Source organism: Panulirus ornatus, chromosome 69, assembly GCF_036320965.1.
Source record: "Panulirus ornatus isolate Po-2019 chromosome 69, ASM3632096v1, whole genome shotgun sequence".
Classification (NCBI taxonomy): Eukaryota; Metazoa; Arthropoda; class Malacostraca; order Decapoda; family Palinuridae; genus Panulirus; species Panulirus ornatus.
In genome coordinates this window covers 16,472,552-16,544,640 of record NC_092292.1, presented here as the reverse complement: position 1 = coordinate 16,544,640, position 72,089 = coordinate 16,472,552, and the positions used below count along the sequence as shown (strand labels likewise).

The 72,089-nt window shown below is 43.3% G+C and overlaps 2 protein-coding genes and 1 long non-coding RNA gene across 3 annotated transcripts in view; 1 reads left to right on the top strand and 2 right to left on the bottom strand.

Moving 5' to 3' along the window:
- Positions 1–6,996, bottom strand: part of LOC139747510 (uncharacterized) — a 128,053-nt gene extending 121,057 nt beyond the window's left edge. The window contains exon 1 of the long non-coding RNA XR_011712404.1: positions 6,743–6,996. This is a non-coding gene — a long non-coding RNA (uncharacterized lncRNA). The remainder of the gene's footprint in view (positions 1–6,742) is intronic.
- Positions 1–27,639, top strand: part of LOC139747509 (uncharacterized) — a 99,283-nt gene extending 71,644 nt beyond the window's left edge. Inside the window, exons 2-3 of the mRNA XM_071659901.1 lie at positions 24,710–24,920; positions 25,417–27,639. Of these exons, the coding sequence (XP_071516002.1) occupies positions 24,710–24,920; positions 25,417–25,851 (646 nt within the window). The 3' untranslated portion in view covers positions 25,852–27,639. The remainder of the gene's footprint in view (positions 1–24,709; positions 24,921–25,416) is intronic.
- A 6,881-nt stretch (positions 27,640–34,520) lies between these two features.
- Positions 34,521–71,007, bottom strand: LOC139747654 (uncharacterized). The gene is made up of 4 exons (XM_071660220.1): positions 70,728–71,007; positions 38,059–38,173; positions 37,173–37,349; positions 34,521–36,582 (listed from the first exon to the last, which is right to left on the bottom strand). Exons 1-4 carry the CDS (start codon positions 70,730–70,732, stop codon positions 36,265–36,267), a joined length of 615 nt encoding a protein of 204 aa, XP_071516321.1. The 5' UTR covers positions 70,733–71,007; the 3' UTR covers positions 34,521–36,264.
- Between the last annotated feature and the right edge of the window lie 1,082 nt (positions 71,008–72,089).

Here is a 72,089-nt window from a genome sequence, read left to right as displayed (position 1 = left end):
CATACTACCTATGACCTCGGAAAACCGACGTCAATTGTTATAAATTACCTGGATTTTTTTTCTTCCTTCTTCGAGAATCAAAGAAAGCAACGTATCAAATAACGATTTTGCACACACACACACACACACACACAATATATATATATATATATATATATATATATATATATATATATATATATATATATATATATATATATACATATATATATTCGTCACGTTTCACGTATGATATGACTCTAGGCTGAGCAGCGCGAAATACGAGAGAAAACATGAAATGAAATATATGAAAAAAAAAATCTTGAACACAAAGGAGGGACATGGAAATACGTCGCAATAAGCAAGATATGAATGCGGGTCCGGACAAATACAGTGAGAGTGTTAAGACAGACAGAGGAATATGTAAAACAAGCAAGTGAATTCAAGGAAGTCAAACACAACACCAAAAAGAACACCCGTAAAAACAAGCAAGACTCGGTGAAATGCGAGAATACACAAGTAAGCATAAGAGAACCGGAGAAATTACAGAACAGAAACCACAATGCTTTCTCTGGCGGGGTCGGCTTCCTTGTGCATATGCGCATAGCGGGTCCGACAGACGAGACGACACTGTTAGCGAAAGACCTGACAGGAGTCAAACAGAAATACTTTCGGTTCTGGTTCTTTCCCGCGCTGTGCAGACGAGCGAAGACAAACTGCTCATTTTGCTCAGTCGGGTGTGAAATGTCGGTAAACTCTATTTCTCACAGTTGTTTCCTAATGTCGAGAATGGTAAACTGAGGAAGGTTGGGTCTCTTAAAAGTGCAAGGGTCATAAATACGTATTTCTTACACTTGTTTATGATCCTATGCTTTCCATCACGCGTTTGAGATTTAGTCTCATGTAAAGGATGTTCAAATCCCTTCACAGTGCCAATACTTTATGGGATTTAAGGGGTTTTAGCCTACTATATTTTAACTGAATAATACGTTAATCTATACGTGCATGAAGTGATAGTGTGTTTCGTGCATTCATTAGATTACCTATGCATTTCATTGATCATATGTGGAGTTCTCATTATGTTACATAACGTATTCGCTCATTCATCTCCTATTTATCATATGATTTTCATCAGTTCCTTCAATTATTCTTTGTTCCATGAAACATAATTATCAACCTTTTTAAAGACCACAGACTTCAGACACTGGAAAAGGTCATAGTATTGAGGGTGAACTGGCCTTTAGAGGTCTGAAATATCTTCTCAGGAACTACATATACATATATATATATATATATATATATATATATATATATATATATACGAATAAAGTGCATATGAACGCGCACCTTCATAGAACATACAAACCTCCAACAGCCAGGATCGAACCTGGGACCCCTGTGCAAGAGGCAAGCGGTTAGCATGCATGCCTCTTGCACAGGGGTCCCAGGTTCGATCCTGGATGTTGGAGGTTTGTATGATATATATATATATATATATATATATATATATATATATATATATATATATATATATATATATATATATATATAACACAGACTCACACTGATAACACGTGAAGTAGAGCAAACAAGGTAGTGTCACATGGAAGGCTTTAACAACCCAAAAAAGGAAATTCCGACACGTTGAAAACTACCCAGCTCAACGAGACCCACGCTTGTTTAACGATATATAATTTGCCCAGCGTGATTAGCAGTAATTATCACCCTCACAACGTGTCGATAATGGCCGCAAGAGTATTTTTCCGCTCGTATGAAATGAACGTCATCAAAAGTTTGGTTTACTCTAACCGGGTTGGTGTTCGCCAGGATGACTGACCCCTGGGAGGTCAGGGCTTTGCCCTGACCTCAGGTAACCAGGGGACCGTACACCACATCTTCCCCCCCTCCAATCGCCTTATTTGCACCTCGGCAAGTGTGGCATGTCACGATATTTGTGCCCCATTCTGTTTTAGGAAATCGGGTTCTCTTGCCTGACGACAGGAAAGACTAGATAGACGACTGAATGTCCGTCTGCCACACTGTGGTAGTAGGTACCACAACGATGGTAAACTGCGAGGGGGAGGGGGAGGACAGGTTGTGTGGTTCACTCTTCTACAACCCTCCTGCAGGCGTCGCTGCTGGAGAGGTTAAGTTCGGAAGGACCCGTGTGGCTTGGGTATATCCTCCTCCCCCTCACCCCGACTCCCTCCCTTCGGTCGGGAGGGAAGGGAAGGTCATGTCTCAGACAGCCGGGTCGATACCCAGACTGCGCCTGTGTCCCGTTCTCTCCCACGAGGGTTTCCGCTAGGCGGGGCGGGATATCCCCAGATTTGCCGTCGGGTCTCGTGGGAAAGTGATGGAGGCATAGCTCATGTGTCATGGCTAGCGGACCACTGTGTATGCACCCCAGTCAACCCCCAACCTTAAGCAAGGCAAACATGAATTCTCCCAAACGGTCAGACGCCAACATTAACTGAATTATTTAGATAATGGATTTCTACATTCCCACAAAGTATATCTGAGAAATTAACGTCTACTGCATATAAAGTAGATCAGACTGTATCTACAAGTCTGGCCTTTCTCAAGTTAAAATAAGAGTTTACTGAGGAGCATGCAAATTATAGGACGTTCGTGATGAAAAACGGACAAAATAAGAAGGAATGACAAAAAAGTTATCACGAAACGTAAGGGGGAAAAAAAAAGTGAAGCTTTACAAATGTCTCCATCCTTTACAGAACTAAAATAACCAGACGGATGATATGTCCACACATTGGAAGGACGGGGGTTTTGAACAACATGAACTATTCCTTCTTTAGGAAGGAGTCACATGAATTGGGGAATTTGATAAACCTCTTTTGTCCATGGGTACACAGTGTGTGTGTCCGCTTCCCTAATATGAGTGTGTGATCAGCTCTTCCCGCAGCTCCTGGTCCATTGTAAACATCATTCATGACTCGCTAGTCGACCCTCACACTCTTGCAAGATCCCTAAACCTTCCCAGGCCTTCATGCAGTCGAACATACAGGTCTCGATACAGTCAAAGATACAGGCCTTCATACAGTCAAAGATACAGGCCTTCATACAGTCAAAGATTCAGGCCTTCATACAGTCAAAGAAACAGGCCTTCATGTAGTCAAAGATTCAGGCCTTCATACAGTCAAAGATTCAGGCCTTCATACAGTCAAAGAAACAGGCCTTCATGTAGTCAAAGATTCACACCTTCATACAGTCAAAGATTCAGACCTTCATGCAGTGAAAGATTCATGCCTTGATACAGTTAAAGATTCAAGCGTTCCTTACAGTCAGAGTTACAGGCCTTCATACAATCAAAGATTCAGAGGCCTCGTTACAGTCGAAGATATTCGGAATTAGGTATTGTCTACATCAGAATTACTTATCTACAAAACGTTATCTTCATTCAAATACCTTTTAATTCTAGGTAGCTCTTGTGCCAAACAACATTTTGAGCAAGGTATTTGACTTGCATTAATCTATCTTCATTTGTGATCTTTTCCCAGGACAGGTCAGTTTCCAAACTGTAAATAACGAATCATTATCATGACTCAGGGTTGAATTCCCTATCAGGGAAAAAATAAGAGGGATTCATCTTAGGGTTGAAAATATTTTTTGATGTCCGCGATCAATTCCAAGCATTACTCTTCCGGTTTCTTTACTCTTTGATGTACATGACGATTCTTTTAATCATATGTACTAATCCATTTGCATGTACGCTAACACTAATATTGATCATTTGTTCCGCACTAATTAATCAAGGGAAGTGAACAGGTAGCTTTCGAGTTTCCTTTGTTCCGTCTAACTGTTTGTTCTGCCCAAACCATCCCTGATACAGATTCACTTAATCATAACAAAGTTGATTAACTATTTGAATATTTGCAGTAAGACTCTCTCTCTCTCTCTCTCTCTCTCTCTCTCTCTCTCTCTCTCTCTCTCTCTCTCTCTCTCTCTATCTATCTATCTATCTATCTATCTATCTCTTTATCTATCTATCTACCTATTTATCATTTACCTATCTCTTTATCTATCTATCTACCTATCTATCATTTACCTATCTCTTTATCTATCTATCTATCTATCTATCTATCTATCAGTTGACCACCGTCTCGGGAATGACTTCACAACAGCTGTTTAGCCAATCGCCATCTTCCTCAGCCTCGGTAGATGGTCATCATTTCGTGGATCTTTTCCCACCCACAACTCCCGTTACATCCACACGCGTGGAAGCACAATGGACACCTTCCTCTTTTTTTCTTTCCCACTTGGAAGCCAATCATAGAGATAGAGGACCTGAGAGTTGCTCTCTCTCTCTCTCTCTCTCTCTCTCTCTCTCTCTCTCTCTCTCTCTCTCTCTCTCTCTCTCTCTCTCACTCTCTCACTCTCTCTCTCTCTCCCAAGACTTTTTCTTTCTTTTCTATCTTTTTCTGTGGATGGGCTAACCATCAATCTCCTCTGTCAACTAAACTCAACAGAAAATGGAAGACGGGTACTTAATCTTGTCGGTCAATGTGGACTCGAATGTAAGGGGTCCTCTGAGGACGGGAATGGTTCATTAAGGGAGAGGCTTTCCGACCTTTTGTCTTCGAGATGTCTGCGAAAAGCCTACAGAAAGTGCTATTGTAGGTGGAGATGATGCTACTTTCACGGTGTAAGTGAGCGAAAATAAAGATCGTCTCGAGATCAAAAGAAAACGGGATGGCCGAGCCTGGTGTTAAATACAATGGGAGAATAGAAAATGTTCCAACAAATTATATACTTTAAAAAAAAAAAGAGCTAATCGTTTATCAGCTCGTAAGCTGTCGAACATGGGAGAGACTTGCTATCAGAGGGGGGAGGGGGGGCGCTGTTTAAAGAGGAAAGAAAACGGACGTTGGTTGCCACTGCTACAACTGACCATTACCACAACCACAACAACCACACCTGACGGTCACAAGCACTCCTAACCATCACTACCACAGCCACAACCACCACACCTGGCCATCACCACTAAACCAATGCTTAAAAGGATCTTCTAAAATCTATCAATTACATTGAAGAAGAAATGTACAAAGAAATGATAAGAATAGACACTTATGTGGGTGGAATAGGCTATTTGGCTGGATGGTTATTAGGGCTTTAGGCCTATCACCTGCCAAGGGTCATTAAGGCCGTCAACGTCATCCACCGCCCGAAAAGACCTTTAACACCTCGTTCAAGTGTTAAGGGTGACTCCAAGATCACATACACCCTCATATATACGTGACGACATGGATGGCTTAAAGAAACTAGACATGTAAGAATGACGTGCCAGCTGATGATGATGATAGAGAGAGAGAGAGAGAGAGAGAGAGAGAGAGAGAGAGAGAGAGAGAGAGAGAGAGAGTGGAAAGACTGTTGTTGAGGTGTGGGACGAACAGAGAACGAGGAGCGTGTCACCCCCCTCCCACCACAACCTCCTCGGACGTGGACGTCCAGCCTGACTAGATACAAAGGAAATGTCCAAAAACAACGAGAAAGAGCAGATACAACGCAACGATAACGTCTTCCGTTGATCAGAGAGAGAGAGAGAGAGAGAGAGAGAGAGAGAGAGAGAGAGAGAGAGAGAGAGAGAGCTCTCGATCGGTGTTGCTTTAAGGAAATGACCGTAATTATAAACGCTGCTCTGATTACCTTGAGGATCATGGCTCAATTAACATTGAGGACCCCGAGATATAACGACGTTTGAGACTTATCATCACGATCTAAGTGGTTAACGAAGACTTGCGAGTGTAAACTGCCTTCCTGCACTTACAAACATGTAATTACGACCTGTAGATTACTGTTTAAGAGGTAAACATAAACGATTAACTTAAAAGATGAGACATACAAGAAATAATATAATCAAGAAAACCCAATAAGGCAATAGAAAGTCTTTTTTTTTATGACAAGTTAAAATAACACGAGACTAAACATCCCATTAAAACCCTCCCACGTTTCAAGGACCCACAATAGCGTGTCGAGAGGGACGAATGGCCTCTGTCCCTCGCCTGGAGCCCAAGACATGAACAAGATTACGTCTTCATCTCCCACTGGACTATCGTGACCCCTACGTCCCCGCCTCACACCGCAGGCAAACCCTCTCTCCCTACAAACGCCCCGACGCTCCACACAATACAACTTCCACACCCCAACAATCGACGTAAAACACCGTGTCGGGAAGACAGCCTGAGTTATACAGTCTCCCGTGGCCATCCACCTCCCGCGTCTATTGTGGAGGTCGGGCCTCACCCCGAGGTGTCCTGCTGCTCTAGTGAGGGCGGGTGTTTGGGGAACCAACGAGTCAGGGCGCCTGAATGAGTGGGGGTAATTAGGATAACAAGGCAACACCACAAACGACCTTGTGACGCGCTTCTCGCCAGCGCCGGGTTTGTTTACATTATTATTTCGGATTAAATTCGTTCTGTCTGAGAGATATAATTACCGTTTTCGTATCAAAATGATCCTGAGAGGCTCAATGTTAAGATTATTTTGAAAAGAGACAAGAAAAGATTATAATTCTACTTGAAATACAATGATATAAACGTAATTTTTATCGACGTGCGTATGTAACAACGTATACTCCGAACGTAATAAAAAAAAAACTATTCATTTATAACCTCTATGACTTTCGCATGAACTGAAATAAATGAATAAAGATACGAGGATAAAAAATGCTCGTTTCCCTAGTCTGGAGGCGTGGTCTACCACTAGCGGCAAAATATTGTTACAATTCGAACGAAAATTTGCTTACCTCGTCAAGCTCGCACAACACCCTTAGTATGGCCTCATCATTCTGGCGAACGCTTGCGATTTTCACGGCATTGAAGATCGAATATTTACTCGTTTTAAATGTCCTTACACTCGATGTAAACACTCCAGTCACTGTCCGTATATTCACTGATGTGTCAACAGTTTTCACAGCATAACATGTGGTGACGCTGCCTCTAAACGGGACACAAACAACTATAAAAACGAAAACTCGCAGACTGCGTCCATACACCGCCAGTGTCCTGGGACGACTGACACACACACACACAGGTGCATCAAGGAGGATAAATTCAGGGAGTGCAATTGTCCCTGTCAACAAATCGTTTGGAATTGCCAAAAACTTCCATTAACGTCGCGTGTTTGGTATGCTAGTAATGTGTATAGGTGATCGTGTAGTTAAGGGTTGAGGAAGGCTAAACTCGTGAGTGGCACACCACAGAAAGTGTGGTTGTAGAATGATTGTCTTACGTTGCTGGAGAACAACAAGGATCCGTTTAATTTTGATAACTGGTTGTTAGATATGTATACGATTTTCTCGCAGGTATTGTAAACATTAACTCTTTAACTTATGAAATGAATAGGAGATCGGTAGATAGTCAGGTGAATGTGTGTAACTATAATTTTTTTTCTGGAGCTAGAGCAGTTCATCCATCCACTTCCACCTATATCATGATACGTGCCGCTTCCTCCTACCCTGACGAAACTATCAAAACAAAAAATATCAGCAGAGGTGACGGGGAAACACAAACTAGCTAATTATTGTAGCGCTATCTAATCGCTGAGCTAAGCGGCTGATATAGCTTTTACGCTAATCTGATATCACACTAGTCTGGGAGAGCGATGTAAACAGATCTTAAGTGGTTGTATGGATGTGTCAGCCGCCAGCAACACATGAAAGGCAATGGTACACAGTAAACCAGAATTTAAATCATGTACAATTTATACTCACGTTCGTGTATGGAAATCCTAAGAAAGTGGATTTTGTAGGAGATTCGTCGAATTTTCCTTACAACAGTCTTTAGAATTAGGATGTGAAAACTTCCATTTCCAGAAATAGGATTAGCAGCTTCTCGCCCCTACTCTGACTCTAGGTGAATGTCAAACGCAACACTTAATAAGGGGTGATCCTAGGAATATCCACTCGGTATTAAGACTCAGTTTGGACAAGTGGAGATTTAGAGGTGTTGAGTGACACCCAGCCTTCCTCCTGCCAAGGAGAAGACACCGAAAGGATTGCCAGTACATGGGGAGGCCATTTAAGAGAAAATGGTTACGACGAAGTTATATACTAGAGGACTGCATGAAAGAGAGATATAACAGAAATCAAGGTGGTAAATGATGAGATTATCTCCTGGAGAACAGAACTAGTAAACCTACCTACGTGACCTACAAAGATGAAGGCAGGACAGTGAAGCAGAAGGCAGTGGATAGCAGTTCCCTCACACCCGTGAACCCTAGACGTCTCTTAGGCCAAGATTCTATCAACATCTGAAAGTTATTTGGTACATGAGTTACTTCACCACGTAACTCCGTGAACCCGTTGGGAAAGTTTCCGATCTTGACATTGAGTCAATATGCGATCCAACGCACGTATGATAATGATATTCTCTTCCTGCAGACCTGTTTTTTGGACTGAGTCAAGTTCATTGACACTCTAGTATGAGACGAGGCATTATTTGTGTCCAAGCTGATGCTCACAGGAATCTCTGACAAGGATAATTGTACTTAGATAATAAACTATCAGGCTAAGTATACTTATATACCTAAAGAGGATTTCTAGATAAGAAAATGAATTAATCTCTTAACGCGAAATGATTCTGGGCATTCCCATAGCAGTATGGGCATATGGGTATTTACATGGTTTTAAAGTTTCACATTTTTTCATTCAACAGTGACACCTATTTCAAATTATGTATACTCCATTATTGCATCAGATGACTCAATATACCGGATGTTTTGCAAAGCTCAGGTATATCCTTGAGATTGTTTAGATATATTGAGATATATCAACACATGTCATTGTAACTTGTGTGAGAATCTCGCGCCATCTACCCTGCTATAGAATTCTAAGACTTTTCACAAGGCACAGATACACGAGTGATGTTTCGTCTGTGAGTGAATATTTCGCAGCTGGAATTCATCCTTTTATTTCAAGCATATAGGTGACATGTACCGCAAGAAGTAACTGTGAAAAAACATAAAAAAAAAGGCAGGTGTCTACTTGAGAGAGGGTATATGAAATGCTGTCAGTGTTCTGAAGAACCGGAATTGCAGTTCTGAAAGCAATATTTGATTTGGACACTGGACTGTTGTCTGGAAATATTTCTCCAAAATCAGTTTCAAGGAATTTGAAACAATATCTGCCAACGAATTTTTGGTGAAACAGAGATCCAACATATTGTGGATTTCTATAAAGTTATGGGCTCAATTTCAAAAAGTGGTGTTATTAAAGTGTCATTTCATAATTGATTAATCAAATATGATAAAGCAAAACAGTTTCTATTTGTATGTGCAAAGTTAGACGTAAATAGTTTCAATGAAGTATTCCGCGGTCGAGGGAAAGATAATATAGCATTGTCTACCCAGAATATTATACATTTTCTATCAGACAAACTCTTGATAAAGAAAATAAGAAGCAGTATCATTTTGGAGGGGTAGCTTTAACAAAAGTACGTACATTAGGTCCTTTTGACTTTAAGGTTAATACGACCCAAATTATGGAGCAAATGAAAAAAAGACGTCTTATAACTCTCGCTTTTACAGTAATCAAAGATTTGCTACCCATATAACGACGTTTTCTGAAAAGATAAGAGAACCAGTGGGAATTGTATCAAAGAATCCTTTATTGCCTCTCAAAATTACACTGTTTAACATTAAACAAAGATCTGCAAACAGTTTCAAACCACTGGAACATTTCGAGGTGTGATGATAAGAAGTCAGAAACAGAGGTATGAGTGAGAAGAGTAGAAGGTATATATGAGACATTAACTTTTTATTAACTAAAAGAGAATACACCACATTAGTCTTGGACTTAAAGGCAAATATAATTTCTCTTTTAAGGCAATTATATAGTCACTTTCACTCCTTCTTGTTGACACACCGTCCCATATGTTAACTAAAAGAGAGAGTCTGAAACTGGGGTGAAATGAGAAGCCGTGAGTCACTGCTGATTCGTGAGGTGGGTGAGGTCCCCCACCTTGCGAGTGACACGTAACTCGGGCGCTCCAGGACTGCGTCAGGCCACCGTTACTCAGCCCCGAGAGTGGCGTCACTCCTTCCTCATCCCCCTCCTTGACCCTGCCAACATGTTTATCAATACTCATTTGTGTGTGTGTGTGTGTGTGTGTGTGTGGGTTCCTGCATTCTCTCACCCCTGTTGCTCTCACTCCTGTTGTCATTTACTCTCCCTCCTTCCCCTGTTGCTCTCACTCCTGTTGTCATTTACTCTCCCTCCTTCCCCTGTTGCTGTCTTCTGCTCTCACTCCATTCAGCCACTTGCCTTATACTCCTCCTCTTACAGCTGCCCCATCCCTGCCCTTGTCTCTCTCAGCCTAAAGACAGAGAGTACATAAACCATGCTGGAAACATTTCCTCGAGTTTCAAACGCTTCTTAATATATGAAAGGAAGACGTACATTTCTCCCTCTCTCATAAGAAAGAGTTAAATATCTATCCTATAAACAGAGTACCAGACACTACTAAATACCCAATATACGACTTTATCTTAACCTTACTACCAAAGCAGGTCAGTGGGGAAGGCCTCCTCAACAGATGTCTCTGAGTCCCAGCCAGGAGATGAGTCCCTTCGTGGTGGGTCAGTCGTCCGGACTCCTGCTTGTTGCGACATCGTCTTATTAACGATCCAGGAAGGAGGGGACACAGTCCATCGTCGTGAGGACTGGTCCTTGGCGGTCTCAACATAGGACTGGGGGTCGCGTAGACCGTCCACCAGTAGCCTGTGTGATTGGCTCGATTTTACGGGCGTCTCATCTCCGACCTGGCGGAACCAATCGCTTTCTCCCGCGCTCCGCATGTGAGGGATTTCGCGCCATTATTCTCGATAAGAGGAAATTCCTAGATCTCTAAGTCTGGCGGTTGAATATAGTGAAGTGTTTAAGTCATGTACAGATGTAAAGCAGAAACAAAAGATTATAAAATGAGGCACTGGGGACTTTGAATTCTTCTTGATTTCCACTCAGACTGAAAGACATTTCTCCAACAGATTCCACTGACAGTTTCCATTTGGCTGAACACGCTTATACGCACAAATAACGCAGCGTTTTTTTTCACAGACTAGGCGTAGGCTTTCTCCTCTTTCGATACGAATCCGTTGGTGCATCTGCTATCGTTAGTCTGGGTAATATAGATGGTGTCTATATTGCTAGCCACTGGGAGACTTTCGACTCGTGATGAACACAATGTTTTCCACTCTTGCATGCATTATGCTGTCTGTACTAGTCTAGGTGTGATGTCTAGGACGCTCTAGAATGCTAAAAGATGTCTCTGAATGCCCTCTGATGTCTTGGCGATGCCCTGCGATGTCTTTGGAATGTCGTGAGATGTCTTTGACTGTACCAGAACGCTTGAGATACCATTCCACAAATTTGGAAAGGGTCAGTATGCATAAAATAACTGATGCAGATGACTTGGTGCGTATCATGAAATGATCAAATATCTTTAATAATCCTGTGAGTTCTGCAAGTCTATCATCCTTAATTTGACCTCGAAGACTCTGTTGCATTTTGTTATCTTTTCATTGATACTTTATTTTCCTTACTAATTTCATAGTCATCCAACCTTATCTATATTTTTTTTAACAGTTCTTATGTTTTTAATCATTTGTTTCGTATTTATATTTTCTCCAACTTTATTAAGCTCTTCTCCACATGTCTTTGTTATATCTCGTATCATGATTCTTTCAATTCTTTTTATTTTTTCATTATTCTTTGTTTTTTTTTCTTTTGTTATTCTCAGAGCTTCTCTTGCGCTGTATCATTTTTCTGATAGCCATCTTCAGTATCAACATCACGATAAAAAAGATTATGATATCTTATAATCTTCCACCACAATAATCACCCCAACCAATAGTCATGTCAAACACTTATAATTTGTATCATTAATATCCTCGTTACTACCACGACCTCCAGTAATCACCACTACCACCACCATCATCACCCAATTATACCATCGCTTCACCTCACAATATGACTGGCTGTTCGAGTAAATGGTTCCCAGGTGGTGTAGCCTCACGACCGATCACCCAGTGTGGATTCGAAGCTTCGAATCTGGGGACGTGGGCGAGGGGCCCCCCCATAGTCAACCGCCAAATCCGAAGCTTCGCTTTTGTATCGGTGGTTCGTAAGACCTAGTTTTTCTTTGGCCTTTTTACAGTCGAGATCTGTAAATCCGTAAATGTCTAACGTTCTTGATGTGTGCATGTTTCGCCACCTGTACATATATGCTTGGGGAGGTTATATGTATATATAGATATATGTACCTTTGGGTACATATGTGGTTCGTGAATTATGTAAGCTTGTGTTCCTAGACTTGTGTCTGTATGTTGGAGGGGGTGGAGCGTTCGTGCCTGCGCATGTGTAAATAACTCAACCATTATCCTTCGTCTGTGTGCCGCCCCACAAGGCCTGTCCTTCTTCCACAGCGCCTCGGGGCGAACTGGTGGGCATGTCAGTCCCACCCAGGTATATCCCATTGCCTCAGTGACCCACACACCTGCTATAAGTCACGTAGGCTCAAAATCTCCGTATCTATTCGCGAAAGAAACCACTTGGGATATATATATATATATATATATATATATATATATATATATATATATATATATATATATATATATATATATATATATATATATATATATATATATGCGTTTTACGAATTCGTATTATGGTCGGTAAAGGGCGCTGGCTTCGACAGTCATATACATAAGAGAAAACTTATTACGCTATTTTCCTCTTTCTTTTTCCTTTTATGTGAAGCAGGTGTCACTCTGTTAGACCAGGAGTGATGCTCGTGCATGTGTGAACCACGTCACCACTTTCCCTTTAATGGACACGAATTTCTAGAATACTTGAGAAGAGAATCCGAAGCGTCTGAGACTTGAAATGATTCTGTTTCGAATCCCAAGCGAAACGATGGTAATCTTTGTCACCCTCTTCATGAAGCGCGCCTATTGAATTCATTGTTCTATGGTTCATTCGAAGCTTCAGTCAGTGATCCATGCTCACTCTCGAGTCTGGAGAGTTGGAAAGTGTTCAACATTGTTCACTCGTGTTGTTCAGGAGTACAGTATTGTCCATCTTTGTTCACAGTCGAATTTACAGAGTTATTCTTACTTTCTCAGAAATGCCAGAGGGAGTTTTTATCATCATATCACTACTCACTCAAAGTGTTCAGAAAATGAGGGAGAAATTCCCTAAAAAGCAGGTGTCACATCTGGGAGTGTGAGAAAAGAGAAAGTTGGTAATAAACGTGGAAAAAAAAAATAATGAGGTGCATCATGGGGATGAAACAGAATGGTTTGAGTGCAAGTCTGGGTAACGGGTATCTGGGGGAGAAGACGTGGTGGCTTCAGGTGGAACTATGGAAGGCTGGAGTGAGTCACAGAGGGCTGAAACAGGGACTATGAAGCGGCCATGATACACCATGGGATAGTCTTCGGGGCTCAGATGTGGATGGTTAGCGATGGTAACGATGCATTGTGTATAGCAGTAAGAGGATGAGGATGTATACAAAGGAGGCCGTTGTGTGTGTGTGTATATGTGTGTGTGTGTGTGTGTGTGTGTGTGTGTGTGTTTCTACATGCAATCATTTATTAGAATATAAAAAAAAGACTGTCGTCATGGAATCAATAGATATTAGATAAATGAAGTAAATCATTCTACTGATGAACCGAAGATTGAAAAATCAAAAGTAGATATACGATCAATTCACCGGACCCTGAGGTGGAAGTTTTCATTGGAGCAAGATTCAACGCGAGACTCTGTTACAAAGATATATATATATATATATATATATATATATATATATATATATATATATATATATATATATATATATATATATATATATAGTTGCAGCAGACTATGACAAATTTCGTAACACATGTCCCCTCCCGAATCAATACCGAATCACATGTGTTCAGAACCCAGAAACTTTCTTAATAGAAGACTTAGACACACACACACACACACACACACACAAAGAAAAGACGAGAGAAACCCCAGTAGCTTTTGACACACCCTGATGGTGAGTCAGATCTGAAGATCCAGCTATACGGAACGTTGTAAGAAGTAAGAAGAAAAAAAAAAGACGAACGGGAGAAAAATAAGAAGGTAAATCAGCTTTACCTGAGGGAGGTTTCTACGTCGCCAGAAGCAGCTGCAGTAGGAGTATAGGACGCGCGTCTTACACAATCCAGCAGAAGGAGAACCACCTCCTCCTCCTCCTCTTTGAGTCTGCTGGAGACAACGTCGCACCCTACAGTCGTATGTGTGTGTGTCTTGCCCGACCCGGGAACTGATGTCGTGTTTGTATGTGATATTTGCCTCCCTGGTTATACAGTCTGGCTGGGCTCTTACTCTCTCCGCACGTTCGCCCCGGCACGTCCCTCGAGCACTCTCGCTAAACTTCCAGCGAAGCAAAGCCACGTTTGAGCATCATTTGTGTCTACGTAGTCGAGGAATTCATCGCAGGACTTCGAGATGAAAATAAAAGCCCAAAAACGTTGCGTCTTTCACGTCAACCGTGTCAGAGAGAGAAATACGAATGTCGGCATTCGTTTTCGAATGTCAGCATTCGCTGTTTTCATTTGAGTAATGATTGCAGGGTGAAATTAGCAGTTTTATGGATGTTAAGATCTTTACGGTGCTATAAACCAAAATAAAAACCTTACCACAGATACTGTAAGTGTCTGTCAGGCTGCGTGTGTGACTAACTTAACGCGATGGTATTACACGATCAGCCTCCCACACGCAACTAACAGGTCTGCCTTCTTATGCAGGCTTGAGGCAGCTCTGCTGTGAGTGGCCTGACCTGCCGATTCGAGGTAGAGAGAGAGAGAGAGAGAGAGAGAGAGAGAGAGAGAGAGAGAGAGAGAGAGAGAGAGAGAGAGTCTAGTCTGAGAGGTTAAAAATTTCAGGGAATTCATGAGAACATGTGGGGACCACCATGAAATGTTGGAAATAGTTCTGAAAGTTTGATTCTCACTTATAGACGAGGAAAAAAAATTACCAAGAGATGTGTAAGCCAAAAAAAATAAGAAAAGAAAATAAAGGTCAGTTTTGTTAATATTTTGCAATATTGTTCTTTGTTCTACAATGTTGCTTTTACGCTCTTTTACACGCTTGATTTTTGTGATCAGCCAGCCACCCAACCTAGATTTAAGCAGAAGACTAAACCAGTGTTTGACGATACCAGAAGTCTTCGTTGTGTGACCCCAAATTGAAACATGACACTGATAATCGACAACTTCTCTTGACCTCTTCACCCCATCCGGGTCATGCACGGCCTCTAAATGCAACTAACTTTTTTTTCTTTTGCCTAATTTTATAAAGTTTTTTGGAATACAGTTGAAAGCAAGTCATCTCTGCCACAATGACTAGCAGCTACAGTTTGACCTTGTGGTAAAGCTTTTCAATATATCTCCCTGAATATAATACAATTTCCAGTAATATCAATATCTAAAATAACTTCAGATATATAAAAAAAAAAAAAGGAGATTTCACCTTGAAAGCAGTTATTCAGCATTGCCTCTGCCTCACGCGGACACCCTCGCAGGAGTTACTGGCAGATGTGTATAGACTTGGTACATCCGACACGAATGGACACTGGCGAGACCAGCGTTGCTTCACAAACGTCACCTGGACCTCAGCTCAAGATCTTTGTGCCTCCATTCCTCCCATCGCCATCGCTTGATCGGGGTTTTCTACTTTATCGTCCCTCCTCTCCATTCGCTTCGTCTCCATTTTTTCAAGACTGTGTAAGTCGTTGAATATCTTATGTGTCTCCTCTCGAATCAAAGAATTGTTCTCCGAACATGGGGCTATTTTCGGAAGGGCATTGTCTCCCGAAACACCTGGTTAAGGTGAAGGGGAAGAAAAATAGAAAAGGAGAGAGAGAGACACAGAGAGACAGAGACAGAGAGGAGATGGTAGAGAAAATAGAGAGAAAGGATAAAAACTAAAGAAAATAAGAATAGTAACGTGATGGGACGCCTGTATTAGAAAGACAGTAAGAAAAAGGATTTGATAAACCCCAAATCGGAAGCAAGAGACGGGAAGAAGAGCAAGTGTACAAGGAACGAAGATGGTGGGTAAAGAAGGGAGCTGTTGGATAAGGAAGGGAGGTGGTGAGTAGTGAAGGGAGGTGGGCGAGGAAGGGATGTTGGTAAGGGGCGGAGGTGAGGAAGGCGGATGGACAAGAAAGGCAAGGGTGGAGAAAGAAGGGGATATACCACAGTCTGTTGACTCCCAGTCAACACCGGGAGGGCAAACCACAGAGGCAGTGAGTGTGCAGCTGTCCCGCCTTACATTGTTATGTTGGAGTGAGGTGGGGAGGCTGGCAGAGGGGGGGAAGGAAGGGGAGGGGGGAAGAAATGAGGAAGTGAATGTATGAGAGGAAGAAGTGAAAGAGAAGCATCATCAGAGGATGACAGAGGAGTGACCTTTTTATGAGAGGGTGAAGACTGACCTGCAAACAGTCTGAGGGCGAGACGTTACCCAGGAGAAGAGGGACTTTACACTAGACTTCACTGGATGAGAAGGAGAGGACGTGAGGGAAGCAAGATGACGATCGAAAGACGAGAATTTGGAGGTAGAAAAAAGGAGAAAGAATTTCAGAAGTACATCTTCAACAATTAGGATAGTGAGGGACGTAATCAACACAAACAACAATATGTCGACACTCTCTGAGGGAATTTGAAGCAACACAGATTGTATAGAGAAGGTGCAGATGATGTATGGATGGAAAATTATGCATAGAAAGAGAGCAGCGAAAGCGAGGAGCTCGAGGGATGAAAATCAAATGAGAGTCAATGGTCGACGGTCTGGTACTGGAACAATGTTTTTGTTACCCAGTTGTGAGGAGAGCACCAAGTCTCAGACGAGGGGGACAGCACAAACTGAATTCCATTTAGCTGACCATAAAGTCAACAGTGAGGTAAAGGAAGACAGTGGAGTGAATGGTCACCAATGATATAAAGAGTGAATTAAAGTGAGAATCATAACATTAATAAAGACGATTATATCTTTGAGGTAGACTTTATCAAGCAGGGATTAACGCAAACAGCGTGATACTCCCCAGACGCGAGGGGGACGTGGTCTTGGCAGAGGGAGAAAGATTAGGAGGATGAGACGGAGGTGTAAGCAAGGTTAAAGCACAAGGAAGATTAATTCTAAATGCGTTTTTGATAAGTTCAGAGATCAAATGACTCAAGCGAGATTATGGTTTACGTTACATCCGGGTATATTGATGTGGTCAAAAGAAACTACGAATAATATATTGTTGAAAATTGGTGATGGTTCATTACTTTCACGTTTCAGAGAAATATGTGATACATGAATTGCTGAGGCATTGAGTGTAATAGAATCACAATTTCCGAAAATGTTCATTAGTTATGAGATAAAAATGAAAGTAGATGTGACATTTTGGTGGCCCAGAGAAAGAGAAATGTAAGTACGTCGAGATGATGAACGAGAGAAACGCCTGGTGTTGCTAGTTGTTAGTTTATATGGCTTAACATTATTATGAAAAGGTTGACGATACGTGGGAGATAGAGGGAAGGAGGAAGAGCAGAGTCCTGGAGTACAGCAGCACTGAGAAAAGACGAGAAGGATCCATCAGCCATTATCTAAATCCTGCAGCCCAGGAGAGTGGATGATATCTAGGATAATATGGAATTATCATTTCTACTCAATAGACTTCAAGAGGGCAAAGGTATGAATGATGAATCATGTTTCTGATCGCGAATAGTGACTCCTTGAATGATGAAATTGTGCAAGAAATAGAGAAAGACTGACATTGAAGACGTCAAGGATAGAGAGGCTTGGGCTATGTGGGGGTCAATGCAGCATTCTGCACAACCTGTCCTTATTTAGTGCCACGAGGATGCTTACAAAACGTGCCACCAGCCAGGAATCCTCTCAAGCTTGTAGAAGAACCCCCTCTCTCTCCTTTCCCTTTTATCCTGGTTCAATCAAAGGCTCTCCACACCTCGGTCCGTCTTCATTAGTGAGTCTGGCTGGTGTTGGTGTTTACCATGAGGGGGATGGAAGAAACCATCCCGACGGTATTTACGCAGCCCTAAAATGGGAGAGGCTGAGGACGTCCTGGAAATATGGGAGAGGCTGAGGACGTCCTGGAAATATGGAAGAGGCTGAGGACGTCCTGGAAATATGGAAGAGGCTGAGGACGTCCTGGAAATATGGGAGAGGCTGAGGACGTCCTGGAAATATGGAAGAGGCTGAGGACGTCCTGGAAATATGGAAGAGGCTGAGGACGTCCTGGAAATATGGGAGAGGCTGAGGACGTCCTGGCAATAGACTTATAAAAAAAAAGGGGGGGTCATTTCGAGAGACTTGCCATCACTGTGCTGATGCGACCATCCCCCGCGGCTGGAACTGGGGTCTCATCAAAGACCCGGGCCTACGGGCCATTGTTCTGCTCGAATCCCTCTTAATTCACGGCCAAACACATCACTAACTGGGCAAATGTTGATCCTGTTTCGCCGGGGAAAGATACACACAGGTAAACCCCCCACCGACGTAGGCTTGGAGGATCTGCAGAGAATCTTTGATTACGTTACGTATGAATGATGGCTTTAGGGTTAGTACCTGTTGAGGTCTGTGATGAGGTTGATGTACCAGGAATACAGAGGTGATTGGCTGTCCAGAGAGAGTACATTGTAAATCACTAACTCCTTACAACAGTCAAATTTAAATTTGTAAAGACGTTTGGTGCCAATTCTTTGTTAGTGACCCCAAACTACTATGCTTTGAAAGCCCCTGCGTCTGTATGATGTTTAGGTGAATGCTTAGACATATATCGAGTCATGATGCCCGCTTTCTGTGATGCCCTTATCCTGATAAGAACGAGAGAGAATCAACACAGAGGAGCAAAACAGAGGAATGATACTTAGACATTTTGGCATAACTGTCTTGAGCTCAGTCTCTAGAATTCACGATGGAATGAGGAAAAATGGCTCGTGCTTCACAGAGTGATGCATAAGACCTCAGTGCAACGGAATCTACTCTTCTGGGTTGCGGAAGTAGAGTGATTTGGCGATATCTGCTCTCGTCTGACGAGAATATAAAAGAATAAATCATTTTCTTTTTACAGTGACTGATGTGGAGTGGTATGGTATGAATGCCAAACGAATGAGACTAAAAAGTCTTTGATATAAGAGATTTGGATGTGATAGATAAGGGATGGGTTCTCAGTGGATGGGGGAGGAAGAGATGAATAGACGGTACCCAGCTCGCGTGGACGGGGATAGGTAGAAAGGAGAGGCAGCACGGGTTGTGGACGTGTGTGAAGGACTGATGGAAGCATACATGAAAGACCTCTGTCTTGATCAGTTACTTTTAGATCTTGTGTCTCTAGCTGAAGACTGGGATGATGAGACTTGAAGGTTGATGGTGAGGGTTGGCTTAGAACACACACACAAACACACACACACACACACACACACACACACACACACACACACACACACACACACACACACACACACACACACACACACACACACAGTCATTTAAAAACCTCCATCGCCCCTTCTCTCCTTATTCTCATCCGACCAATCTGGCCTCCGGCAAAATATCTCTCACTCGCTTCCTAGAATCCCTCATTATGTCTGGAAGTTTTTCTCGTGATAGAGGGAAAAAAAAAAGACGACTACAAGTCTCTTTAAAAAGAAATTTCTCCTCCATAAGTCAACTCCCACTTGCTGGTGGTGGAAGGCTTTTCCCTGACGATGATGTACGCCCTTCATATCCATTGACTCTTGAGATGTGAACCCTCGAACAGATTTACAATTAACTGTAATTGTTCCTATAATCCAACCCGCTCAGACGATCTGACCAATCCCAATCGTTCTCGCGAGTTGATAAACGTTCCCATAATCCACCTCAGAAATGATCGCTCGGCGGTTCTCCAACGCCCACTCGCTTGTCCGATGATATCCGACACATCAGGAGGAGGTGATGAGGCCAGCGATGATTCGTGAATAATGACAGGCCAGTCAGGGTGATTAATGATGCTAATCACCATTACCAAGGGAAAGACGACTTAAAGAGAAGAGGCTTCGATGGTGAGGCGGTGGAGTAAGGCAATAGTGGTGCTAGTAGACAGGAATCCACCCCAGATTTAGACAGATAACACCAGGAACGATATCATACATTTCAGCCAGCTGAGCTGGGTGTATGGACACTACATAAAGTAAATGGTATCATAAATGGGATATCTTGCGCTAACTGGCAAGCATACCATATATGTTCTAACAGATACAACCTCCAATATGATCTTTCGTGACGCAAATATATTTTCATTTGAATATTTACACTGATCTGCATTAAAGTCGTGCGTTATGTGTTGTGAATTCTACCTAACCATTCACAGAAGCTTCGGTGCTTAAAATGCAACCACACTGACGAGTATCGAATTCAACTTATATTGCAAAGTTTGTTGAATTCGAATTTCTACTGCAATTACTCTACAGATCTGCAACGTTTTCTGAGCTACAGGGTTTCCCACTGTCTATCTCAATTCTTATCTTATCTTTAAAGTTCATGCCAGCAGGTTCAGAGATGATATAGCCTGATGTGGCCTCAGGCAAGGAGGAGGAGAATCAGCCACGAGAGCTACATAAAGAAGGGAGTGGATCCCTTAACGGTAGGGGCATCTGAACCCTTGAGGTCTATATATAAAAGGTCAGTGTCTTGTGGATCGTAAGTTGAGAGAGCGTGATGAGCCACACCCAGTGATTAAAAGTTCAAGCGAACGTAAGAGCAGAGAACATAACAAACTCTGGTTCCCATACCACAAAGCAAGAGGTCTTTATAGGTTCACATGTCATGCGACGGGAGAGGTTTCACCCCCTATGGTTTTCGAATGGCATCTGTTGTTTGTGTTGTGGGTGATCTCGCTTGAAGATTATGAGGGCGTCAGTGCAAGCGACTCATTCCCTCACCGCCAGAGGGCTGGAGAGAGTTGCTATATGTCAGTGGTGTTATCTTGGGGCCCATTGTTACTGTGAAGATTATCCCTGCCTGGTATTGTGTTCCTCAATCACATGCTCTTCCGTGTAAAGGAGAATGTACAACGTAAACAGATATGTGTACACGAACACGCTTACGTAAATACGAATACATATAAGCACACAGACATTAACGCACACTCACTGCAGTGCAAATAGATAATTACATACACGAACAAAAACGATTCATAAGGCAGAGAATCTTAATATCAGGCCCAGATAAACACCTCTAGCTAGTGTAGCCTTATAAGCCGCTATGATCCGTATCTAATCCTTAATCCACCGTAAAATTCGAAGGCTTTTCCGATTTTGCGTGTAAGATGTTCTATAAAGTGAATCGAATCGCGTTGATGGAATAATGACTGTGAAATATAGATTTTTTTTCCCAGTAGAGATAAGAGATCTTTTACACTAGGTATTTCCATCACGTGTGTCAGACTTCCATTTCACATTTTCATCAAACATTTATAGCAACAGTTATATTAAGATCAGTTTTGATAGGTCTTTTTTTCTCTCGAAAGTAATATTCTTACTGCAAATATTCAAGTACAATGTCTACCCTTATTTATTATTTTGGTAACTGAGATTATAACATTAAGATAACAAATTTATTTATCAGTTTATCAGTCTAAGGTATAAACATTCGCTTTATAAGATTATGTGTAACATTTGATATTCATCATAGAATTCACATTCATCTCGCATTCTCGCAAATGATTTTATGTCACCTTCATAAAAGTGAAATGCACGAAGCGTTGACTCTGTATTGATGAACATCATCTTTATCGGAAGTGAAAAATCTAGCGTGCGAGTTGAGTTCACACTGGTGAGAAACTATATATACACGTATTTAGGAAACATGTTAAGGAAGTAGATAACATACCAATCACATATACATCAATAGCATTACGCCATACATCTTTATACTCAATAATCAACGTCTTTCTCTACAGCAGCCTCCAATACCCCTTCTTTCAGTCTCCTGTACGTTGCATACTGATCATTGAAGTCAATGATGCCCTTTGTCTCTTTGTCTCTTCGCGACTTCTTAAGAGAAGGCAAACATCTTACAACTCCTCGATGGCAGGATTAATGATACACGGTGGCTAGCAAACACCTTTGCCAGCTCCCCATCACCGAATAGAAGCATGAGACTATTGCCACAGGAAGGAGAAATAACAGGAGGAAAAGATGACAGCTCCGCTCCTCTCCCACAGTAATTTAAAGAGACTCACAAGAATCTCTTCATCAGAAGATGCGTACACGCACTCAGACAATCGATTCATAAATATCAATCAGCTGTGTGGACGTGATGATCATCGATGATCATGATTATCCACCCGAAGCCTCGAAATGACTTCGATAACTCAAGTAATTAAGCCATCAGTGAGGGCCTTCAGCAGGTCCTCCGAGAGACACGGGCAGCAGGGGGCCGCGCCGGAGGATCCGACACCACAAAGCCGTCGACGCGGACCGTTGCGTTTTTTTTTTTTTTGGTTTTGTTTTTGTCTTGAGGAATCAAACCCCTTCCGTAGGTTTTAATAGCATTCACCGTCAGATAAGAGTAAAGAAAAGCATCATTATCGATGTCTTTAACCCATTTCCAACAAAAACACTCCTGAAAAACCAATACGTATCGTAAGGCCCGCTAAATCAATTTGGTCCCATCAAAATACACTGTAGCGAGAATATCGTGTGCAGTCCATTGTAAACAGATTGAAAAACTCTTTATGAATTCCTCTGGGCGTCGGATTAGCAGATATCTCATCTCAGCTGGAGTCTGTGGTGAGGTTATGATGGACGGGTTGAGATGCCGTGGGTCGTCAGTGCCTGGGATGGTGAAGACGCTGGTGCCTCGGGCTTGGCAAGGAAGTATTGTTTTCCTAATGACGCCTTGAGGAGTTCTTATACCAGTGGTGATTTGTGGGTCTTGTGTTTAGCTCTTAGGATAGAAGAGAAGGCTTTCTCTCTTTTCTTCTTTCTCTCTTTCCTTCTTTCTCTCTTTCTTTCTTTCTTTTCTTACGTTCTTTCATCTGTCGTTTTTTGGGGAGAGGCAGTAGGAATAGGAGGGATTGCCGGACACTTGTTTAGGTTCTGAGTTTCCTGTCACGATCTCTTGTCCTTTGCTTCAGCTGTTTCATTGATCTTCGCACCATTCTCATCAGTTAGCGACCCCAGTTAACTTGGTAGTTACTGGTAACTACATCAACCACTGTAGTGGTGGTGGTAGCAGTACTGACTGTGGTAGTTGTAGTAATGATGATATGAATAGCAGTCATGGTAGTTGTGGTTGTTGGTCATTGATGGAGTGGAAGTAGCTGGTAATGATGGTTGTTACAGACTGAGTTGTAGAGGCAGGAGTGAATATCTGAAGAACAAGTTAGCAAATCATCATGAATGTGCAGGTGTCATTAGGCGCGTCGTAATAATCTTTTTATTCTATAAAGATTATAGTTGATTGACATCATCTCTGTATCTCCCTCAATATATTCTCCTAAGATTCTCATGGTTACGGATCATCCAGACATACTTCAGTCTAATAGGGTTGATGACTCTCGCTTTCATCTCGATTGCGTGTCATCAATTCCCAGCACAGGGACATTGTTGCATGAATTCCACCTCTTTAACTCTCAATTGGCGTGTGTTGTGACGGGGTTCCGCAAGGCAATGTTTTGGGTGATGGTGAGTTCTTTATAATCATCTTTTTTTTTTTTCTTCTTCCACTTTTTTGTCCAATTGTCATTATTATCATCAATACTGTTATTATTATTATTATTATTATTATTATTATTAGTAGTAGTAGTAGTAGTAGTAGTAGTAGTAGTAGTAGTAGTAGTAGTAGTAGAAGTATCATAATTATTATTATTATTATTATCATTATTATTATTATCATTATTATCATTATTATTATCATTATTATCATTATTATCATTATTATTATTATCATTAGTATTATCAGTATTATTATCATTATCATTGTTATTATTATCATTATCATTATTATCATTCATCTTTATTTTCTTTATCTTCATGAACCTGCTGTCTTCTTCACCATGTGTTCTGCTCCTTTACGAAACTCTTCCATAACTCTGTCAGCTTGGAACATAAAGTATGATGGATACTTATGTATACATAAGCTAAACACTGAAGCATCTTGAGCTAAAGATTCAGGTCCCGACAGTCTGACCTCACGAAAGACTCTTTGGCTTTCAAAAGTGAGGTTTTCAAGTGTATCAACTGTGAGGGTGCCTAAGGTTGTGCATGCGTTTACTTGTCACCATTTCCTTCCAATTGCTTTTCGAAGACTTACCTCTGGTGAATTCTGCAGTTTTCTGATGTTCCTGTGATTATTTTGTGTCCAGCTGTTATATGGATATGATAAGGACACGTGAAAGAGGGTTAATATTCCTATATTGTCATTAGAAATGTATAAGTATATTTGGACGTGTATCTTTATATGGGGCGTTTTATAAGTACGTATCATAAGTGTATTTCTACTTTTAAGTTAATGTATTCAGGGGCTTAAGGTGGCTAGAAGCTAGGAATATATCAACTATATATTACTGTAGATATTCATGGACCTGAATATACATACATATTCGTGTTATACATATGTATGGCGAGTATGTATGTGTATATCTCGCCAGTATCTTTTCGCTCACCTGTCATCCTTCTCCAGGCTGGCGACGCTACTGCTGGTGCTGATGGTGTTTGTAGGGTTCGCCTTCAGGAGCGCAGGGGCTTTCTCCTTGGGCCAGCTCTTCCCAGCCTCGAGGCGCGGCGTGAGGGGTACTCTCCTGGGCACCTCCTCCTCCCACAAGACCACCAGTAATGCCCTGAAGGAGGCGGTGAAGAAGGCGGCCGAGAAAGAAACGCCGACTAAACTGAAGGTCAGACTTTAAGCTTCGACAGACATTCTTTTAGGATAAGAATTTTTTTATGTACTTTTCTTATAGGTATTCTTATAACTACTTTTGGATTTTTGTTTTTTTGTAAGTCAGTTAAGTTAATTACTCATAAACACAGTCTTTAACAGTATCTTTGTGAATAACGATGTCTTCTACAAAAAGAAAGTACGTAATAATATCATAGAAGATATATGTGTAAAATATTGACTGTCATCTGCACGAGAAAAATGTCATTAACTATAACATGTTATTCAGTACTATTGCACGGAGAGAATTATCATGCATATAATGTATAAAGGCTGGTAAATAACAGTATGCTATGTGTATTTTGAAGATTTATTACAAACACACACACACACACACACACACACACACACACACACACGGACGCACGTACATATACCATACACCGACCACAAACTTCCTACCAGACCATCATAACCCTAAACATATCTTTCTTTCCCCCTTTCCAACACAGACGCAGCAACCCGTGACCAACTCACCTATCTACTACATCCGGCTCCCCCCAGCTCCTTACGTCTACATGCCTGGCCTTGGCTACGTCTCCCCAAACACCAACAACTTCAACTTTCTCAGACCAGACGTCAACTTCATCAGCAATGGCAAACCCTCCAGCATATTCCACTTCAAGGCGCCTGCTGTCGCCACGACAACCAGTAAGACGACCACCACGACCACCACGACGACTCCCGCCCCTACCACGACGACAATGACATCCAAGCCACACAAACCATACCCACCGAAGACTCCAAGTCCCATCACTTGGCTACCTGGGTCTTGGGTCTTCAATGGTCGACCGTCAAACTTGTTCATCTTCCACTCGCCTCACAACCCGTCCCCCTTTGACAAGCTCCACCAGACGTACAGCAAACCAGGCGTCTACCTCAAGTAGATAGACACTCGGTAGACGATTTACTCTCGCTCATCTACTGCGGTATATACATGCGTCCAAAGGGAGGCGTTAGGTAGACTAAGTGCAAATAGAAATTTGGAGCTGCTGTTATTTTTCTCTGAAGTAGATCATCTCACTGAAATAGATCCTGAACTATAATATGCCATAGCTCAAATAGGCGCGAAATATATTTGTTTTCATCTGTCATGGACTGGCATGGAGGCTGTGAACTTAGAGTCATTAAAGATCATGACTCATCATTAACAGATTAGTATCAGATGTTCTTATATGCAACTTTTATCTTGCCTCAGTCAACAGAAATTGTAGAAGTGTTTCTCAGCGCCTGTAACGAAAAAGAAAAGAAAGAAATATTGAGAAGAAATAAAACGAGTTTCATTTTTTGTCGTTCACAGAAGTTCACATTTATGCCTTGTTCACCAGGCTTTCTGAACGATCTTGTTCATCAGTCTACATTTTACTTTACCGTTCATCAGTCCTGTTCACCAATGTTATCAAGTAGTCAGTGGGAATGTGTTCTATCGTTCAGTGACTCCAGCTTCGCAAATTACAATTCTTGGAGACTTCAGAGTAAATCGCTTTTTCTGGGGGAGTTTTCCAACGACCTATTTGTATAACTTATTGCATATCATTATCAATAGATTTACTACAAGCACGTTTAAGATAGATGCGTCGGTGGTCATCTACCACTGTTGCAATCAAGTGAGATTTGGTTGTAGGTCTATGCGATCGAATGGATAGACTGATATAAGAGTAGAAATGTCATTTGAAAGGCGATATTAGCGTGAACTTGATGAGGACATGGACGCACTGAAGACGCACCCTTAAAAGGACATGGAACTATGTATACTAGCTTATTGCCGACTTAATTTATCCTAGACTTAAACATGGTGTCGACTGAATTCGCGTAAAACTGGCTTTATTATAGTCTTGGCTAAACTTAAGGCTTGGCTTGGTGTGGTTAGAGATTTGTATAAAGTTGGGTGGCCAGTAGGGGAAAGGGGTTAGTGGAGATGAGGTGGTGTGTTGTTCCTGTGTGAGAGAGACCAACACGATAGTCTGTGATTTGACTATGTTGGACAGGGGAACAGAAGGAACTTGGCTCATAGCCACGGAGATTTTGATCAAACTGAATATTCCTAGCTCTGTATAACTCGTTCTTTTACCCCTTCGTTATTCAAGGAATGAGGCTAGATTTGATTAATTACGCTGCCAGTGGTCAAACCTCTCGCCATTGTGATTAAGATGATTAATATTAAGCAGACGTTTGTTCCACATCACAAGCTTATGCGATAATCGATGAAAAAAAAAAAAGAATAACGTTTTAAACGTATAATGCTTTGGACCTGGCATGTAGCTCCGTGCGCTCCAGTAACTACCAGCAAAGATATCAACATACCACTGATATCGCGCTAGTTATCATGGAGTAAGATTACCGGAGGTATAGAACTTATGGAACCACTTCGATTTAGAAAGATAAAAACTTGGAATGGAAGCCTCATATTGCATGAAAGGTGTTGCCGGACTCCCCCTTAACCTATGGGATCGGAACTCATTCTTAAGTATTATTCATTTTCTTGTTTGATTCACCACAAACCATTACCAGTCAGATGGTTGTACAGACGAATGAGACTACAGCTGTATTATACACAGGAGTGACTGCAAATGCGTTGTATCTACAAGTGTAGTTGTTATTATTATTGTTGTACTGTCTTTACATGTTTGTATATATTTGTTGTTATTTGTTATGAATGTAATGATGTAGTGCTTTTGCTCTTATATATATATATATATATATATATATATATATATATATATATATATATATATATATATATATATATATATATATATATATATATATATATATATATATATATATATATATATATATATATATATATATATATATATATATATATATATATATATATATCTTGTTTGTTTCACTGTGTGTGCATTCACAGTTTCTACTGAGACTGAGGCGTGGAGCAATATTAAAAGAATCTCAAACACAGTTCTCGTTCCTTATTTTCCCTCAGATGTTCATTCCATAACAGTATGAACGTAAAACACTTATATAAAGTTAAGTCTTTTTTTTTTCCCTAACGTTTTGGGCGACCGAGAGGAACATTCTAAAATGCTATAGGAACACAAGTTCAACAGGAAACTGTACATTAAGCAAGGAGATTTAAGCTTCCTTCCTGCCGATTATTACAGAGAGAGAGAGAGAGAGAGAGAGAGAGAGAGAGAGAGAGAGAGAGAGAGAGAGAGAGAGCTGCTAATTGTCAGAGTGAAGGAAGAGACAGCGTCAGGACATCAAGGGCCTTTATCATGATGAATGAAAACAACGAGGAAGAGGCAGGAAGTATTTTGTGAGGCAAGAAGAAAAAAATAGGGACTGTTCTTGAATTTTTAGTGGGTTCAGAGGTGTGTGTGTGTGTGTGTGTGTGTGTGTGTGTGTGTGTGTGTGTGTGTTTATATACATGTGTTTGTGTTTGAAAGTGTTCGTTTGTGTATCTAATTTGTTGTCTGTGTGTGTGTGTGTGTGTGTATGCTTGCAAACGTACATTCATATACGTAAGTGTGATCGTATGCATATGTACGTTCAATATACGTATGAGCGCATGCATATGTATGTTCATAGGCGTATGTAGGCTCGTCTGGTTTCGTTTGTCGCCCCCTCAGAAGATACACACACACACACACACACACACACACACACACACACACACACACCAACCTCACCTTGGTCGACTCCATGATAGGATCTGTCTAATTAACTTAGTCACCACCAGGGGTAGGACAGTCTCCAGACCAGGAGGCCGTGTGGAGGTGCCCATCTCTGGTTCATCTTGTGATCCATTGTCTCTGGTGATTCTGTCTTGAGAACGGGAACTCCCTAACCATTCAAATGGTTCCTTTGTTACTGACCATAGCATGTGGTCCCCTTCCTGGTGCGGCAGGGGTGGGGTGTGGTCTGGTCTGGTGCGCAGACCTGGGTTCTGGTCATTGCTTACGTCATCAGCAGATTTACTGTACATATAATGGAGGATTAGGGATTAGGGTCTTCGTTAAGGGTGTTATGGGTGGAGGATCTACTGGGTTTTAGGATTAGGGAATCTGCCCAGTGTTCGTCAGGTGTGTCTTGAAGAGTAGGGATAAGTTCCCAATCTCCAAGGGAGAGACATGATGAAGGGAAGTAAAAGTGTGACAAGAAATAAAGCTGGTATATATATATATATATATATATATATATATATATATATATATATATATATATATATATATATATATATATGATTCTGGATGTGTCATCCTTGAAAAACGGGATAATGAAACAATTCCTCATGGAAAATAAGGTTTTGTGACATGTCTAACATGATTTATCTGGGGCTTAATCCTGTGGTCCACAGCGCAGGTGGAAGTCCTACTACCCGCTATCAGCTTCCAGTCTCTGTGGTAACCCCACATCAGGCGCTGATTCAGTCATCATTACCAGCACCACCAGTGACAGGGGTTGTAGTTGAACTTTAACCTCTTTGTTTCCCATGACCCGCTCACTCAAACGAACCATTCATATGAACCGCTTCGAACGTCTTCCATGAAACAGCTATTTCATGTTTTCCCCGACACTCAAGGTCGACTGCGTGGCCTCCTCCCTTTGAGTGTGTCGGCGAACCTTAACATTGCGTTTCGTCCACCGTATAACCCACAGGGCACCGCCCCGGCCGGAAGGTGGTATGCAAATGAGGTATAGACTGCCCCTGTGGATAATGGTGTTAAGTGCCTGACTCGACACAGTTAGCTACCCTCACCCGACACAGTTCCCTGTAACGCCAGCTTGGTGAAATCAGTGAAATTATGTGAGGAAAAAGAAAATAAAAAAGACTAATTTTCTGAACGTATCCTTATGCTGAAAGTTTAGGGCCTGAATGTGTTAGTATGTTGAACTTTTATCGTCTGAATTGACCTTAATGTTGAAAAAGGTCAACTTCTGAACGTATCTGAACGTTAGACGTTCAGTTTCTTGAACGTACGTGCGTGTTGCGAGTGCAGCTTCTGAAGTGCTATCTGGATTTTGAAAGTTCAGCTTCTGAACGTTGAAAGTTCAGCTTCTGAAGGTTGAAAAATCACTATCTGAGGGACTCTGAATGTTCTCCTCTGTCTAAAACTAGCAGCCAGGGTATACAAGCAAGAAAGGATCCCTGGGTGTGACCGGATCCTGGGGAAAAATGTGAACAAGGATTCCCACACAACTGAAACATGTGTTATAATTCTCATACTCCACACAGTCAAAGGTCGACGTGATTTTCACACATTTATTTCTTCGCTGTGACAGAACGCAGTGCGATTACTTTAAGTGGGAAATAAGACACATTAAGGATGTACACGTAGGATGCATACATAGAGTATTTAGTCTTAAAATTCACCCTTAACACCTGAAGCATCACAGCGTTGACATCCGCTGCAACTCATTCCACCGCCACCTACCTGACACCTCTTCCTCATTTTCCTCTTTCTGTATCACCTTCCACTCCAACCACACTCTTCTACTCTCCTCATCCTTTCCCCTTTTACCCCTCCTTCATCACCTGACCTCTCCTCCTTTCATCCTCCTCTCCTTCGATCATCCTAAATCAGGTAGGACCCACATCCACACAGTCTTTCCTGAAGGGGGACCTGAAACATTTATCTTTATGTCACGAATCCTCCACTCCTGAAGCCGATCGAGATCCACAGCAAAATTGGCCCCGGCAGATGAACAGGACTTGTGCTCAAGAATTAAGCAAATAAGATAATTGTGTAATTATAATATGTACACCAGAGTTGTCAATTGTTAAACTTGTGTTCAATCTTTTCACAATGATTTTCTTTTTCTATCCAGATCAACCACCCACAGAGCCACCAGAGATTACATACTAGAATTTGTGAACGAATCGAACCACTGAAAGTCGATATCCTTAGTGACAAGGGAGAAAAATCTTATGAATTTTTTCACCTCGAGTGTAAATTCCAAATCAGTTTTGCACTATATTACATAAATGTATAAGAACTGAAATGTTTTAAGTCTGGTGGAAACACAGGATGACCATAACTGCGTAAATCCCACAGAAGTTTACTACCTCGTAACCCATATGTTCAAAATGGTGAGGATTATCTGCGCAAATAATGTATTTCATAAGAGCGAAGACTCTTTTATAAGGTTCATAATATATCACAATTTTATATAATCCATGATACATAAAAAGAAAAACATCATATTCAAATTATAAGACTAAGGAAAACACTCAGTATATACTTTATTTCTATGATAGTTGGTTGAGAATTCGATCATATATATCAAAAATACACACCAAAAGTGTCAACATATACAGACGGATCCTGGATGGCGTAAGAGCATTAAAAAACACAAGTAATTCATATCATTAAACAAAATTGCCTAATTATGAACATACCTTTCCTTAATGAGGATAGGACATCTCCAGTTCATTTTCTCCTCATAAGCTGGTGATACATGAATCACCATCTCTCGCTCCTTCGTATTGAGGTGAGTGTCTTTACACCTGCTGTAGAGCATTCCAGTCCCCCTCTCCACCCTGAGGTGTTTCCTGGAAAGCTAAACGCGTAGCTGGAAGTCCAGCTCGTGGACGGAAATATGCAACATACTTCCCCGGGTCGTGAACCCAGGACGGCCTCGTTAGTGGCATCTGCTGTTGCAAGGACGAACACACACACACACACACACACACACACACACACACACACACACACACACGTCAACACTCCTTCAGGTTTTCTCTCGCTTCCCTGGACGTTCTTCTTCGATGTTGCTGGCTAGAATGTGTCCCTCCGGCCCGTCGATGCACTGGTGTTCTGTGTGTGTGTGTGTGTGTGTGTGTGTGTGTGTGGCTGTGGGTATAATGGAGGCGGGTGATGGAGGCGTTGGTACAGCAGCGGTTTCGTGTTGGAAGTGTTTTATTGATTTGGGGTACAGTCTCTCTCTCTCTCTCTCTCTCTCTCTCTCTCTCTCTCTCTCTCTCTCTCTCTCTCTCTCTCTCTCTCTCTCTCTCTCTCTCTCTCTCTCTGGTTCTGTGTTTGCTTTTTCTCTCTGTCCCAGTCTTTGTATCACGTCTCCTCTGTACCTTCTTTTCAGTTTGTTTTTCTTGCATAACTGAAGTGAGAAAAATATATATTCACAGTTATCACTATCATTAATCAAAGTTCAGAGTAATTAGAGACGTATCCTAATGAGGCTAAGAGCAAGAGGAGGTTATTACTGTCAATTGCTCCGTCTGGGAACTGGACTTAATTGCAAGACTAATTATGGCGGTGACTCAAGGAAAAAAAAGAGAAATTATTAGAAATTATCTATGAGTAGGATGAGTATGATGGTGAGAAGCATTAGGAAAAAATATTCAAATTAACAACTGAAATGAGACTGACCTGGTCGTTCGGTCTCAAAGTGTGAGTTCATGGGAAGGAGGTGTGTTGGTGAGTTCATGGGAGGGAGGTGTGTTGGTGAGTTCATGGGAGGGAGGTGTGTTGGTAAGTTCATGGGAAGGAGGTGTGTTGGTGAGTTCATGGGAGGGAGGTGTGTTGGTGAGTTCATGGGAGGGAGGTGTATTGGTGAGTTCATGGGAGGGAGGTGTGTTGGTGAGTTCATGGGAGGGAGGTGTATTGGTGAGTTCGCTTTCTTTTTTGTGTGTGTTGCAACAATCGAGCAACATAGCTGCAGTGTTCCATGTGTTGAAACACTTGGAATTATTTGTTTTTCTTTTGTGGATGATTGTGAGTCGATAATCGAGAGGGGGGAAAAAATATATGAAATGATAGTCAAAAGTCAGGTATTCCCAGATTCAAAAATTTCATCTTCGATCAAAAAGATTTTTCTGTCTTTTTTTCTCTCTCTCTCTCGAGGTAATCAGACGCAATTGTTTCTCTTTTCTTTCTCAGTATCTTAAGGCCAGTTCGTAAACCCCGAGGGAGCTGAAACTTCACAAAGGAAAGACACAATAGAACCTCCATGAGAAGAAATAGTTTGCCTTTAACTTTTCTCACTCCAGGCCGCACCGTGGCTCAGGGATACGAACCCACGTACGCTTGATTATGGTAATGAAGAAAGAAGGCGAACGATAACATTGTAACGTTAGGAACTTTTTCGTACACCTTCGAACCCTGGTCACACTCGTGTTGGCCTGAAGGTCACCTACCCACTGGACGGAACTTGTGAGGAGTACATGAGATAGTCACCTGGCGTAAGGGCCACCCTCACTTGAGGGTAAGGATTGAATTCAGGAAATATCATCCCCTTATTCAGGATTTACACAAGACGTGAATGTAGTTATCTGTTGTTTTACGAGTGTAAATCATCAAATATAGATGTATTTTTTTTTCTTTTAAAAAGAAGTCATTCTCTCAAAAAAGAGAGAAAGTACTTTCTATAGATTCATAGGATCATCAATCCTTCAAACCACTCTTAGATAAGCTCTCCATCCGTATATTTATGATGTGAGGTTTCCCGCCACAATTGCAAGGCTGGGTTATGGGTTTAGAGGCCATGGATGAGGGAGGGTAAATGGGTGCTGAATGCCTTCACCGGACGTATGTTCAGTTGCCCTCAGGCACGAGATATGGAGGTATTACACAGCACGTATAGATGTTTCCCTCATAGCCAAAGTTTCTCAACTTCTGCTTGTATACACCTAACATCCTTATAGATTTTACTCACAATGTGTACACATCACAGTTATTGTAACAGAATGAAGGCAGAATAGCAATCATTACACAGATATATAAGGTAGATAAAGATAATATTAAAACACGTCTGTTCACTGATATATTTATATCTTATTGTAGGTACCTCTTATATATGGACTTTATATGGTTAGATCTATCACCATTTTTATATTTCTATGATCATCTCTTCAGTTGTGGGATGATGTCTCCCTTAAATATGCGTTAACCTTCCTTTCTTTCTCTCCTCCCAGGGTATCTCCCTACTCCCCCGCGAAGCCTCCTCAGCTCCCCAAGGGGAGAGACGAACAGAGCTCCAGCAACGTAGGGTTTTCTGCACCTGGTTGGTCATTACATCAATTACCTGGTCTGGCCTCGATGTTTCCACCTGCTTGGCTCTCTGCCACCAGGATGACCTCGCCTGAGGGAGGGGAGGGAGTCAGGAGGTCATGAGAGGTTACTGAAGGACCAGGAGAAGGACATTCTGAGGTCAATGTAATTTGTACATTCAGAAACTATTTATTCTCTTCACTGGCTTGATACTGTCAGGAAATTAAGCCTCGATAAACATTCTTTTCTTGTCATTTCCCCCTCACCAGTTTTCGTGTGAAGATGATATCTTTCTACTTACGAAACACACTTCATAGTTTCATAACAATGTTCCTTATCCATTCCACAGCAACTTTAAGGCCAGATAGACTCGTCCACTGTAGACTGATGGAGATCTATAAGGTAAGGGAGTGTGTCAATGGCAAGATTGAGTTCTTGGACATTGTATGACCCCCATCCTTATGTCCCTTTATATTTCTATTGATCTGCATATAAAAAGGCTGCTAACGAAGACTTGCCATTCGTTTCTTGTTACAGAATCTTTTTTATGTTTGATCGATAGGGAAATGAAGGAAAAGAACACGTATTTCTCTATGTTTTATTTCCTCAAATCGTCATCACAGTAAAAGGGTTAGTCTCCTGTCCCACACACGCTCACATCACCCTTCCTGTGCCTCACACATGCCATCCACACCCTTCCGTCCCCTCACACACGTCAGCATCACCCTCCCTCTCCCTCACACATTCTAGCCTCACCCTTTTTCCCGCCTCACATACATCAACATCACCCTTCCCTTGCCTCACCCTTCCCTCTGGCTTCCTCACTCGGGACAAATATACAGAACGATAACAAGCCGTATGAAAATACACAGAAATATACAAACTAAACCTAAATGATCAGAAGCCAAATGAATCACTTAAATAAACCACAATGAAAAAGATGTATGATCACATAAGCACGAGGAGAAGCCATGGGTGAGATACAGAATACCTGTATCATTCAAACGACATCAGATAAGATATCTGGGGTAGTGGAGCTACCTTCTAAGTCTAATGTAAAAAAAAAACACACTGGCATCAGTCAAGTAGATAATACATCAATCTACGTTAGATTAAATAGACATAACATGTGACAACAGTTTCCAGTAGATGGGTACACTGTCGATAAGGAGATTTACATACATATACATATAGATAATCAATCAATGGTGTGGTGTTCAGTAATAAACATTCACAGGTTATCTTACAGTATGGGATCCCTCACTAGTCAGATACAAAACCCCAGTTGAAGATCTGATTGAGGAAAGCTATATTACAGATGGTTTCCAATATGCTAAGGTGGAATTGGGAGGGTAATAGCTGCCATTAACTAGTCCTAATGAAGACAGTGTGTCTGTACTCATTACTGTTAGTTAAATCACTTATACAATTTGAAGTAAATCACGAAATGTGTGACTTACATTAAGACAATCACATCCGAATTCTCCAGCACAGTTACATGACATTCACCGGATGAATCAATTATTGAGTCCCGATGTCACTGATACATAAATACGAATAGACTTCAGTTAATAAATAATGATATAACAGTAAAGTAAGATTTGATAAGTGTACTTGAGAATTCTGACGCGAATCACAGAAAATACTCCATCCACACATTCCACATTGTTTTACACCACAGAACTCCCTTTTCAGGAGATTCTCTATTGGCCTAACCCTCGAGACAGCTATTCACACCCTTATGACCACAGTGGTACGGGACAGCTTTATCATCCAACGACACTATACAGAAAGAGCTGGTTTTGGTTATCTATTCCCATGGTGTATACGACTTTATGAATAGAAGGAAATCCAAACTGACTACTTCAGTAGCAACAATGAATAGTAATACTGCAGTATGGGTCTAGAATGAACCAGGACGACGTAAGATAGAGGCTGTATGTATTGCCTACATACTAAGTCGATAACTCACCCTTAATGTGAGCTTAGAAGATAAATAGAAATAGATTCTTAGTGTCATTCTTGTGTTATTGTCTCAGAAAATCTACAATACGGAGAAAGAAATGACTGATTTATTTCTGTAGCTTCCCTGTACAATAGTTGCATCTGCTCCCTGTGCCTTGCCTCCAGCCATCCTGTATCTCTTTCAAAAGGCCAGAAGCACAAAGAGGGAAGTTACAAAGTCACATCCACCTGTCCAAACTCAACCCACAGCTCATGTGAGTCCGGCTGATTGTACACTGTTAACGAAGGTTGGAGGACAAGAGCTTTTCGTGTTCAGTAGTTCCTGACGTTGCCAGGGGGTTCGTTGGTATACGTGTTTGTCCCTTAGTAGTTGAAGTGCTTGAAGTAATGTTGTTTATACTTGTTCATGTTGATTGGAGGTCGAGGTTTCCACACGTAGATATTGGAAGGTCGTCCGTTGTAAGGGAAGTACTTGTTGAATGTCACCCAGGGTTTCTTCGATGGCTTGGCGGTGGTAGATGGTGCCGCTGTGGTGGTAGTAGTGGTGGTTGGTGGTAGGGGTGTGGTGGTACTGGCAGGGGCTGGGTAGCGGGTGGTTGAAGAACTCCAGATATTGGTAGTGGGCTGGTTCCAGTGGTAGATCTGGGTGGGTTTCCCATTACTGTTGAAGTCGACGTCGACCTATAGATGAAGAGAGGAGACATGACGAAGGATTGTAAGATAGAAACAGATGACAAAAATCTATTGGAAAACTATATGAAATCATCAAAGGGATTTGACACATATCTTTCTAATTTCAGTAAACTATGAGATATCAATTTGTAAAGGTCGAAGGACTGATTAGACCAGTGATATCTTTTTTTTACATTAAACTTCGATATATTCATCTATAAAGTTCGACATACAAAAGTGGTTTATGTCATACAATTCACACATCATACACTATGAAAATTCACGGTGGTAACTTGGCCTTTTTAGGTAGCTATTGGTACCCACATTATTTTCAGGTGAATGGTGAACTTTCCCACATTACCCCTTACATACTACCCACTATATCACCCTTAACTACCAACCAGGTAATCCAATTTCCCTTACCAACCCTTATTGCAACCCCCTATTACCCATTCCCATGCTATGACATACCACCACTTTCTACCATTTCCAATTTTTTCTTCCCATATTTTCCTCCTCCTGTACCATCTCCATACACCCCATACCACACCTGTCTTTCGTTCTCACCCTCTCTCCATCACACTTCCCTCACACCTTACCTTCTTGAAGGGGAAGGACGTCGTCTGGGAGTGGCGATGGATGTTGTTGCTGATGTAGTAATAAGGGAGGGGAGGAAGCTTGATGTAATATATGGGAGAATCCTCCTGCCGTATCTTCTGACCGAGAGTGACGCTGGGAGCGGCACTGCCTCGATCCAGACCCAAATGATGCAACACCTGCGCGGCAAAGGGAGGGAGGGAACAGGTGCGTTAGTTCGTGGTTCAACATCTGCACATCGAGAGAGAGAGAGAGAGAGAGAGAGAGAGAGAGAGAGAGAGAGAGAGAGAGAGAGAGAGAGAGAGAGAGAGAGAGAGAGAGAGAGAGACAGACAGACAGACAGACAGACAGACAGACAGATAGAAGGACGGACAGACAGAAAACAGGTGTGTTGGTTCGTGGTTCAACACCTGCATAGCCAGAACGAATAAGAACAGATATGTTCACACTAGCTTCAAGCCGCTATTTAAATGGTGTCACACACATTTGTGTACACCTCCCTTCTCCTGAACCTGATGTATAGCTCATCAGAAACAGGTGTATATAACTACTGTAGTTCATGGCTACATTCACTGCTATACTACAAGATGTGTTTGATTATTCAGTATGTACAGGTGGTTGTTACGTCTACGCTGGGCATAGCAAAGAGGTGTATATCAATGCACGTTTGTGTATGTGCCTGAACGCATGTTTGTCTGCATGTATACATGGGTTGAAAAAGATATGTGTGTGTGTGTGTGTGTGTGTGTGTGTGTGTGTGTGTGTCTGTGTCTGTGTTTGTGAGCTTAACTATGGGAAGGAGCGAGAGTATTGGTGCACAGGAAGTGTTGAGTGTGAGAACTCTGATGTTCGGGTAATATATCCATCAGGCGGTACACAACCACTTACCTGTAGGGCGCCAGTGGCACCCAGGGGCGCCCCCTGCAGCCTCTGCTTCCTCGTCGCTGCAGTCGCGGCCACCGCCACCATCAGCGCTGCCAACACCACGCAGGCTACAGACAGTCTGTTGGGGGCGAGGGGAAGAAGTTGCTTTTAAGTCATACTGCCACTCACGTCGTCTTGCTTACCTCAAGTATGATAATGTCTGGACAGTTACGAGATCAAGGTTTTTACCTCGAGAACTGCCGTATGGTTGATGACACTCCCATGTCTCATATTCCTGTCCTGATGTTCACGTATTACGATAACAGTGTTCTGTTTTCCCCTCCCTGAGAGCCAGTCTGATATCCACACTTAGATTCCACCGCCTTTGGCTTGAGGTTTGAATCTACTGAGAAGTATTTTACGCAGTGCTTCATCTCAGGCTTTACGAAAAGTCCTAATTAATTATCATCAATAACTTAATGGATCACATGACTCGTATGATTTCTAATAATCCTTTAAAAGTCGTCTCGTTTCTATAGATGCAGTGGAAAGAAACGTCATAAATGACTTGACGTTACAAGCATTTTGTCACTTCACGTATCAAAAATAGCCTTCATAGGTATATATATATATATATATATATATATATATATATATATATATATATATATATATATATATATATATATATATATATATATATATATATATATATAGCCAAGATGCCTGATGCATGAGGGAGTCATGATATAGATCATATAGATTCTTAAGGTCTAGGATGTTAACCCAGAACATTTTCCCATAGTCTCTAGAATACGCGGACGAAGCGGAGAATCAAGCAGATGATTACACTTCAAGTCCCCACTAGAGGATGCTTCATTTACAAGACGCTCTTATCATGTACGGTATGTTTGGCTCTGAGGACTCGACCCACCACACACACGCACACACACCCACACCCACACACACACATACACACACGCTCAAACCACTTTCTCCTGAGGAAGGTAGTGAGCGGAGTAGGAGGGAGGCGTAGGCGTTGTGACCGCTGTGTTGAGTTCCCGGGCTCCGTTGCCTTCACTACGTCTCCGGTAAATAGCACAATAGCTGTGGGTACATGTGTGTGTGTGTGTGTGTGTGTGTGTGTGTGTGTGTGTGTGTGAATTAACCTGTCGTGTCCTGAGGAGCGAGATTAGATTCTGCAAGTCAGAAGGTTTAAGAAGATGTCGTGTCTGGGATCAAACTCTATCTACGTCTTTGCTATCACAGTAGGCGTGCACTTACGTACAGACAATCCAACTCACTGAGTGTCTTACGAGGTAGTCTCTCGTGTAAGATCAGACAGAAATGAGATCGTAAGACACGAACTTCATCTTAAAAAGTGACGTGTAAAACAAAAGAACAGAGACAACGGCGCTTGAACACGACTAAGGTTAAGGTAGCAAAAAGAGGCTTGACTGAGGCAGACTGAGTGACTGTAAACTACAGTTACGTGGAACTGTATAATTTTAGACAAGATAAACGATATAAAACGCTGACAAAACACTTGTAAACAGAAAACGTGTCTTGTGGCAGCGTGCCAGGAGACATGATCACTGGTTTAGGAGAAGGATAGCAAATAATGATAGCAATACATGGACCCAGATCTAAAGATGAGGGATGGCGAGCGGTGAGATGCTCAAGCGCCTCCAGCAGAAGGGGAGAACGAGTATCAGTAGCGGACGCATGAGCCCAGGAACCTCCAGCAGAAGGGGATAGTGAGTGTCGATAGCGGGAAGCTAAGGTCCCGGAGAAGTTGCTGGTCTGGTCCAGTGGTCTGGTACTGCTGCTGGTGGCCAGGGCCAAGCTGGAGAAACCCGGTTTCTAACGGTTATGTTCTACTAGCGTCTATTCCCATGAGTTTAGGACACAACAGGTGATGAAGGTGCAGTGGTGATACCTCACGGCAAGACGTGGTGTGACGTCAAGACACGATACGTGGGCCGAGAAGCAGGGAAGATATCAAGACCATAACATAGGGAACTCTGAGGCAAAAAGTGAGGTGGTGTTGATGAACTAAACATAGAAACTCGTGGGACATCGAGTGGTGTCAAGTCAAGGCACTGATGAGTCGGGTGATGTAAAGACACCTGGAATACAAGGCAGTATGAGACATCAGTGGTCCAGATGTCAGACAAGAGACCTCACGAGACGTTGAGTAGCGTGAAGTCAAAAGACCTACCTCATGAACCCACGGAACATGAAATGATGTCAACTCATAATGATAAATACTTGGGGCTCACGACTCAGTCAGTCTGAACTCAGCACACAAGTGATGTGACCTCGAAACCTTACGAAGAGTATGACTTCGAGACACTATAGTTGCTATGAGCATACGACCTAACACAGGACAGTGGCCCGCTCTCCATAAATTATGGAATGTGTTGCTCTATGTTCGATTATCCTGCTTCCTGATACACCTCACCCCACATAACTATTCCCGTTACTGGCTTCCTGTTTTTTTCCTACCACTTCTTTTCTTTTTTGGCGTCCCAGTTTATTGCTCCCGTTGCTGCTTTTCCGTTCGCTGCCGATTTTCTAAATTGTGTTGTTTCTATAAATTTCTCTCACGTAGGAATTGAATTCGAACCTGTATTTGAACTGTTATCATCTCCAGCTGTAACACACGATTCAAACTTACTCGTACCTAACACTGTGTTGAGGTGGAAATTATTGGTGGTGTTAAGGTGTAACTTGTTGGTGTATTAAGTGTTAACCATGTAGTGGTAAGGTGCAGAGTGTTAATGCCAAGGTGTGACACGAATGGATGGATAAAGATAAGAATGCAGATAAGAGTATCTAAGACAATGCAGGAATTAACATTGCTGGATTCTCTTTTTTTTTTTTTTATAGCCAGTAATTCCACTCGTTGTCGTCGCTGAGAACCTCCCAGTGGTGTTGGAGGAACAATAAGTCTGTGTCCACATAGCCCCTGGCTGGAGTTGCCCTGAGGGTTGATGAGATCGCCTGTCTTAACCTGGGAGTCTCACAGCCGAGCTAGGAACAGAGCCATGCTCAAACTCAGCTCCTGACGCATTAATTTTATCAATCCTGCAATTCATTTGTTGTGACTGAACCTTATAAATCATTTTCTTTACGGGAAGGTATTACTCCCAAACGCTAAATCTGTCGATTCTAAACAGAGAGAGAGAGAGAGAGAGAGAGAGAGAGAGAGAGAGAGAGAGAGAGAGAGAGAGAGAGAGAGAGAGAGAGGGGGTGTTTGATCCTCTTGTTACAAGCAGGTACTCGACTCATAACAGGACTTGGTTGTATATAATATTGGCTGGAGGACTCAGTAAACACTTCCTTGAGCTGGACAGAGACCGCAAGGGACCTTTCTACCGCCACCACCCTGGTGGGCCCTCACCCCTCCACCGCCGACCCCCCTCCTGCTGTGGGCGGTGCGGGAGGCGCCCTCCGGTGGTGGTGGTAGTGGTGGTGGTGGTGGTGGTCCTTCTTCTTGCTCCTGTGATAGCAAGTCCTATGTGGTCGGATTACAATGCACCGCCCGGTATTTAAGTAGGGTGAGGCGAGGGGAGGACTTATAGTTAGAACGGCCGAATTCATGACGGTGTGGCAGGAGTGAGTCTCTCTCTCTCTCTCTCTCTCTCTCTCTCTCTCTCTCTCTCTCTCTCTCTCTCTCTCTCTCTCTCTCTCTCTCTCTCTACCCCTGGGGAATCTAGCCAGGCGCTATCATGAGGGGCATTAAGGCAGGTCCCGGGGCTCAAGAATGGAAGTGTTATCTCGACAATTTCTTTTATTTTCTCTCTTTTTTTTTCTTCCTTACTCTGCACCTCAGCATTCAGGATCATTAAGGAAGAGGGTGAGTGTGCGTTGTTCCATGTTCTTCCTGGGGTACTGAACGCGACCAGCGCACCGCACCCTCAGCGAACGCCCTCTTCATGGTTCGAACTATGTTCAGACTCACTGCTTCTTTATCTCGTCTCATTCACGAGATATACTTTACCTGACGCACGTGCCTGCTGAGCCCGTGTACACGCATCGGATAAGGCGTCCTCAGCACGCCCCAGACACGGTTCGTGTGTCTGGTCATGAGACAAACGTGTTTACACTGTTCGGGTATTCGAACCCCGTCCGACAAAGCAGTTCCGCCTCGTTGCCTCGATCAGGATGAAGCCTTTTGGGCCCCAAGGGAGATAACCGATTATAGCCGGAACTTCCCCGAATGATTGGGTCAGGAAGGCCTGACAGGATCGCTCCATGTATGGGACGAGAGATAAACAGGTACGTAACATGTAGTTTATATACTGTGATGCGAGTGGATCCGTCAACATCGAATGAATCATGAAAACAGATTAGAACTAAGAAATTAGATAATGATAATGATGGTAATGGTATAACTTTCAGTGAAAATGGATTAGTAAATGCGGTTTATATGAGGCACAGGATGGAATACATGCCTCACACTTTTGACTGTCATAACACGATTATTTTGATGTGGATGTGAAAGATGATTTCTCAAAGATTCTACCGGGTTTACCAGTTAATATTCACGGAATCTCACAATGCCAGATGTTTACCCCATGTCTAAATTACCCCCAGTGCCACAAGGTACCTCCTACTGACGCCAGGTATGCACCCCTGTTGAAGGCCCACGTACCCCCTCCCTTCCTTCCACCCAAGTCACAAATATACCACAGAGAAATTAAAGAAAAGATCCCCGAAAGCATAACACATCGCCACAGTGACTGTACCACACATCTGTACCGGGGAAGATGACATGTAAATACACCGTAATATATGTCATTACGTTCTGTGTTATAACAGAGTGGCGATGTTCGTGACATCCACCATTTAACCAGAGTTCGTATCCTGCCTACACACACACACACACACTGCGTTACTCATTCTCCACACCCGTTCCTCATGATACTCATTTCCACCACCGCTGCCACAGCTATTAAGCTGCCACCACCGAAGATAATGACCATAACAGTGGAACGCCCGACCACTGCCAACAGCAGACTATCAACAGCTATAGCCAATAGCTACTGCCACCAGTCGTTGCCACCATTTGTAACACAGGACGAATCCACTTTTAACCATCAACCACACAGCCTCTTCTACCACTACAAGCATATCTACCACAACCACAACGCACGTCCACCACCACAAACATCACCACCACTATTTCCAACGCCATCGCCACATTTCCACTACTTCCGCCACATTTCCACCACCGCCTCCACATTTTGCCTTCCCACGACTGTTCCATTCACACCAACACCTCCATCAAAACACCACCACGGATGATGTGGTCAAAGTACGGCGTCCTGACCTCACGGCAGTGGGCGGTGACCCCTTCCCTGACCTTCAAGCACACCAGGTCATCAAGGAATGGTGGTGGATCGTATGCCTGAGGGAAATAGTGGGAGGAAATAGAAGGGGGAAACTTCCCTGAGATTCTCACCGTCGTGTGTTGAGGAACACTGTCTGGGGAAAACTCAAGGCGTTTTATGGCTGTGAAATATATATGTAATTTCCTTTTATGCCTGTTCGCCGTTTACCGTGCTAGCGAGGTAGCGCTAGAAACAGGCGAGGACATGGCCTCATTCGCTCACATCCACTCTCTTGCTGTCGTGTAAGAGAGAGAGAGAGAGAGAGAGAGAGAGAGAGAGAGAGAGAGAGAGAGAGAGAGTTATGTAACCTCAAGGACCCCCTCTTATCGTGAGTTCCCTGGAGCTTCGCGGTTGCGCTCCACGAGGGAGCAGGGTAAGACAGGCACCTTTTGCTGATGAGAGGGGCCGCCTCGACCAGTCTAGACAAAAGGCTTGGGTGGTCGTGGCGTATTAGAATATGTACGTGTGACTCGGGGGAGGCTTTCTACCTCCCCACTAACACTACCTACATCACCCCTTCAGGGGGCGGAGAGGCACCTTTCTCCTGACGGGGACAGTAATTTGGCTTACGGTGCCGTGTCTAGTGTGTACTTAGCAGTTGTGAAAACTAATACGGAAGGAGGGTCACCCACTGGGAAAATGACAGGGGACGGGACGGGTTTGTGGCGAGTGGTATGTCTGTCTGTGTGCCTGAGGAGGGTGCTGGGTCCCCTCTATGGCCCGGGTGCGGTACAGGAGAGTTTAAACACAGGTGTCTGGGTAATTCCAGTGTCTCTGATGAACAATGTGAGTATCGCTATAGATTCTGAAGGGTTGTGTAGCCTTCGGATGGACATTCAGATTATTTTATGATAGTCTTGGCTTACATAAGAAGATTCGTGGGCCTAGTGTGGTCTTCGTATGAACTTTAATGTCATTTGTCTTATGTCTGGAGTTGCTCTGGGGTGTAGGTATGGAGTTTTGGGGCTTCATTGTGGTTTTCGAGAGCTTTCAAGTCTTGGCAGAAATATCGGGTGGCAGTTACAGTCTTGAAAGTTGAATGGACGTAGCGGAGAATTCACAACGCCGTCAAGGTTTGAAAAAAAATGCGAATCTTTTGTTCAGGGAGGAAAACCCTGAAGAACTCGAGCATAAAGAAAAGGAAAATAACAGGAAAGAAAAATATATGAAAAAAATAAGAAAAGGAAACACGAATGATAAAAGAGGAAAAGTGTCATAACGAACGACTGTAAAACACTGGATGAAACAAGGCAAAAGGGTAGTTATACCATCAACAAACCAATCTTAGTATTTACCTCTCACCTTTCCTCACCCGTCGAACAATTAGAGGTCGTAAATCACAACCGCAGTCCAATTTTCACCCTACGCAAAACACAAAATAAATCTAAAATTCTTGTAAGTTAGACAAAGTGGTGATACCACTTTAACCCAACAGTAATGATTCGAACTTGTAAACCTTTGCGATTGAAGCGTTCAACACTATAGGTAGGCCATCCAGGCCTAAGTTCCACTTACCGTAGGCATTTCATGTCGCGAGGAACGTTAAAACGTATTCGAAAATGGAGGACTGTTAGAATCTGAAAGCTTAATGACATGATTGCAGAGGCTAATGCAATAAACGTGGAGTGACGTCGGCAGAGAGCAAAGTAAATGGGTAGTCATTAGAAGGGCCTTCGAGGCCTGGACGACGAAGGTGCCCCGTGGGTGGGTGGCATTATGACTCTGTGTACTCAGGTGTTCTCCCGGAGAGAGAGAGAGAGAGAGAGAGAGAGAGAGAGAGAGAGAGAGAGAGAGAGAGAGAGAGAGAGAGAGAGAGAGAGAGAAGGGGCAGCGGGGGGGAGAAGCAAAGAAAGAGAGGCAGGTATATATTCAATCAGGGCATCGTCAGGGACATCCTCCTGTCCTTTCGACAGAAGCCACCACCTCCTCCTCCTCCTCCCGTCCCGACGCCTCCTACAGGAGCGACAAGCCTTCTTGCCCGCCCGGACCATCATAGCATCACAATAAACAAAACCCTGAGTCAGTCAGGATCATTGGAAGGGAGGAGGTATATACGTATAGGGACGGAGGAGGGAGGGAGATGGTATGAGATGGTTCCCTTTGTGCACACGGCGCCAGCCAGGCTAACCCACTGGGGGGGGATCGCCGACCTGACTGACCCCCAGCACTGTGGGCCAGCAACGAGGTCATGGCCTGGGGCACGAGCTCTCTTCCCCGTCAGTATTCATAGTTTATTATTTCCTGATTACAGAGCGACTATGCCCGGCAGTTACTCTAGTGCAGGTGTTAGACTCCTTAGCAGCTGAAGTCTTGCGATTGGTATGTCTGTTACGCAAGAGCTTTTCTTTTGGGGTGGGGGGGCAGTTCGTCATTAAGAGCTATCTGTCTGCTAATTATCGCCATTAAGAGCTATCTATCTGCTAATTATCGCCATTAAGAGCTATCTCTCTGCTAATTATCGCCATTCAAAAGCTATCTCTCTGCTAATTATCGCCATCTAAAAGCTATCTCTCTGCTAATTATCTTTAGACTTGCAATTACAGTAGAATTATTCATTAGTAATTGCGATCCTCGTTCTTGAAACACTGCAAAGTTGAAAAGAGACTCGTTCTTTAAGAAAAAATGCTTCGCCTTTCCTCAGTTTACACGTGAATTTTCCCGACACGAGCCTGGTGGCTCCATGTGCGCCTAACTGTGCGAGAATTATGGCAAAAGAATCTGGTTGAGAGAACGGTGGCAGAGCGCCCAGGAGGCGAGAGTGAGAGAGAGGGAGTGAGAGACGCGCCTGGTCAGTGACCGCAGTACGATAATAATAATCACTCGCACGATATTCCTCCCCGGGGCACGGCGCCGGGTCAGTTTGCGTCTCACGCAAGTCGTCGCTTCTCTCAACCGCAAGGAGAGACATCAAGCAGATTTTTATGCTCCAGGTGGACGAGAAATATTCATATAATATAAGATCAGCCTGTAATCAGATTGCGATTCTCGTGGTGGAGTTTTGATGAGAGGCGATCTTTCATGGCGTCTCGCTTGGATGGAAACACACGAGACTGACAATAACATACAGTGGCGTACGATACTTTTGTCCCCCCTTCCTTTCTCGTACTCTCAGTTTCGCTTATAATACCTAATGGTTTTTTTTTTTCATTTGCAGGTGATGACTAGATGTAAATAAACTTATAGCGGTTGGAATTGTATATGTAGAGAGAGAAGTTATATGATCAAATAGTCTGATATTTGAGCAGATAATGGCGTTAGCGCCACTTCAACCAGAAATGATGGTTCTGTCATATGTTTTTTTCTTCTTTTTTTTGAGCAGCCATGTTGCAACCGAGCATTTGTGGCAGCCATGTTGAATATCATGACTTCAAGGTTGGGTCTGGTGATGTCTTATCATAGTAATTTTTTGTTTTACTATAACTTTTTGTCTCCTCAGATCATATATTTATTTATTCATGTACATATTTACCCCGGCAGCTCTTTTTTTTCATGTGAATATACCGGATATCTGGTCAGTAACTGGTGAGTGATTTATATATATATATATATTTCTTTTTCCTTTGCTTCTGTGCATTCAGTTATTCGATCGTAGATGACGTCATCATTTGATGATGTTGATGAAGCGACTCGATCAATTTTGTTTGTTTTACGTATTTGTTCACTTGTTGGGGATACCTGGAAAGGTTAGGTCAGGTCAAGCTATGATACTTTAAGGTCTCGTATGGTTATTTTTTTTTGTTATCGTTATTATACTATCATTATCATCATTATCATTTCTGCCTCATTGTGCGTGGTATGAATGCAGTGCATTTTGAGATGATGATGTCATAGAATGAACCAATCAGAGCATTACAATCAATGATGTAGTGTGTAACGTCATTGGACTTGACTAATTACATCACAACTGTCGATAGTGTCGTGTGTGACGTCATCTAAATCAACCAGTAAGATAGATGATATTGATGACGGCACCAAACTTGACCAATCCAATTCATCACCGTCGTCGATGATGCCGTATGTGACATCATTCTAGCCCGCCAATCAGAGCTTTTCTTCTCAGTTACATCATGCAAGGGAATCCAAACACAGCGTTCACCGGGGAAAATAGCCGTAAGGACTTGTTTCTCACCTCCGGCTAAACAACCAGTACGTGGCGGCCGGTGATTATTGGCTTAGCGTCCGGCGATAAAAGTGTACCTGTCCCGTAAACCACCTTAGAGCTGCCGGCCCCAGTGTGGAAGTGAGATGAGGAGACGAGAGAGAGAGAGAGAGAGAGAGAGAGAGAGAGAGAGAGAGAGAGAGAGAGAGAGAGAGAGAGAGTAAATAAGAAGGGAAATAAGAGGAGAGAGGAATGAATCAGAGAGAGAGAGAGAGAGAATAGAAATCTGCCCCACAGACAAAGACAGAAAATGGGGAAGAGCAAAAAGCGACACAACAATAAAAGGGCCAAAATATGAGGAAGAGCGAGAGGAGAAAGAGCGAGACAGACGAAGAACACACACAAAAAAGATGTAGATTAGAGTAACAATGGCGTGTAGCCATGTCACTCTTGTAGACTCCTCATCTCTAAGTGTTAGGTAGATCGTGACTTGTGTTCTATTCACCTGTCTTCTGCCGCAAGTTGCACCGCGAGTGGCGGGCACCCCCCACACCTGTAATCAGGAGAGACCATGATTCTGTGTGTGTGTGTGTGTGTGTGTGTGTGTGTGTGGGTGGGTGGGTGGGTGGGTGGGTGTACGAAAGAGCGCTGTGTGTACGTCGGTATATATGTGTGTAAGGGAAGGGTTTCTCACCCACTGTATGCCACGACGGAGTCGTCAATCTAAGCTTTGAGTTCTTGTATCATGTAACCAGGTTTCACAAGTCTCACCTATGCCTCTCGGACCTTCTCCCCGCCCCTCACTCTCCTCACTCTCCTCACTTGCACATCATGGAAGGCCCTCCTCCACAAGGTGTTGAGGGGGAGTACCATAACGGGACATGATCAACAGGAAAGATTTACGTCTTCTTCCACCGTATTCTCTCGTCATACCACATCAATGGGTATCATTGCGTATTGTACTGCAGCAGCGTGGTGTGGTGTTGTGACGCTGGGGGGGTGGGGGGTGTGTGACGGGGGGAAAAACAGGGCGTCACGCTTGGCCGTCTAGCATGTGACGGGAAGCCGCTACTTGTGTCTAAGGCATCTGTCTTCGTCGTGACGACCTCACCGCGTCACGCGGACCTGTCTCCCGTCACGCGGACCTAGTTTCGTCACGCAGAATCTTGTTCCGTCACGTGGACCTCTTCCCCCCGTCACAGTGACCTCCCTCTCCCCGTCACACGCACCTGTTTTATGTCTTTACATGTCTTTGCACTTTTCACCAAGTTAACTCCATCATCATCATCATCCATTCCATGTATCTACCCTTCCTTTATTTTCCTTTTCCATTATGTTTCTGGTTCTTTTCCTCTCTATCCTCATTTCCCTCCATCGTTTCCCGAAACTCCCTTTAGCCCATTCCGTCTCTACATCTCCTTCACTGTACACTCTAAACGGCCATCATCTTCAGCTGGAATCTCCACCATACAAGCCCAAGTCCTCACGATCAACCACACAACACCACACCACCACCAAGGGCCTCACCACCACACAGTTCCTGGACACTTAATCAACACCATACAATGGCCACACTTTCTGTTCTCTCGTAGTTTGCACCAATTCATTTGACCTTACCCATGGATATGTACGTCCGTGTACATACATATATGTCTATATGTGTCTGTATATATGTGTGTCTGTGTGTGTGTTGATCTGTATTTAAGCGCGTTATGATTAGCCTCATGTGAGTGCTTGCTTGTATCCATGTTCGGTTAACATCTGCATATCTCAGTGCATTTGCATGCATACTTCCTCGTGAGCGTATCGCTGGCTTTATTCTTAACCACCCATCACTTCGCTGTCGTGATGCTGGTCACATTCACGCAAGCAGAGGAGGTCGAGCCCGGGCACTTACCTGCAGGTCGTCCCGGCTGGCGGGGAAGAGGGGCGTGTGTAGGTGGGGGTCACTTACAAAGGTCAGGAGATCCCAGGTGAGGCCACCTTCACCTGGGCCTCCTGCGACACCTGCACCACGTCACGAAGATCAGTTTACAGTCATTTATTTCTTTTTTTCTTTTTTTTTTTTTGCTGTTGAGGAATGAACTCCATTTCCTCCTCTTTCCTTATTCATCATCCTCAATCTGTTCCTCTTTCTGTTCTCCTTCTTTCTCCTTCTCCTCTCTCTCTCTCTCTCTCGTCCTCCTCCTCCTTCTCACCCTTTCGTCTCTTCCTCCTCCTCCTCCTCTACCTCCTCCTACAACTACTACCCTTGTAACATTTCCTGGCCACTGAAAATGACTGATATCAGACGTGAGGGAAATTTTGACAGACGACTCCAAACCCCCAGGTAGGTAGAGCACAGAACCGAGCCCCCCCTCTCGACACGCACTGAGTAATCTGGCTCAAGATCCTCGTGTGTGATATGTATGTCAGGAAACAGCAGCAGCAGCAGCAGCAGCAGCAAGAACTCCTCCGGGGTTCAAATTCGAACGCATTTCGTCAGAGATCAAATTTGAATATTCCAGTTGACCTGTCTACAAGGGTTGATGTTGGATGGGAACACCAGCCCTGCAGAGCGAGCGTCCATTAGCTATTAGAGACGAGGAGAGATGTTCTTCTTCTCGTTGTCTTGCCAGACACGCTGGCCGGTGAGGAAGGTTTTAAAAGCCGTTAAGATTCATGTAGCTTCGGTGATACTGTTATCTGTATGCGGGATTCACCATGACCTCGTCTGCCCTGTCTCATGCTACTACTGACTGGCGAGGGAGGCAGGAGGATGTGTGTGTGTTTGTGTGTGTGTGTGTGTGTGTGTGTACCTGAGATACTCGGCAGTGTGTGGGATGTGGACTAATTTCATTAACACTAAGCTCTCAATTGTCTTATGTTCATAAATCTCAGCATGGTGTAGAGCCACACAAGGCCTTTGAGTTATCCCTTATCTCTCTCTCTCTCTCTCTCTCTCTCTCTCTCTCTCTCTCTCTCTCTCTCTCTCTCTCTCTCTCTCTCTCTCTAAAGTCGTTCTTTATGTCCTTCTTAGACCACAAGCTCATTAGATAATAATCGCATCCATGTATCATAATTTGCACTATCCTTTTTCCTACGATGCGTCAGTGTCGCTCTTCCACTGGCCACAGCTACCACCAGTAGTCGTCTGGGGCAGTCTAGCACTCACCGTTAACCCAAGCGCCGCGGATCCTCATGGGCAATGTAGCACCCACCACGCTAACCTTAACTTCCTGAGCAGTTCTAGCACACCCCGCTAACCCTACCGTCACCCGCTACTTATCGCCATTACGTGGAGTGATCGGTCGGCGCCCACGGTGACCAGACACATTCGCCCGAACATCGTGACGGGCCAGTGATAACAGGGGAAGACCGGTGATGACGCCAAAAGACCACGTAATGACGGAACTAGCCGTTAAAACACTTGAGTACGTGTGTGTGTGTGTGTCTGTGTCTACGGCTGTTAGGTTACCACGTAGGAGGCAAAGTGGAGGAACTGGGGCGGATGGGTGACAGGAAAGAAGCAAAGGAAGAAGGGGAAGGGGGACGAAAACATGTGGTGGAAGAGGAGCAAAGTGGGTCCAAGTTGACAGAACCGCTTGTTTCCGGTGGTTAGCGGCGAGCAGACGAAGGCGATGAAGGAGGGAGTGAAGGAGGAGGAGGAAGAAGAGGCGTCTGTCTCACCTAAACCTCGACCGTCGTCGTTCACAAGGAGGCAGTGGTGTGCAGACGAAGGCGATGAAGGAGGAGGTGGAGGAGGAGGAGGAGGAAGAGGCGTCTGTCTCACCTTAACCTCGACCGCCGCTCGTTCACAAGGAGCCAGTGGTGTGTTGGAGGGAGCCTTTACTCCTCGACCTGCGCGCGCGCGGGTAATTGTCAGGCGTGGGTCCTCCAGGTTGTACCGTTCTAGAACACATTCCATTCACAAGGACTCCCATACCTCCCGCGTGAGAGACATACATCCTATTGTATTAATACATCTGAAATATGATTGTATAAATATATCTGGGTTTTATTTTTCGTTTCTCCTTCACGTCAAAGATCCAGAGTAAATACCAGAGTTAATGGAGCATAATTTTTCTGAGTCACTGAATCTAATCTGTTTCTTCTGGTTGTCAACCTGTCATTTGTGTTGTGTCATTTGTCTGTCTGTCTCTCGTTGTTTTCCTCGTGTCATGCCATTTGAATTCCATCAAACCACTCACCTCTGGCACCTGCCTCGATGCAGATCAAAATGTAATTTTTTTTTTTGTAAAATTTTCTTATATATTGAGATAATGATCAGATTTTCAGGAACTGCTAAACCATGGTCTGATTCTGTGGTTAGCACAACCGTCTCCAGGAACCAATGAGGCATATTTTGTGATAACGTGTAGGAGAAGGTAAACTACGATAGCATCCCTTGTGATAACGTGTAGGAGAAGGAAAACTACGATAGCATCCTTTGTGATAACATGTAGGAGAAAGATAAACTACGATATATTGCTCAAAGATAAACTGGAGCGTTTTTTTTTGGGGGGAAAGGAAGGGGAAAAAAATCCGATGGTAAAATGATAGAAAACATCATCTGTCACTGGCAATCTTGGAGACGGGGAGGAATCCCTCGGTAATTTTGGGTTCAGGAGAAAATTCTTTCTGATGTTATCATCTCGATTGTCTGCGACACAGAGGAAACATCAGAACCTGCGTGATGATATGTTGATAAGAAGCAACAATGATGATGATTAGAATAAGAGGAAAACAGGATCATGATATCAAGCGATTTTGAGAAAGAACAGAACTTTATTAATAAATAATAATAATAAAGCATTATAGTAATGGTAATAATCATGAGAAGAAGAAGAAGAAGAAGAAGAAGAAGAAGAAAAAGACGAAGAGGACGAATAAGAAGAAGAAGAAGAAGAAGAAGAAGAAGAAGAAGAAGAAGAAGAAGAAGAAGAAGAAGAAGAGGAAGAAGAAGAAGAAGAAGAAGAAAAAGACGAAGAGGACGAATAAGAAGAAGAAGAAGAAGAAGAAGAAGAAGAAGAAGAAGAAACAGAAGAAGAAAAAGAAGTAGAAGAAGAAGAAGAAAAGAAAATTTAGAAAAAGAACAGGTCTGTTCCTGGCGCTACCTCTTTAACGCAGGAAAAGACGATCAAGTTAGAAACAAGAGAAAAGCAACAGGTACAAACTGTCTGCTGCAGCCTGGGTGATATGAAATTGTAAACATTGGTATGCTGACTTCATGGTTGGTAGCTCCACCATGTGCTGTGTCAGAGGTTTCTAAGACCTTAACTCTGCCTGTGAGGAGAGTTTTAATGAGACTCATCTTACTCTGCAGCACTTCAGTAGACTCTGCCGCCCTATGTAAAGTCTCCAGCACTGCCTAGTCTACACGGGAGGAGAGTTTTGATGAAACTTTGCTTGTCTGGCGTTCCTGTTTCAGTGTCTAACTCAGAACTCTGCTTGGTCTACATGCAAGGAGAGTTTGGATCAGACTCTGCTTATCTGACGGTCTTCACCAGACTCTACTATGGAACGAGGTGCTTAAGCCAGAACTCTTCCTTGATCCTCTCGTAAGGAGAGTTTAAATGTGACTCTGCATACCTCAACAAATGCTCCCGTGTAGAGTGCTTGCACTAGAACTCTCCTGACTCCACCATTAAGGAGAGTTTTGATATCTTATTTGCTTGATATACGTCCTTAAATGCTGCTTTGCTAACTACCCATGCATCAAAGCTAACTATATACTCCCCCATACAGTAGATGGGGAGAGAAAAAACAGTCGGCAATAGAATGGGGAGAGGTTGATCATCTGCCCCTCTCCCCTTCCACCCACCCGCCAGAAAGAGACTTATGACTGTCAGGACGCGAGCTTAATAGTTGGGAGCTTCGAGGCTTATGATGTAGACCCCCGTGCGTGACCCGGCAATAACCGGATACGGAGTATTATCCGGTCTTCTAAACCGGCCGCCTCGCTCTAGTAACCTTCCCTCTGGTGGGTGGGTGGGGATGATTGGGGCGTTCTGACGGAGGGAGGGGATGAGAGCGGTGGAGGGAAGCCATGCCAAGACGAGAGACGGAGGAGGAGGAGGAGGAGGAGGATGGTGAACGGAAGAAATGTATGTGAGATGATACGTAAATGAAATTAGGTGAAAGAAATGACATATGAAGGAAGATTGAAAGATATCATAGATAAAGCAAGGTGCAAGAAAGTAAAGTAAACGCATAAAACATATAATACAGGGATGAAGGATATAGGAAAAACAAGAAATAAAGAATATGAATGTAAAAGAAATGGAGTCGAAACAATGAGATATACGAGAATGACGAGGCAATAGAACAAGGCGAATGAAGAAAGCGAAAGACAAATACAGACATGAATACAAAAGCAAATAACGAATAACAAAGACGTCATAAGTGAAGCGTAGTGATTCAATAAGGAAATAATTAAGAAATAAACCGTAACGAACATATATGACAATGTCTGAATTGCTGAAAGACTCGTCCAAGTTGTTTACCTCTTCACCACCTCTTGTTTCAGGGTGTAAGTAAACTCCTGATTGGCCAGTGCGCCGCAATCCAGCTCTTGATTGGTCAATGCTTTGAAGATATCGACCACGTTAAGCCGGCTAGTAGCAGGACAGAACAGGTTGGGATATCACAGCTAACGCCACTTTCAGTATAATGTTTCACTGTGTGATAGACGTTAGAATCGATCCATACTCAACGAACCAATTACGTACAATAATTCAAGCAGTTACGTAAGTTGATTTAACCTAGATCATGTTGTATATGAATGATGAATTATTTATTAGCAATGTTCTCGCTATGTTAGAGCGGTAAATCATCATTTTTCAATATAGATTTACATGAATTTTTGCTGGAGATTTGTCTCTTTCGAGTATTCGGAGATAGATGAAGTATAACAAATGTGTTGCAGTTATCTGTACTAAACCTAACTCTGGTTACGTTACTGGATAATGATGAAATGAATAGATAGGTAAGCTGATGGTTAATGATGAAAGAGATTAGAACAATACCTAAGGTACTGGTTAATGGCTAGAGTGATTAGGGCATTAGGCACGCTGATGGTCAATGGTGGAACTAACCGGGGCATCTGGAACGCTATTGGGTAATGCTGAGAGAAATTAGGACTATACGTTCGCTGTTGGTTGATGGTGAAGCTGATTAGGGGCATTAGAAGCGCTAAGTGGGTAACGATACTAAACAGGCCAACAGTAAGAGGTTAACATATCCTGGAGGACGAGTATCATGTTGAATTGGGAAGACCCTCTTTGACCCAGGGAGCCTAGACCGAATGTCTCTATCTTATGACTTGCTAAGGATATATTAAGACAAGCTGTCCGTAGTAGATTTTGATAGGTCATTTCCCCAAGGAATGATGGAACAATGTGTAGTGGTATTTACACAGAACAGACAAGATAATGTTTTCAAATAGATGATAAAGGATTCACAATAACAAAACCATATAACGGGATAACGATTTCGAAACTAAAAGGTTCAAGGGTCGAAAACACCATAAAGGAGTAATATCACAGAAATCGTGATGTTATTTTCAGAGTTAAACAACTCGAACAAATTGCTAGTTAGTGAAAACACATCACAAGAAGATTCATCTTGAGCAATAAAGGAACGAATTATGAACACACGTAATACCAGTAAGTGGGAATAGAGCGTTAAATCTGCCAAGGAAACATTATCAGATTATCATTGTTTCGTTCGAGTGCTTCGAAACGTTCATTCACTCTGACAACTGTCCATGAAGTCAGGAATCAGGTCGTCTTGGTCTGATATATATATATATATATATATATATATATATATATATATATATATATATATATATATATATATATATATATATATATATTGGAAAGGATTACAATTTTGTGTGTGTGTGTGTGTGTGTGTGACATTGCAACAGCATATATATATATGCATATATATATATATATATATATATATATATATATATATATATATATATATATATATATATATATATATATAAACCCTTTCGTGTTGGCTGGCCATTGGTTGTGGTATAGTGTCACTGGTCTGTACCTGCTTTGTCCAGCGGTGGAGACAAGCACGCAGAGGCTTGGGTTAATGCTTATTGTAGCCTGTGGCAGTATACAGAATGGTCTTATGTTGGGTGAGGATGGGATGCCGTGTGTGTGTCTGTGTGTGTGTGTGTGTGTGTGTGTGTGTGTGTGTGACATTGCAACAGTATATGAGACATGTGTCATACACTCTTGACAGTTTATGATTCGGTTTAACTTTTTATGAGGAGGTACATAAATGCGGGAGACATTTTTAAGATGATTCAGCTGTCGTGTTACTCTTACGCTTTCCACCAACGGGTTATTGATGGAGATTATCAAACCTTCACATTCTTCAAAACTAATTTAGTAACACTGCCTATTTACTCTTGAGATAACTCTTGTCTATTGGTCTATTTATCTTCCCGTTCCTCCCGCTGACTGTATCATCTGCTAACAGCAACATCTCCAGATTCCCGCGTCTTCCACTGGGATCATCTCTCTTCCATTTGGAGGCCACGTCCTCCCTCAGCCTTTTGATGTGGGTCTCTGTCGTCTCCCTTGCGGCGTCCAGAGCACAGGCTGCGCCTTCCCTCAGGTTTATTACGACGGAGTAAACACCGATTTCCATAACTCTCTCTGCATGTTCTTCAGCCCGGACAAGAAATACAATAAGGCCCATAACCATACCCCCAACCACCTCAGCCCTACGCCTTCCTACCTGGATCCTTCCCATCCCATCCTCGAAATCCTTGTAGGATTCGTCCGCGTAAGGATGCCAGTTGCGGTCGCCTGAGACCTTCTTCTCCATGGCAGGATTGAGGATGCTCATGCGACCGTAACCCCCCGTCAGGTGTCTGGATGTTCAAACTATTTGACAGATTACTCATTCGAACCTCCAGGTCCCTCGTGAGAAAGTCTCCAGCTGACTGGATTTTTATATTGCCGTCGGGTGACCTGAAGACACAGATTTTTAGACTGTCTTACAACGTAATGACACACATTGGAGACATCTGTCATGTGACCTGAAGAGAGATTTTTAGACTGCTATCGTGTGACCTGAAAAAAGGATTTTAGACTGCTATCGTGTGACCTGAAGAGAGAATTTTAGACTGCTATCGTATGACCTGAAGAGAGATTTTTAGACTGTTATCGTGTGACCTGAAGAGAGATTTTTAGACTTATCGTGTGACCTGAAAGGAAGGTTTTTAGACTGCTACGTGTTACAAGTGTGTGTTTCGTCCACTGAGTTGACTTCTTAATAGATTCATTCATTTGTTCCTTCAGCAAAATCTTGGGAATCGATGTTCGCTCATCTGGCCAGATGTATTAAACACAGTTTCAAATCATGATATCAAAATGTTGTAAAAATTTTAACATTGTGATCATAACGATGGAGAATTGGAGGCGAGTAGAGGCATGGGAACCAGGACCTAGCGAAAGCCTCGTAAAGAATTCTATTGCCAATACGTGAGCTTATCTCCTGAAGAAGTAAGACTCGCAATACTTTTCGAGTGTTATTAATGTGATCAAATCTGACACGATCATTTTTGCACCACATTGGAATCCCTATAAAAAGCTATATAGCTTCAGGCGCAAACTTCAGGTTATAAACATTCAGTGATTTAATCATCAAGGACGTAAACGTGCATGATATCGTTCTGGAGTGGATCGAATTGATTGTAGGTGAAAAAGACGACGCTAGGGAGATGATTCACTGTGCTGTGTAAACCGGTGGCCATCGGGGGGTCTCAAGAAGCAAAGAAAACAAAAAACTCACACACACACACACACACAAGCGACCAGAACTGATTGGGAATGTGTAACAGGTAAGCGCAAAGGCCTTGTAGCAAAACGGCCCACTGAGGTTATCCACAAGGGCATCTCTCTGTGAGCCCAAGAAGCCCTCAAACATTAGAGGAAGACGTGCCAAGCTCCGGTCCAAACACAGCCCGAGAACAAAGACTCGAAGGTCAAGTGAAAGCAATTAAAAGCACGAGGACCTACGGAGATCTATCGCCCTCGCCGCTATCACTCCCATTCTCACGGGTACCATGAAGGGAGATAGACTTCTGGGTTTCTCTTCGTGGTGTTACTGAAGAGTCAACAGTGTCCATTGGTTCTGGCGCTCGTCTAAAGTCAACAAAATGACTAACGGAGAAGGATCTGCGCAACAGAAGGTCGTCTGGAGCTCATCCTCAATTGCTTGACTTGAGGAATCTGTTCTTGTTCCAGGGTGTCACTCTTCGCTCACTCTCTGAATGACCTTTGTTGGTCCGATTCTTTGTGTGTCTCTTGTCCGGCTTCACGCTGCGTCCGTCGGCCTGAAAGAAAGACTGTGTCGCTTCTCTGTTCTGGGTGTGTGGCGGCGTCTCTCTCCGACGTGCTACGTCTTAACTCATCACTGACACTCGGCGTTGCAGTGTTTCAACAGGAATATTGGGATGTCGAAAGATCTAGTGACTCATTGCATGACATAATTTGTTTCCGAAATGACGTAAATACAAGAGTAATAAACGAAGTGTTGGTATTGAAATTAAATCATTTGGAATAATAAATAAGTTCAACAGAAAACTGAAAACCGATCTGACGAGCAATGTATAGATTTTGAAGAAATTACGATAAGCTTAATGAATAACGGTCTAAGATGACCGTATCCGAACGGATATATCTTCTTTTCCGTTTGTCTTAATCTCATTAGACAGGTAAGCGGACACCTGCTGTTTGGACGGTAAAGAATGGGCAGGTGGTAATCACCGTGACGGAAGGAGGAGGAGGAGAAGGAAGATTGCTCGAAGCTAATGACTCGGAGGCTGTGTGTGTGTGTGTGGGTCGGTCGGCCATGATGTAGTGAGGGACCTCTCCACCAAATTCTGACCTACAGTAGCACCACCCACTGTTGGTGCTAGTGGTGATGGTGCTGGTTTGTGGTGGTGGTAGTGACCCATGTAAGGGATGGTGGTGGGGAACAATGGTGGTGATGCTACTGACTTTGGTGATGGTGATAATTGGTGGGGATGCTCCTGCCTCTGGTGGAGTTGCGGTGCAAGTAGTACGCCTCCTGCTCCTTGTGCTGTTCCTGGTGCTCTCCTGCGATCTACGTGGTCATTGGTAGATTTGCTACTGTCTCTGCTCTCTTTCTCGTTGTTCCTGGTGCAGCTTTTATCTGCTGTCATCTGCAGTCATCAGCTACTGCTACTGCTGCTTTCCAATGGTTTCTTGAGTTTGTCGCCTCAATGGTGACTGTTAAAGGGAGCAGTTAGGCTCCTCAGTTCACCAGTGTTTGGTAGAACTATTAAGAGAAACCCGACTTTGTCTCGTCGGAGCAAAACCTGTTTTTTTCTCTCCCTTTTCTCGAAACTTTTTCTATACTATTTTTTTTTTCTTTTTCTTCTCTAAACCTACTATTATATCCTGCTTAATCTTATTCCCAGCACTTCAGTAACTCTCTTGAAGACATATTCGTTTAGAGAGTGGAACTGTTACCACCATTAAGGCACTTGACTTGAGGAGAATAATTACGAGGAAATGAGCTAAAATCATGATTATTACTGTCAATATTTGTTTGTTGCTCTAGATACAAGACTTTCTCCAAAATGAAGAATTGCTTGTCGTTAGTCCCACCACCTTAATGAGGCTCTGACTGCTGCTGCCACTGTTAACAAGGTCGTTAAAGGTCGTTAGTGTTTTATGGACCGTCGTTTGTCTTACTGGCTTAGTAAGATGCATGTTTCTGGTCTTCAAGTTGTTAGAGTGACTATGTGTCACGGTTCCACTCCTGCTAACTAGATCAGTGTTCTGTACTTGTGTTATAGTGACCTCGTAATCTTGTGTGTATATACATATATATATATATATATATATATATATATATATATATATATATATATATATATATATATATATATATATATATAATCACACCCTCACTGGGGTTTAGTGTACTGGACTTCGTTTGCCACTTCACAATGGAGCAAAGTAACGGAGGACTTGACAAACGCTAGTGATTCTCAAGCGTGCTAAAAATAGCTGACCCTTGAACGTGTGTGTGTGTGTGTGTGTGGTTGGGTGGCAGGTAAGGGAGATACGTGTTAATTGATGGCATTCTCACCTGGTAACGAAAGGCAGGTAGCAGGTAGGTTGGTGTAGTGTGGATGGGGAGGGGTAGGAAGGAATCTGGTAATGAAATTACTGGGTCTGCCTCGCTGGCGGGAGATTCCACTGGGAAGGGAGAGCGAGGTGGAAAAGGTGAGGCAGGAGGGATGAGATTGGGCTAAGGAACAAGAACTCCATGAAGGGGAAGGGTTTGGTCTGTTCTCTCTAGTATTTACACACACGTGGTGTGTATCAGCCCCGTCAGGTAATGGGCTGTGTGGTCACAATGAACCGTGTTCTTAAGGCACCAAACTCATTAACTCCATTAGCCGTGTCATTAGGCAGATATTTACCGAGCTGTCAGGCGCGTTCGGACACGAAAGACCTATGACTCTGCTCCAGCCACTTCTTTCATCCTTCACTCCAGAGGGACCCTGGTGGTAGAACTGTCAATTAAGAACCTGAGGCTAACCTGGGAAAAAAAAATGGAGATAACCCATCTCCGTGGCCAAGAGAGGCTAGTGAGAGAGGGGCTAACACACCGTGTTATTGGTTTCAGTTCATCAGTTGACTCTCTTACTAACACAGTGGACAGTTTCATGTCTTATTAAGAAGGTGACGCGGTTAAAGTCCAACGGAAAATCGGCTTCATTTAACCTAATGAGTTCTCGACAAATCCTTCTGATGGACACATACGTTCCTCATTTTTTCACAACTTCTTCGACAGTCATTAGTGATTTAAGGTCAACTGCAGAGTTCACTGGTAACTAGCACCACCCCAATGTTTCACAACTCTATAAAGGAACACGAAACTTGCACAGATGGTTTGGGTAACGTTTAGTACAGTACAGATTCTCTCTCTCTCTCTCTCTCTCTCTCTCTCTCTCTCTCTCTCTCTCTCTCTCTCTCTCTCTCTGGGGTTGATCAATCACTGAAAGAGATAAATAAAAACCTGTTGTATAGGATAGCTCACAGGAAAGTCACAGATGTATCAAGAGGAGATGAGACTATGCAATCATTTATCTTGGATCTATAAACTGAAACACTGTAAATACATTATTTGCATCTGACCCTCTGGTACACAGATAAGGAAGACACACAGCTCCTGGAAGTGATTATGAGTTTATTATGCGTTAACGAAAGTACTCACGACGGGAGGAACAGGACAGGTAGTCAGATAGGTAATGGATAGAAACAGGTATTCTTGGAGCTATTAGATAGATAGAGTCTGGGAATCGGTGGTTAGGTTGACAAGTAATCTGGGAGTTAATAGATAGGCAGGCAGGTCTGAAAGATTACATATACCTAGGAAGGTGATCTGAGAGTCAATGGATAGATCGGCAGGTAAACGGAGAGCTAATGGATGAATAGACAGATGGCCTAAGAGCAAGTGGATAGATAGACAGGTACCTTAAGGAATAATGGAAAGATAGACCATAGGTTTTAGGGAAAGGTAAATTCAAAGAAACATAGTTCGACTGACAGACATATATATGAATTTACCTCTAAATAAAGGTCATATATCATCTTATAATGAAGGACTGTAAACCACTACCTGCTACCATAAACCTTGATACCACCTCCACTCGACCTGTGACTGTAAACCACTTCTAACACACACTGAGAACCATTCAGCGACGATAGTCAACCAGTGGTATACACCACAACAGGAGGAAGGAAGCGGTGGAGGTGGAGCTTAGCGGAGGCATTATTCAGCGACGATAGTAAACCAGTGGTATACACCACAACAGGAGGAAGGAGGCGGAGGTGGAGGAGCTTAGTGGAGGTATCATTCTCTGGCAGCTTTGAGAGAATTACATTGACTTTACTCAGATGTGGGAGACGTTGTATAAGGAGGGCAAAGCCTCCCTTACAGGCACCGTTCATCTCGTGAGCTATACAGTCCGGTCCGCCTTGGCTTTGTGGTCTCGTTGGGGTCTGGAAAACTGTGTATTAGCAGGGAGGGAGATCCTCTCTCCTTCTATTGTTGGCCAGAAATTGATTCCCTCAAAAGACGCGCTTCTTCTCTACGAAAAATCGCGTCATGAAAGGAATGTGAGGTGACACTGCACCTCCAGACCTACCCTTGGGGATGGTCCTTTTATGAGCAGGTTGTCTTCATAGGTTGGTGTGGCCCAGGAGGGGAAAAGGTGGACCTTCCTGAAAACACATGACCCACAACACACACACACACACACACACACACACACACACACACACCAGGAAGTAAGCTGCAGGAATCTGTGTGAGAGAAAGTGAGGACTTGGGAGTCGACACTCTACCTAACCACTCAACCTGTCGCCAAAGCCCCACCTTTGGAGGATCTATATAGAAACCCAACAGGCAAATACTAGAACTGCTTTTCAGTACATAAGTCTTGAGATATTCAGTAGATTAACGCTTGTATATGTTAGGCTAAAAGTAGAATATGCTTCCCAGGTTATGTCATCTGACTTGAAGGAACATGAAGATGTGATAGAGAAGGTCCAGAGGAGGTCGACATAAATGATACCAGGATTAAGAAAGCTAAATTACAGCGAGATATTTAGGGGCCATAAATATGTCCATTATGGGTAAATTATTACAGCTTTCAAGTTTTTAAACCAGTTTTTACGATGTTGACAGTGAACAATTCTCTAAGAGATGCAAAGAGAGAACAGCCACGAGCAAGAATATGAGACTAAGAAAAGAGATAATAAAGCACTTATAAAGTAGCGGACCAATCGACGAATGGAATGAGCGAGGGGGTGACAAAATTGTGAATATGTAAAGCATCCGGAAGTTTAGAAGGTCGTATGATAGCAGGAAAAGCCCAGGAAATGAAGGCCCTACAAGCGCAAAACTCCCTCCCCCCTATTGATAACCATCGTCCACAAAATGGGTAGTGAATGGAACTCATAGAGAGAGAGAGAGAGAGAGAGAGAGAGAGAGAGAGAGAGAGAGAGAGAGAGAGAGAGAAACGAGGAAATGAATGAAAGGAGGAAAGAGGAGGAGGAGGAGAGGTCAAAGGCATTACGAGAAAATTCCTCAAGTCGACTGATCTTGCTCACACCCTTCTACAATGACCTTGTAGTTAGGGATAGGGACAATAGTGTTTGGGGGAGATGCGGGATGTAGGATAGAGGTGGTGAGTGATGATAGGGGGATGAAAGAGAGGAAATATGATGAGGAAATGTGCCCAAACATCATCATCAGTGGGAGAGGTGAAACTCCTGAGGTTGCAAGGGAAGTAGTGGGGGTTCAAGAGCACGACCGCATCACCAGAGAAGAAACAGATTTTGAAGGAAATTGAAAAAAAGAAAACGAAAAAGTTTGTCAATTAAAAAATCTTTTTTGTATAAAACAAGAACTGAACGTCTTTTGTATTCACGACATCGGATGTGTATAATTCTTCACAGGTCAGACACTTTCCAAAGAAATTTTCCTGAATGTAGGAAAAAAGATATGAATGATTTCCGCAGGGAAATTGCGACAGTAAAACAAGAAATAATGCAGCGTCCGCAATGATTTGCCTGAATATGTAAGCAAGCACAGTGGGACGAAACACGAAAGTCTTGCCTGAATATGTAAGCAAGCACAGTGGGACGAAACACGAAAGTCTTGCTTGAATATGTAAGCAAGCACAGTGGGACGAAACACGAAAGTCTTGCTTGAATATGTAAGCAAGCACAGTGGGACGAAACACGAAAGTCTTGCTTGAATATGTAAGCAAGCACAGTGGGACGAAACACGAAAGTCTTGCTTGAATATGTAAGCAAGCACAGTGGGACGAAACACGAAAGTCTTGCTTGAATATGTAAGCAAGCACAGTGGGACGAAACACGAAAGTCTTGCCTGAATATGTAAGCAAGCACAGTGGGACGAAACACGAAAGTCCCAAAAGATCCTGTGGACGAAACTTTAAAGAAAAAAAAAATCTTATATGATATTTACAGATGAAGAAAATAATCGGTAAGATAAAGATGGTGTAAACACCATCACCACATTGGATAATCTGTTGTAAGAAAGTAAGTCAAAAGAAAATGATATGGGACTGAAATCCTTTCATTCATGTGTGCATCACTGGCGTTAGATACGCAGGGTCAAGTACGCATGATGGGGTGTTACATACGCAGGGTCAAGTATGCATGATTAGTGTCAGATATGCAGGATCAAATATGCATGATTGGCGTCACATACGCAGAGTATCTGCCCAGCACAAGGTCATGTTTTTAAATCGTCCATATATATATAAGGCTTGGTAACGTGAGATAACAGAGGTTTTAGTTGATAACCAAACGATTTATTAAACTTTTTTTCTATTTTCAGGTAAAGGAACTCTCTCCCTCCCTCCCTCAGTGACTGTGTGTGACTACAAGGGACTCCAGGCTCTCAGATGTTCTTGTCTACAAACCGAAGCTCCGAGGTATGAAAGTAGATTTGGCTGTTGTCATTTTCTGTCATTTTTTTTTCCCCGCTTGCGTTTTCTTCCTTGTGGTAGCGAGATAACGCCACGAACAGACGAATGAGACTGTGAGTTAAAGATCCCCCGGCTCTGGTTTGGCGTCCTCCTCCGTTCCTAATTTTAGAAAGTAATAATACAGGAGGGGAGGATTTCCTGTCCTCGAACTCGGGGGAGACACGTAGGAAGTATTTTTTTTTTCTTTTTTTTTTATCTACCCTTCCCATGTACTGTCCTCCAGCAGATAACCTCGTCATAGACCATCAGATCCTCTGTTATCTACCCTTCCCATGTACTGTCCTCCAGCAGATAACCTCGTCATAGACCATCAGATCCTCTGTTATCTACCCTTCCCATGTACTGTACTCCAGCAGATAACCTCGTCATAGACCATCAGATCCTCTGTTATCTACCCTTCCCATGTACTGTCCTCCAGCAGATAACCTCGTCATAGACCATCAGATCCTCTGTTATCTACCCTTCCCATGTACTGTACTCCAGCAGATAACCTCGTCATAGACCATCAGATCCTCTGTTATCTACCCTTCCCATGTACTGTACTCCAGCAGATAACCTCGTCATAGACCATCAGATCCTCTGTTATCTACCCTTCCCATGTACTGTCCTCCAGCAGATAACCTCGTCATAGACCATCAGATCCTCTGTTATCTACCCTTCCATGTACTGTCCTCCAGCAGATAACCTCGTCATAGACCATCAGATCCTCTGTTATCTACCCTTCCCATGTACTGTCCTCCAGCAGATAACCTCGTCATAGACCATCAGATCCTCTGTTATCTACCCTTCCATGTACTGTCCTCCAGCAGATAACCTCGTCATAGACCATCAGATCCTCTGTTATCTACCCTTCCCATGTACTGTACTCCAGCAGATAACCTCGTCATAGACCATCAGATCCTCTGTTATCTACCCTTCCCATGTACTGTCCTCCAGCAGATAACCTCGTCATAGACCATCAGATCCTCTGTTATCTACCCTTCCCATGTACTGTACTCCAGCAGATAACCTCGTCATAGACCATCAGATCCTCTGTTATCTACCCTTCCCATGTACTGTACTCCAGCAGATAACCTCGTCATAGACCATCAGATCCTCTGTTATCTACCCTTCCCATGTACTGTACTCCAGCAGATAACCTCGTCATAGACCATCAGATCCTCTGTTATCTACCCTTCCCATGTACTGTACTCCAGCAGATAACCTCGTCATAGACCATCAGATCCTCTGTTATCTACCCTTCCATGTACTGTACTCCAGCAGATAACCTCGTCATAGACCATCAGATCCTCTGTTATCTACCCTTCCCATGTACTGTACTCCAGCAGATAACCTCGTCATAGACCATCAGATCCTCTGTTATCTACCCTTCCCATGTACTGTACTCCAGCAGATAACCTCGTCATAGACCATCAGATCCTCTGTTATCTACCCTTCCATGTACTGTCCTCCAGCAGATAACCTCGTCATAGACCATCAGATCCTCTGTTATCTACCCTTCCCATGTACTGTACTCCAGCAGATAACCTCGTCATAGACCATCAGATCCTCTGTTATCTACCCTTCCCATGTACTGTACTCCAGCAGATAACCTCGTCATAGACCATCAGATCCTCTGTTATCTACCCTTCCCATGTACTGTACTCCAGCAGATAACCTCGTCATAGACCATCAGATCCTCTGTTATCTACCCTTCCCATGTACTGTCCTCCAGCAGATAACCTCGTCATAGACCATCAGATCCTCTGTTATCTACCCTTCCATGTACTGTCCTCCAGCAGATAACCTCGTCATAGACCATCAGATCCTCTGTTATCTACCCTTCCATGTACTGTCCTCCAGCAGATAACCTCGTCATAGACCATCAGATCCTCTGTTATCTACCCTTCCCATGTACTGTACTCCAGCAGATAACCTCGTCATAGACCATCAGATCCTCTGTTATCTACCCTTCCCATGTACTGTACTCCAGCAGATAACCTCGTCATAGACCATCAGATCTCTGTTATCTACCCTTCCCATGTACTGTACTCCAGCAGATAACCTCGTCATAGACCATCAGATCCTCTGTTATCTACCCTTCCATGTACTGTCCTCCAGCAGATAACCTCGTCATAGACCATCAGATCCTCTGTTATCTACCCTTCCCATGTACTGTCCTCCAGCAGATAACCTCGTCATAGACCATCAGATCCTCTGTTATCTACCCTTCCATGTACTGTACTCCAGCAGATAACCTCGTCATAGACCATCAGATCCTCTGTTATCTACCCTTCCCATGTACTGTACTCCAGCAGATAACCTCGTCATAGACCATCAGATCCTCTGTTATCTACCCTTCCCATGTACTGTCCTCCAGCAGATAACCTCGTCATAGACCATCAGATCCTCTGTTATCTACCCTTCCCATGTACTGTCCTCCAGCAGATAACCTCGTCATAGACCATCAGATCCTCTGTTATCTACCCTTCCCATGTACTGTACTCCAGCAGATAACCTCGTCATAGACCATCAGATCCTCTGTTATCTACCCTTCCATGTACTGTCCTCCAGCAGATAACCTCGTCATAGACCATCAGATCCTCTGTTATCTACCCTTCCCATGTACTGTACTCCAGCAGATAACCTCGTCATAGACCATCAGATCTCTGTTATCTACCCTTCCCATGTACTGTCCTCCAGCAGATAACCTCGTCATAGACCATCAGATCCTCTGTTATCTACCCTTCCCATGTACTGTACTCCAGCAGATAACCTCGTCATAGACCATCAGATCCTCTGTTATCTACCCTTCCCATGTACTGTCCTCCAGCAGATAACCTCGTCATAGACCATCAGATCCTCTGTTATCTACCCTTCCCATGTACTGTCCTCCAGCAGATAACCTCGTCATAGACCATCAGATCCTCTGTTATCTACCCTTCCCATGTACTGTCCTCCAGCAGATAACCTCGTCATAGACCATCAGATCCTCTGTTATCTACCCTTCCCATGTACTGTACTCCAGCAGATAACCTCGTCATAGACCATCAGATCCTCTGTTATCTACCCTTCCCATGTACTGTACTCCAGCAGATAACCTCGTCATAGACCATCAGATCCTCTGTTATCTACCCTTCCATGTACTGTCCTCCAGCAGATAACCTCGTCATAGACCATCAGATCTCTGTTATCTACCCTTCCCATGTACTGTACTCCAGCAGATAACCTCGTCATAGACCATCAGATCCTCTGTTATCTACCCTTCCCATGTACTGTACTCCAGCAGATAACCTCGTCATAGACCATCAGATCCTCTGTTATCTACCCTTCCCATGTACTGTCCTTCAGCAGATAGCCTCGTCATAGACCATCAGATCCTCTGTTATCTACCCTTCCCATGTACTGTCCTCCAGCAGATAACCTCGTCATAGACCATCAGATCCTCTGTTATCTACCCTTCCCATGTACTGTCCTCCAGCAGATAACCTCGTCATAGACCATCAGATCCTCTGTTATCTACCCTTCCCATGTACTGTCCTCCAGCAGATAACCTCGTCATAGACCATCAGATCCTCTGTTATCTACCCTTCCCATGTACTGTACTCCAGCTGATAACCTCGTCATAGACCAAGATCCTTTGTTATCGATCTTTCCCATGTGTATATATACCACAAATTTACGATATCCTCTCTGTAAGTAAGCCATAGGTTGAAGTAAGGGCGTGTGTGCGTTCATTTAGACGTTACCCGTGCGAGACTTGACATTGCACCAAAGATGAACCCGCCTGAGTCTTTCCGTTCCTCTGTAAAGTGAACAAATGTGTGTGTGTTCAACCCAGACCGGTGCTCCTGAGTCGGCCTTGACCGTGACCACGGTGGCTCTCTCTCTCTCTCTCTCTCTCTCTCTCTCTCTCTCTCTCTCTCTCTCTCTCTCTCTCTCTCTCTCTGGTGATGACGCGTCACACGCCGGCCGGCGGCAAACGACTTCCTCCACCGCCACCATCAGCACCACCACAAACCACTACCCACCACCAGCAAACCATCCTTCTCGTTGTTCACGCTAAGGGCGTTACTCCCCTGTTGCTCACTGTTGCCACGTTGGGTTCTACTGTCGTACTTCTACTGTGCTCTCTGATCTGCACCGTCCCCTGGCGGAGATTAGGTCGAGGTGTGAATACTCGTAGCGAGAATCGAACCCAGGAAATGCAGAGAAACCCGGGCTATAGTAGACTCGCAAACAAATAAACCAGGGCATTCATAGGTGGAGTAGAGGGGATACGTTTATGTTTTGTGATTAGATTTGTGGTTTGTGATTAGATAGGTGGTTTGTGATTAGATAGGTGGTTTGTGATTAGATTGGTGGTTTGTGATTAGATAGGTGGTTTGTGATTAGATAGGTGGTTTGTTGCTCAATAACTGGATTGTTGTTAGGTCGGTGGTTTGTTTTTAGATAGGTGGTTTATTATCACATAGGTGGTTTGTGACGAATTAGGTGGCTTGTTACCAGATAATTGTAGACCGCAGCTGGTCTTTGTGTCACGCACGAGCCATCTGGGCCACTAACGAGATACGCTCCTCGCATTGCATCGCTCAGCCACCGTCCTAAGGTTTGGAGAGACGATCTAATTAGTTCCGACATCTCTTGTTGGAGTTTTTCGAAGTCTGCATCCCCGAGACGAATCCTTGAGAAACTCTATACAATACGATCAATTACTACCGGCGTTGAGGTCATTACTACGAGTGGAGAGGTAGAAGAACTGGCCACTACCATCCAGGTAGCTATATTCCCATGGAAAAAAAAAAACGCTCGTTGCATGGACTCGCTACAGCATCATGAAGGCAAACCGGTCTAACAGTTGTTAAAACGGGGCACCTGCAGAGAACGGCTCCAGACATCTATCAAGCCGGCTCTAGAATCTCCTTGGAGGACCGTCCCAGACCATTGTCTTCCACAAGCTTAAGGAAGGGCAGTTCGATGCTTATAAGTGTGTCTTGCATATCCTCCCCCCCGTGTCCGCTGCTGACGCTGGTGTAGAGCGAAGCACCGCAAGCAAACTCCTGCCGGGAACTGTGGTGCGGGGGGAGGGGGGGGGGGCATCGTTTTCTGGACGCCGCCTCGCCAAATATGGGTTGGATGCGGAGGCTGTGGCGTCCTTTGTACGCGACCTCTGTATCCGCCCTCTGTGGGCAACAACTGAGGGTTCGAAGGTATCCCGACTACGGAATGGTTTCCGGGTGATGGCCTGAGGTCTGGATCTCCCCTGTGCAGGATATAGGAGTCCTGGCTTAAATCTGCATCATGAGAAAACGGTACATAAGTTCCTGGATGTTTGTGAGGTTCAGGTTTCAACCTCTTAATTATTCATAGTCTCTGACCTCAAGGAGATGACCTCTTTAAGTGAATTTTAAAAACCCACCTCTTGCATTGTGTCTATTATTCTTCGATGTTGCTGGCAGATAGAACCCACCCTCACAAAGCCGTCCCCTTCTTTACAACCCCGTACACTACTCGCTCCAGTGTCAAGGCGAACTCTAGAATAACGTATGATCACAGAGGGGTTATGAAAAAAAACCCACCCTCAACACGCATTGACGACGGAGACACGAGTGTAGTCTCTTACCCTTCCCCTGAAAGAGACGTTGTGAGGTAAGCCTATACCAGCAACAAGCAGAGAGATGCATAGCCGGAGGGTTGTTTCCCCACCTGCCCCGGAATGAGATGGTCGCGTCGTGTCTCGACTCGGCGGTGGTGTTGCGCCCCCCCCGCAGCCTAAGCCGCTGGTGAGGGTGGGGAAGAGGTCAGAGATTTGGGGCTGAAGTGGGTGTTTGAGCGTCCATGTTGACAGCCACCACGCACGGCCGAAGGCAATACGCGCAACATAGCGATGCAGCTGCGATATTAACTGACCCTCTGGCCCGGACGGTTATCTGGTCGTGGTGTATCCGTTCTTGTGTCGCAGGACTTCGTGTGTCTTGGCGTCTATATGGGCTTCGTATATACTGATGGCGTCTATATGGGCTTCGTATATACTGATGGACTAATGAAAGGTGACGTATATGCATGTACACGAGTAGGACGCTTGGGATAATTGGAGCGGCAAGCTAATGTAAACTCGGTAAACACATGACCCGTCATTTGACTTGGGCTTAAAGAATATATTTCCCCCCTCTTTCTCTCTCTCCATCTATCTCTGCCATTCTGGCAAAACTTATTCATGGACAGGTACTGTAAAAAAAACTTATCATTTTCTACATAGTTTTCCCTAATTAGATAGAAGTACACCCATAAACACACACACACACAAATACATACACACACACACACACACACACACACACACACACACACACACACACACCGTCCATAGGTAAGTAAACGCCAATTGATGGGTGTCATTCCAAAACTCATCCACTCATGAAGATCGCAGTAGAAACATCCGGAGCAAAATTGTAATAATGGAAAACCATATTCCAGGGAAAGTGTTATATCTATAATGACACACACACACACACACACACACACACACACACACACACACACACACACACTAATATCATCACATGATATTTGGTGTGTTTCGAAAAGAAAAAAATAATCTATGGGACAAATTTGATGAATGGGACACTTACCTCATCTCTAAGGCGACGAAAAAAAATTTGGAGATTTCAACGCGGAAGCAGATACCAATCAAAACACTAAATTGTCTATTTTCTGGGAAATACTCTCGACACCGACTGTCAGTTGCGACGAAACACTCCTTTATTTCTTGAAATGTATGGAGGGAAATCTAAGAAGATCTGTCCATTCGGTTAGGGATGGTTGAGAATTGAATTCCAAGACCCAGGCGTGGTGGGAGCGACAGTCGAGCGCACGGGAGGGTGTGGACTCTCTGACACCGGGCGCGGCACTGGCGTCTGAGAGCCGAGCAACGGTCTTATATATGCTCCTCGACCTCCGTCTTGACACCCCATGACTGCTCGCTCCCTTCCACCTCGGCGCCAACCCATCTGAACAATTATCTTGCGATAAACAAAACAAAACAAAAAAAAAAAAAGAAGGTTCGTAGTTTTGCGAAGTGCAATTTTGTTTTTGAGGGAGAGATGACAAGAGATAAAGACCATATTTATGGATCTTAAACCCATGTAGTTAGTATCAGAAAACAATCGCGACTTTCGCCAAGGAGGAACTGGATGCCATAGGGAAATAACACCATGGCTTTCATCTCCTGCTGTGGAGATCAGACTAAAGGCTTTCTCTCGTGAAATTTATGGCTATTTCTTTTTCTTTTTCTTCGTTGGTTTTTCTTATGGTAAATAATTAGACGTTCTAGACGGTTGTGAAGGTCAGACGGAATAGAAAATGCGCTCAACACTGTCATATAGGTGAAAAAAAAAGTGATTTAGTGTTCATTTCATGACCTCTTGGTTCAAGATGTAAAATTTCTGAAAAGAAACATAATGCCTGAAATTACCTTAAGGCACTCATTCATCAGAGGGTTGGGAGCAGCCACTCTCTTATGTACACTCGTAGTCACAGTTTACGAATTCTTTTTTTTTCATCTCTGACCCAGTAATGATAAGTAGATCATCCTGGGTCATTACATCACCATCTTATACCCAAGAAACATCCCCGACCACGAAGGAAACAAAGTATAACAGGTGAATATTCTATCTGGGGTGCGTAGATCTTTTAAGATAATGAAATAAAATTACGTTGTTGTTTCTTTCCACAGAAAGAACCAACTTTACTGCTTGGGGGAATTCTTGCAAATGAGGAGCGTCTCGCGTTTTCTTCCGTCGAGTTTGATAACATAACAAAGCCTGGGATTGTTACCCGCCAGTAATGAGGGTCGTCTGAGGAGCAATTACAGTGACACCTTGTTGACCCAGACCCATATCCGGCGTTCTTCTTTCACTGCAGACTCACTACGGTGATCTCAAACTCGCTACAGTGACACACAAGACTCACTTCAGTGACACTAATTATACTAC

Excerpts from the sequence above, each read along its gene's own strand:
- LOC139747654 (XM_071660220.1), bottom strand. Across the intron at positions 37,350-38,058 it reads GTGCCACTGGCGCCCTACAG|GTGTTGCATCATTTGGGTCT; the intron begins GTAAGTGGTTGT and ends TTTGCCGCGCAG. Across the intron at positions 36,583-37,172 it reads CGTCCTTCCCCTTCAAGAAG|GTCGACGTCGACTTCAACAG; the intron begins GTAAGGTGTGAG and ends CTTCATCTATAG.